At 39.8% G+C, this 72,089-nt stretch overlaps 1 protein-coding gene across 3 annotated transcripts; it reads left to right on the top strand.

The window, feature by feature from the left end:
* The first annotated feature begins 13,243 nt into the window (after positions 1-13,243).
* On the top strand, positions 13,244-66,188 carry LOC100586327 (5-formyltetrahydrofolate cyclo-ligase). 3 transcript variants are annotated; one of them, XM_003275402.3, is made up of 3 exons: positions 13,244-13,362; positions 21,132-21,393; positions 65,724-66,188. In XM_003275402.3, the coding sequence occupies exons 2-3, from the start codon at positions 21,186-21,188 to the stop codon at positions 65,954-65,956; spliced, it is 441 nt and encodes a 146-aa protein (XP_003275450.2). In that variant the 5' UTR covers positions 13,244-13,362; positions 21,132-21,185; the 3' UTR covers positions 65,957-66,188. The 3 variants fall into 3 exon arrangements, with proteins under 3 accessions (XP_003275450.2, XP_003275449.1, XP_030670748.1); XM_003275401.2 differs by lacking the exon at positions 13,244-13,362 and adding an exon at positions 13,480-13,642; XM_030814888.1 differs by lacking the exon at positions 13,244-13,362 and adding an exon at positions 14,991-15,114.
* Positions 66,189-72,089: the final 5,901 nt, after the last annotated feature.

Genomic DNA, 72,089 nt, shown 5'->3' with positions numbered 1-72,089 from the left:
TGTGCAGTTCAGTGGCATTAAGTACATTCACATTGTTGTGCAGTCATCACCACCACCCATCTCTAGAACTTTCATCTTCCTCGATTGAAACTGTGTACCCATTAAAGAACAATTGCCTGTTCCCATGGCCCCCAGCCCCTGGCAACTACCATTCTACTTTCTGTGTCTATGATTTTGACCAGTCTAGGTACCTCATATAAATAGAATCATACAATATTTGTTTTTGTGTGTCTGGCTTATTTAGCATTATGTCTTCACAGTACATCCATATGGTAGAATGTGTCATGTTATCCCCATTTTACAGTAAAAGAAGCTAAACCCAAAGTCACATAGCTAATAAAGTGAAATTGAGATTCACACCAAACCTAAAAGTCATGTCTAATGAAGAACGTTTGACCTTGTTTTATTTAGCCTATTTAGCTTGGGAAGAGAACTTTTTGAATATTTGAAAGACTATAATAAGGATTATTACTTATATAACTCCTCATCATTACACTAATAGGTATAAATTGGAAGCAGGCTAATTTTGATTTAGTAGAAGGAAGGATTTTCTAATAGAGCTGTTTTTGGATGATATGGACTACTGGAAAAAATTGTTGGAAATAACCTTCAGAAGACTGCCAAATGTTCCTGTGGCAGGGAGTGTTACAAAGAAATAGAAAAGTTGAGTTATCCGAATTCTAAGTGTTCTTTTAATTCTGTTGTGGTCTGTGTGGGAGCATAAGATAGCTTCAAGACAAAGTGCTAAGCTTAAGTGTGGGAGAGATCTTTAGCAATGGAAGCATCATGGATTTTTTATTTTTAAGTCTATGGCACATTTCTTTGAATATCCTCAGTAATGGCCAGTTGTTTTCCTCTTGAGGGTACGTTTGAATTTTGAAAACCATTAGAAGTCCTTATCATGCCTGGTGAATAAAAATGGATTAGCAAGATACTTAGAAGTCCTCAGCAGTCCAGTGCCAATTTGCCTTTTTCCTAGATTTACTTGCTTTTCCCAGAACCTTTATGAACATTTATGTCCTTTGGCATTTGACGTTCATCCCTTTTTTTTCTCTTCCTCTTACCAAAATTTTCCTTATTCTTCAAGCACGATGCAGATTTTGTTTCCTTTGTGAAGTTCTGAATTTTTAACTTGGTTTACTTCCTCTTTAATGTTAACCTATTGAGAGGTGAAGCCAGCTGGACTTCCTGTGTTGAGTGGGGACTTGGAGAACTTTTCTATCTAGCTAGAGGATTGTAAACACACCAATCAGTGCTCTGTGTCTAGCTAAAGGATTGTAAATGCACCAATCACCATTCTGTAAAATGGACCAATCTGCACTCTGTAAAATGGACCAATCAGCAGGATGTGGGTGGGGACAAATAAGGGAATAAAAGCTGGCCACCCCAGCCAGCAGAGGCAATCTGCTTGGGTCTCCTTTTACAGCTGTGGAAGGCTTGTACTTTTGCTCTTCACAGTAGTCTTGCTGCCGCTAACTCTTTGGGTCTGTGCCAACTTTTAAGAGCTGTAACATTCACCACAAAGGTCCGTGGCTTCATTGTTGAAGTCAGCGAGACCAAGAACCCACTGGAAGGAACCAACTCCGGACACACTATCACTGTTTATATATCCTTTCTTAGAGTATATTTAACACAACCACTTTGTACTTTGGTTCATGTAGCCTAGATTGTGAGCAATCTAAGCAGGTGGACAGTACCATATTCATCTTTATGTTTCTGTACAGAACCACAGTATAGTAAGACTTCAGTTATACTAATTTAAATGAAATCAATCTGTCAGTGATGTTAGGTTAAAATGAGGTGAAGCTATAAACTAATGAGACGAAATTTCTTACATGACCCTTATGCCAGTTGCAAATGAGGTATTTCACACAGATTCTGAATAATGGCAGTATTGAATCTGTACTTTCCCATGATGAATTAAAGAAAATACTGTCTAGATCTAGTGTCTGATTTTAAAAATCAGTTTCAGAATTAACCAAAATACTGGCATGGCTGTGTTTCGTAGGATTACAGAAGCACTTTGTTTTAAACTTCTTTGTACTTTTTGTGACTTCCAAGTTTTCTCATAATGAACATGAATTGCTTTTATAATTTAAAAAATCCTACTGATAAAATTTGTCAGTTTCATTACCCCGTGGTCATGTAGGGATCATAATATAACCTGATACGTTAAAAGCCATTGATGTTTTCCTTGTTACTTAGTGCCAGTAAGAGTATACATCACAGATGGAGAAGTTTTGGTTTCAATAAGTTTAGATATGCATTTTTGATAGAATTGGAACCCAAGACAGCTGATATGATCTTATGATCTATTATACTTGTTTGTTTTAAATTTAACAATTTAATTGCAAAAAAAATTTCTTGAATTGGATAGCACCCACGACCAAAAGTGGTTTAGAATGCCTCTTATTCTTGTTTTTAACTTTTCATTTATTTATTTATTTAGAGATAGAGTCTTGCTCTGTCGCTCAGACTGGAGTGCAGTGGCCTGATCTCGGCTCACTGCAACCTCCATCTCCCAGGTTCAAGTGATTCTGCTGCCTAAGCCTCCTGAGTAGCTGGGATTACAGGCGCCTGCTACCACATCCGGCTAATTTTTGTATTTTTACTAGAGACGGGGTTTCACCATGTTGGCCAGGCTGGTCTCTAACTCCTGACCTCAGGTGATCTGTCCGCCTTGGCCTCCTAAAGTGCTGGGATGACAGGCGCGAGCCACTGCGCCCAGCCTGACTTTACATTTAGAAAATGAAATTGCACAAGTGTAACTATTAAAATGTTTATCGTATCTACCTAAATAAACGATGTAGTCTGTTTTCATGGAAAACAACAGCAACTTTGTTTTTTAGGAATATCAGATAAGGAACCCAAAACAGTATTGCTTACATCCTGTGAACCTTCTGGATCGCTGATGTTGCTGCTGCTCCTCAGTCCCATCTTTGAGGCCACCCTGCATTCAAATCCCTGTGCCAAATTGCCCAGGGAACCTGGTCCTGATGCCCTGGTAGCCCAGAAGGGCTACTTGCCTTCTCCTTCCACTTACCCAGACCCCTGCCTCCCTACCCTTCTGCTAGGAACATGTCTACAACTATATAAATTCGTGTAATTTTGACATGATATTTGAAAAAGACAATTTGGGCAGTAAATAGCAGAATTAAGTAGTGTCTTAATGTAAATGGTTTGTGTTACCACAATACACTGTTTCTTATAGTAATTATCTGTACTAGCCAAAGCACATTGCATGTGACTCCTGTTGCACTAGTTTTTAGTAGCAAAAATGAACTTGTAAAAGAATGTAGGTTTTAAGGCTTTGGTAATATAAGTTCTTATTTATTTCTTATTTATTTATTTATTTATTTATTTATTTATTTTTAAGACAGTTTCATTCTGTCGCCCAGGCTGGAGTGCAATGGCGTGATCTCGGCTCACTGCAACCTCTGTCTCCCAGGTTCAGGTGAGTCTCCTGCCTCAGAGTCCGGAGTAGCTGGGAATGCAGGTGACTGCCACCATGCCTGGCTAATTTTTTTGGTGTTTATTTTTAGTAGAGATGGGGTTTCACCATGTTGGCCAGGCTAACATAATACTTATTTGTAAAAAAATTTTTTGTAAATGTTTTATGTAAAATGTTTTATATAAGCATACATATATGTACATGTATGTTTATGTATTTTATATATACATAAAAATCTTGCATACATATATTTACATGTTTGTATGTAAAAACAGTACATGGTAGTAATTCTGCAACTTTTTTTATCCAAAGGTATTTAAAATAGTATTATTAAGAGTGTTATGTGTATTCTATTGTATGTAAATGCTGTAGAGTATCTGGCCATTTGTGGCTGATAGCTGTTTAGGTTATTTCAAGTTTGTTATCACACACAATGCTTTATTGAATGTCATTTTTCCTCATGCATGTGTGTAGTTTTCTAGGGTGGATGTTGGGTTGTAGATGCTGGGTCATGGGGTACGTACATTTTTTAATTTACTAGGTCCTTGCCTTCCAAAGTGGCTCCACCAAGTTACACTCCCATCAGCAGCTGTTAGAGTATCCATGTCTCCCTACCCCAGCTGACTAATGTTAGTTTGTAGCAATCTGTTATAATTTCCTTAATTTGTTGGGCTAAAAAACTACCGAGTTTATCTTGTTTTAATTCTTGTGTCCTTGATTCCCAGTAAGGTTAAATATTTTTCCATTTGAGCATCTTTTCATATATTAACTGATCATTTGTAAATCTTATGCAGGGAATTACCTGTTTACATCCTTTGCCCATTTTCCTATTATTTGGTCTCTTGTTGATTTGTAGGAATTCTTTGAATATTCTGGATACAAATTATTTTTATATATGTGGCAGTTATCTTTAGTTTGCTGATTATTAAGATTATTATTATTTTTTTGAGACAGAGTCTCACTCTGTCCCCCAGGCTGGAGTGCAGTGGCGTGATGTCAGTTCACTGCAAGCTCTGCCTCCTGGGTTCACACCCTGCCTCCTGCCTCTGCCTCCTGAGTAGCTGGTACTACAGGTGCCCGCCACCACGCCCAGCTAATTTTTTGTATTTTTAGTAGAGACGGGGTTTCACTGTGTTAGCCAGGATGGTCTCAATCTCCTGACCTCGTGATCCACCCGCCTCTGCCTCCCAAAGTGCTGGGATTACAGGCGTGAGCCACCGCGCCCGGCCTGCTGATTATTCTTTAAAGCTGACAATGTCTTCGGTCATTATAGCCGTTTAAATATTTGTTGCGATCAAATTTATTGATCTTTTACTTGATGCCTTTTTCATTTTGTTTAAGGCCTTCCTGCATGATAGAGCTTACTGCAGCTACTCCCCTTTCTTAGTCACCTTCTTTCTGGAACTTAGTTCTTTCTAACTGAGCCTGACTGAGGCTGGGCGAAGCATGTGAAATGTTTTGTCATGTTTTCTTCTGGTTGGCTGTGGGAGACTATACTTGAGGACTGGTGGAAATTTCAGCTGCACTGTGTAGATTTCAGATGAAGGCAAATGTTCTCTAGCACAGAGGACCGCAGATGAGCCTGCAGAGAAATACTCTACTAATTTGCAGGCTCTATGTGTGTTTGGATTGTATTTCCAATGCCTAGCTTAGTACTTGGAACACACAGACAGTGAATAAATATTACTTAAAAATTTAACTTCTCCACAATAAATTTTGTGAGCTTCTGGAACTCATTGTTAGCAAAGGCTGTGGAATTGTCTCTGAGAATTTTTAATAGTACCCTCATCTTTCAAGGGTGGTACAGATGTAAACATGAGTGTGGTCGCATGAACCTCTCCCGAGTGTAGATACAAATAACACATTGCCTGCACATGCACACACTCAGCCTTTCTAAAGTTTCCAAGTCTTTTTTTTTTTTAAAAGCACCTGAATAGTTCAGGTTGTAGACATGAAATAAATACTCTTGAAGATGTCATTTCAAAGCAATCTATGTGCTCCTTTTCCAGCTCAGATGAGGCATTGATCTTAAGGAAAGGCAGTGCTTTTTTGGGTCAGTACAAACTGGCATGGAAAACTGTTACCTTCTTTTCATAGTGATGTTGACAAATCTGCTCAAATGAATGAATTTGCTCTTGAATGATTCATTTCAGGGGAAATGACACAATCACTTCCTTATGCTAGTAGTCAGTGGCCCACAAGAAGAGGTAAGAGTAGAGGAGGCACTCACAACTTTATCAAGATGTGAGCACTGGCTTTAACTTGCCTGAAAAAACTCTCAAGAAATCACTGATCATAAAACATACAATCTATAATTTTTTTTTTTTTTTTGAGATGGAGTCTCGCTCTGTCGTCCAGGCTGGAGTGCAGTGGTGTGATCTCGGCTCACTGCAAGCTCCATCTCCCAGGTTCCCACCATTCTCCTGCCTCAGCCTCCCGAGTAGCTGGGACTACAGGCGCCCGACACCACGCCCGGCTAATTTTTTGTGTTTTTAGTAGAGATGGGGTTTCACTGTGTTAGCCAGGATGGTCTCAATCTCCAGACCTCGGACTTATACAAGTTTCTTAACTTCCCTACGCCTTGGTTACTCATCTGTAAAAATAGGAAAATATTGCAACCTATCTCCTGGGACTTGTATAAGGATTAAATCAGTTAATGTAAACAAAGCACTCGGAACAATTCCTGAAAATGAGTACTCAATACAAGTTTAGGGTTTTTGTTGTTAGTAATAGTAGTATTACCTAGCTTCCACTGAGAGAATCTGACTATATTTAGTTTCCATAAATTGTATGATCAAATACAGTTAGATACTAGTTACCATGTAAAACAGATCCCCTAATGGGAAGAAATGAGACTGGTCTATCAGTAATGGGACTCATAATCTCTTTCCTTATTCTCTTTGTCCTTTTTATCAGCTTGTCTTTCCTGCCTGCCTGCCTTCCTGCCTTCTTTTGTTTGTGGCTTCTCATCTCTCTTTTTGTCCTCTTCCACATTTACCATGATTTCCTCCTGTCCCCTCTCCTAATTTGAAGTGCTGAGAAAGGATGTGCTCTCTCACAAGATCTGATAGGAGAGCTAGTGCCATTTGGCTGCCTCCAGCATTCATTAGGAAAGGATGGTTCTTAAAAACCATGAGTACGATCATGAGATGAAACTCGTGTCTCTTCCCTTGGGATCACCCTTCCTTTTGAACCAGGTGGATCATCTTACTTCCTCCCCCTTCAATGAAGCATTCTCCTCTGCATATGCTGGGGGAGTAGAAAGAATGCTTGGCACTCAGCTCCACATGGGAGAAATCATATCTATTTAATGCATCACTGTGTACCTCATGTCTAGGACCTGTTGCATAGAAGGTAACAAATATTTGCTAATGGAATGATTCAGTGAAGCAACACTGAAACTGGAGATTTGAACTCTGGTTTTCTTACTCACTAGAGATATAACCTTGGGTAAGTTACTGAGGTACTCTGAGACTCAGATTCCTTATATAATGTATATAATAATATGATATGACATATTATAATTTATTATATATAATATTTAATGAAAATGATATGACATATAATTTATTATATATAATATTTAATGAAAATAATACCTACCTTTAATGGAAAGTTAAAGGATTATACAACATTTTTTTTAAAAGTGCTTTGCAAACTGTCAAATACTATGCAACTGTGAGAGTTATGTGGGAAATTCCAGGAAGTTTAGATAGGTAATTCTTTGCCCTTCTGAAAGTAGGATGTACAGTCAGAGTTGGTGCTTTCCAAGTAATCACCATTTTAAAGCTTGGGTCATAGAGTTAGGCCAAGAGGTCTTTCTTTTCTTTGTCATCCTCTTACCCTAAATAATAGTGTGGTTAATTTGAGGCCAAATAAATGGGCACACAGAGACATATAGATGATTGACTAAGCATTCAGTTTGGCAAAGGCGTTTCCAAAACATAAACATCTAGCAGTGAGGTGCTATGATCTCAAGTATTCATATATATCCTTTTATTAAATAAGTTTTGGGGCAAAATTTTTCTATTTCTTTTGAATTTTTACTTGAGATTTTAAAATCATTTAGTGAAAAATAAAAGACCCTCAAGTCAGGCAGAAATGCATGATACTGACACAAGAGTTAGAGAAAAGCACCTCTCCCGAGGGGCCCCTCAGTCAAGCTCTCTTAAGTGCTAGTTCTCTAACCTTGGGAGTCAGCCTGGACTCCTGTCTCTCATAGCCCACATCCATCCACCAGCAAATCCCCCTGGCTGCCCCTTTGAAATGCTGTAATCACTTGACTCTGTCAGTAGCCTCCTGCCAGACTCCATGGTTCCATCCTTTATCTGCTATAATTTGTTCTCCACATAGTACCCACAGTGATATGTTACAAAGTTGAATTAGATCTGATCTTGGCCCTAATCAGAACTCTCCAAAATGCCCCTTCACCCTGGGAACAAAAGCACAACATCCTGAGTATGAAGTTACCCAAAGCCCTTTATGGCCTGGCCTCTACCTGCCTCTCAAATCTCATTTTCTATGAATCCCTCCCTGTTCTCATAGCTCCAGCCTCCTTAGATAAGCTAAGCACACTCCATCCTCCAGTCTTTGCAGTTGCTGTTGCCTCTGCCTGGAATAATTTTCCGCCATAAGTTTGCCTGCTTTCCCTTTTCTTTTCGCCCAGGTATCCCTTCCAGGGAATTATTCTCCTCAGAGAAGTCTTCCTTGATCACCCCATCTAAGAAAGTACCACTGTCACTCTCTGTCTCCCTACCCAACTTTATTGCCTTCATAATAGTTTTCATGACTGGACATCCTATTGCATATTTATTTGCTTATCTGTTTATTGTCTGTGTCTGCCATGAGAATGTAAGCTTAGTGAGGAAACGGATCCTGTATGCTTTGTTGACCACTGTGTTTCCAGTACTTTAACTGGTACCAGCATGTGGCCAATGCTCAGTGAATATTTCCTGAGTGAACAAAGGAATAGTCTTTAGAGAAGTGAGAAAGCATGATACTTGCCTGTGTTTTTTTTTTTTTTTTCATACAAAGTCTTGCTCTGCCACCCAGGCTGGAGTGCAGTGGTGTGATCATGGCCCACTGCAGCCTTGACTTACCAGGCTCAATCCTACCACCCCAGCCTCCCAAAGTGCTAGGATTACAGGCATGAACCACTGTGCCTGGCTGCCTGTATCTTTAAAAATTCTGAGGTTTTGATTTTCTTTGGATTACTGATACTGTATATTATTTTATGCTTTAGGTTTTGTTGAAACCAAGGTAGCTGAATTTAACAAACTATCACTATTCCCAGAAATAATAAGGCCTGAACAATTCTTATTTACTACTACATTACTGATAAGATATTGAATCCTTATTTGTATATTTATTTTTATATAATGGTCTTAAGATACAAATAGCATCATTAAAGAAAATATATTTGAAAATAACATTTTTGAAAGGAAGAAAAGTCACTCCCATCACCCTAACATATCCACATGCAGACGTTGTATGCAATTATAATTAGGGTGTACATAAGAGTTTTTTGGTGTTGACATACAAATATTTTCAACACTGTCTCACATACTCCATGTTAACATTAGGCATTAATTTCTAATGTCTACAGAATAGTTCATTAATTTGCCATATCATAATTTACTTAACCAATTCCCAATTGTTAGACAATTTGGTTTTGACTTTTCCCCTTTTATTTATTTATTTATTTTTTGAGACAGAGTCTCACTCTGTCACCCAGGCTGTAGTGCAGTGGCTTGATCTTGACTCACTGCAACCTTCACCTCCCAGGTTCAAGCAATTCTCCTGCCTCAGCCTCCTCGGTAGCTGGGATTACAGGCAGTACCACCACGCCCAGCTAATTTTTGTATTTTTGGTAAGAGACGGAGTTTCACCACATTGGCCAGGCTGGTCTCGAACTCCTGAGCTCAAGTGATCTCCCCACCTCAGCCTCCCAAAGTGCTGGGATTATAGTTCTGAGCCACTTCGCCCAGCCTAGTTTTCCCCTTTTAGATATAATGCTTCAATAGTGAAGCATGTGTATGCTTTTCTGGTGCCCCCCACCCTCCGATATTTTAGAAGACTGCCTCATGATAAATTTCTAACAGTGGAATGACTGGTTCATAAGATGTGTGTATAATTACAATATTCTGGCATATTGGAAAACATATTTTCTTTCCAAAAGTATTATATCAATAGAAGAATATCATAGCAACCTTATCAGTGTGGGTGGCACTATTAATAATTTTGAAGGTTTAATAGGCATCAAATAAAGCCAGTTTAATAGGTCTAAAAAACAGACTTTGTTAAAATGTACATTTCTTTAACTGCTATTAATGTTTTTCTCATATACTTGTGAATGATCTATATTTCTCTCTTTAATGGTCTCTCCTTTTTAAACTATTAAGGGCTTGAGAATTTTCTCTCATATTTGAATGAACACTTTCATGGTATACGTAAATATTTTCCTAGTGTATTGTTCTTTTTAGTTTTTCATAGTTAAAAAAAATTTTTAATCTTCATCTGGCTGAATTCATCAATATTTTCTTTGTTCACTGTCCTTTCTTTAGACGTTGATGTATGACATGTTAACTGATCAATGATAATAGACAATGATTATTGTTATAATAAAAATCATTTCGGAGGGTCTCATCATACTTGCGAAATACGGGGTTTAGGAAGGGGCATAATAAAGTGGATACCTCCCTAGAGTGTCATCTATGAGTATGTACTGGCAGGAGGGAAAGAGGAAGAAGAGGGGCAGTTTCCTTCCTCTGTCAAGGCATGACAGCATGTCTCAGAGCACGATGCACACTTAACATGTAGGCAGAAAATGGCTTTCTTAGGCAATCTTTCAAATGAAATCCCCTTCTGGTGGTATTCATCTGCTTTGCCAGTGATGCTCATAAAATGATTGCAAGGCACTGCAGAGCTCTCGAATCTCTCCCAACTATCAAAGGGTTATGCTTGGTTTACGTTTCAATATTAGTTACACTATGCTCTGAGCTACTTGCAGGCATTTGTAACCCCAGGTTCTGGAACCTGTAAGATGCAGCCACAAACGTTTGCTAGATGAACATTCGAAAAAAATTATTTTAACAATTTTTGAATATTTTGGCACTTGTTTGGAAATGTATGGGGTGGAAAGAAGTAGAGTGTTTGCATTCTAATCCAGGTCCAGGCACCAAGGGGTTGGCTAATCTTAGATAACTGATTTTTTTTGTGGGCCTCACTTTCCTCATTTGTTAAGAGAGAGCATTAGGCTAGATGATCTCAGAGGTACTTTTCAGTGAGGACTCTATGATCATAGATTGTAAATTAAATAAAATGTCCAGTTAATTGGGTTATCCTACATTTTTAAAACTATGTCCGTTCACAAAGAGAGTAGATTATAAAAGAAACCATCAACCTTTTCATAGCTTCCAAGGTATTGGTTTAATTTGGATTTACTGTGAGTTTTCATGAGTTTCAGTACAATGCAGTTTACAGTATAATATAATTCATATTACAAATATAAGTGCATTGAAATCAATGTTGGACAATTAAACAAGAACGAGAACAAAAAGACTTTTTATCCTCTAGAGCTGTGCTTGCTGTCCACTATGGTAGTAAAATGTGGCTAGTCTGAATTAAGATATGCTGTAAGTACTAAATACTCATGAGATTTTGAAGGTTTGTTATGAAAAAAAGAATATCTCATTAGTGATTTGACATTGATTGCATATTGAAATCATTACCACTAAATATATCTTAAAAATTAATTTTTCCTATTTTTGTACTTTTTAAAATGTGGCTACCAAAAATTAAAATTACAAATGTAGGTCACACTGTGTTTCTGTTATACAATGCTCCTTTAGAGGGATAGAAGATTATTTGCATTATGTAAATGAAAATATTTTTGCTTTTTATTCCAGCATACTTAATCTCCAATGATTTTTAAAATGTTAAATTTATTCTCTCATAGAAAAATGGCTTTGTAAAGAAGCTTGAGCCTAAATCTGGCTAGATGACTTTTCTAGAAGTTACAGGAAAGATCTGTGAAATGCTCTCTTTCCTGAAGCAATACTGTTGACCAGAAAGGACACTCTATATTGTGAAACCGGCCTAATTTTTCTGACTCTTATGAAAACGACTGCCAACACATACTTCTACTTTTAAATAAACAACTTTGATTATGTAACTTGACCTTCCAGAGTTACAGAAATTTTGTCCCTATTTAGTGAATAAATTGTATGTATTTTTCTCTATATGCCATTTTTGTCTTCATTTTTGGAGTCTGCCTGGAAATTCAGCCAAGGGGTAAAGCTCAACACAGGAGACAGACAATTAATTATGGGATGATGACCAGGAAGGCGGTGTCTTCTCTGCCCTAGGCAGACTTTTAAGGTGTGCCATTACCCCAAAAGTCCTTTTCTGTGTCACTAGTCTAGACTGCAGACTAGACTGAGAAGCGGACTCAGGCTAGAAGCAGACTCAGGTCGGCTTCTCTCTTCCTTCCCTTCCTTCCTTCTTTCCCATGCTTTCTGCAGTTTCCAGTGTCCCTGGCTGCTTAAGAGTTTCCACTGATGCCTCCTTCCCAGCCCTCTCTCTCTAACTTGCCATTTGGGGTTGATGGATATGGCAATCTGATATGCAGGATACTCTGGGATATTCTGAACAAAGAAAATTTGGCAAATGATTCAACGTGGAGCTAGTGTTAATTTTTTTTTTTTTTGGTAAAAATGAACAGATTAGAAAATTATGTAGTTTGTTAGACCTCGTGTTCTAATTTTTAGGTCAGCAAATCTAATTGCAATATGTATACGCTGTACCTGCCTGGCCTTCCCTTTTTCTTACAACACAATCCCCTTGGGACTGGCATTACCTTTCTCTGGAAGCTGTTGATAGATTCCATAAAGAAGCCAGAACTCCCCTCTCAAGCCATGTGCATTCTCACCGGGCACTTAATGCTTTACCTAGGTGGTGTGATTCTTAACGGTGGGGATTAGGACACTGGGGCGGTCAGTAGGGACGTATTTTTGGCAGAGACAGCTCTGGTTTTCTTAGGAAGTCACATCTGAGAGGCAACTATCTATGCCATCTGAGGCGCCTGTCTACTGGGAGCAGTTTAAGACTTCACAGTTTCTTTTACCTCTTCCTGCAAGTGCCTCACCCACCCCCCAACTGCCTTTAGTTTTAATTCATTTTTGTGTTTTAATCAGAGCTGAGTGGTGGGAATGAACAGTCACTGATGGTTATAACAGGAAGTACCTGTGTGGGCACTATTACCTGGAATACATTCACACTAGAAACCCACAATATTTGGCTTTTACACTACAGTTACTGCTTTAGCAGTGTTCCGACTATGTATCATCTATGCATTCATCACATAAGGACATTTCCATCAACCACTGTGGTCCCTTAAGATTATAATGGAGCTGAAAAATTCCTAATACCTACTGATGTGGTAGCCAACCAACACATTACCTTTTCTGTGTTTAGATACACAAGTATCACGGTGCTTACAATTGCCTACAGTATTCGGTACAAAATACGCCGTACAGGTGTGTAGCATAGGTGTGTAGTAACTTTGTGTAACTGCACTCTGATATTTGCACAAGAAGGAAATTGGGGCATCTGTCAGACATATCCCTGTAGTTAAGCGACTCGTGACGATTTCGCTACTTGTCCTTCTTTTCTGGCCCCTGAAGTCCCACTACTGAACATTACAAGAGATGGGAGGCACCGTGGGTACTGCCGGCCGTCTTTACCATCCCCGCCAGTGGCGCTGCCGCCTCCGCGGTCCCGGTGAGGGCCCAGGCTCAGGGAGGTCAGGCGGCAGGGCAGCGACGGCGCCTCGCCACCGCTCCCGTAGCCGGGGAGGGCGAGCCGGACCACGGGGGCCGCACGAGGGCTGGGTCTCAAGGGCCAGAGGCGAGGTAAACGCGCGGCGCGCTGCGGACCGCGTCCCGGAAGCAGGGTGGGGGGCGCTTCCCCGAGCCCCGACCCGCCCCTAGGCCGCGGATCCACCTGGGAGCGACCAGGGGCGGAGACCGAACCCGAGGGCGCCCAGGGCGGGATTGGACTCGGCGTGGGCGTGAGATGGCGGCGGCAGCGGTGAGCAGCGCCAAGCGGAGCCTGCGGGGAGAGCTGAAGCAGCGTCTGCGGGCGATGAGCGCCGAGGAGCGGCTACGCCAGTCCCGCATACTGACCCAGAAGGTGCGAGGCCGCCCGTAGCGGAAGCCACGGCGGCCAGACCCTCTAAATGCCTGGCGGCCAGCGCTTGCTGATCTGCGCATGATCCGTGCAGGCGCTGGGCTAGGCGCCCCCTCCCCGGCGCGCGCACGTTTCCCCTTCCTGGCGCGCGCACGCCCCCTAGTCGTGGTCTGGACGCTCTTGGCACTATGGCGGGAGAGGGACCGGTAACAAAAGTTGTGGGGCTGAAGAGCAAGAGGACGGCAGGGGTTGACAGATTTATCTCTGGGAGGAGAGTTCGTTTGCATGGGTGGCACCTTTGGTGCTCGAAAATTCCTCCGTGGGGATGACAGTACTGTGGTGAGAGCAGGCTGAGAACAGAAAGTTGTGGTAGAGGAGATGGCTGAACACCTGAGTGCCCAGGTTCCCTCAGTGAGGCCTACAGTTAATAAGCTACGAGTAAGACTCCAGTTATATTAATAAAATGGCCAGAGAAAGATGCAGGTGCTTTAGACGAGGGAACACCAAAAAAGGTGTGGAGATGCCAAAGGGCAGAACTCAGATGTTGACTGGACTTCACTAAGCATATGGAGGGTTAAGGCTGTGTCTCAGTAGCTCCAGGGCCTAGGCTTTTCCTGTCTCAGAGTGGGTCAACATTAAATGCTTTTTCTTGAGTGAATGAAAGGAAGACTTGGCTATCATACCCAGGCTTCCCAAGAACGTAGGAAGCAGAAGAGAGAAATGAGAGGAATAAGTGAGGGTCCATGTTTGTTGGTTAGCAGACCTCTGTTTTATTACTTTCACTAACTGCACTGCTATGTATTTTTAGTCGTCTATGTAATGTCAGTTTTCTTATCAATAAAATGGCAGTCATATCCTGTCATGAAGGCATGTTCTAAAGAGTTTTTGGGGACTCATTTTTGTTAGACACCAGAGGAAGAAAAATTTCATGTCCCCTGAATAAGTACATATTTGTAATTCTGTTGTAAGTCAAACTGATGATCTGTCTTCCCAGCATCATGCCTCAGAGACACCAGTAGATATTTGGAGACTTGATGTTCCCTTGGAATCAGGCTTTCTTAATTACCCTTCACTATTCTATTATCTGTTATTTACTCAAATCCAAGGTGCCTATGGGTTAAAGCAGTAAAGCATATATGCTCATTTCACCCCTCTCTTCATCTGTGTAGGTGTGCATGAGGGAATCTATACAGATGTTAATTTGTTCGTTCAAACAATTATTTTAGCTATTATGAGGAAGCATTGCTGGGTGTTTTAGTAGATGTAAAGGATATAGACTCTTGTCCTTACTATCTAGTTGTTTAAAATTTAGCGAATTCATTCACATATGTTGAACACCTATGTAGTGCACACTTGGCTATGTACTGGGTTGTGGAGATGAAAAAGATATGATTGTTGCTCTAAAGGAGCAGAGAGCCTAGAAGAGGAAACAGACATGAATAAAGAATTGCATTGAAGCCAGATACATGATAAAGGTAAACACCAATGTTGTGGAAACGTAGCCTTGGGGAGGAGGAATTGGAAAGCTTTCTGTTAGAAAATGTTTGAGATGAATTTCGGAGAACAAGATGAATTTTTTCAGGTGAAGGGAAAGATGGGATAGGGGAGCGTGAGTAGGGATATTTAGGCAAGAGATGACAGGATACAGTTTAGGATGGGCTTTGGAACTACACAGATCTGGGCTTAATCTGGCACCATTGTTTTTTAACTATATCCTTGGACAGGTCTTATAATCTCTCAGAACCTTTGGTTCCTTGTCTATAAAATGGATAATATCACTCTTATAGGTCGATTGTGAGAGTTAAAGAAGTGTGTAAAGGGATGTATTCAGAGCTTTACCTATTTTTTGTTATGTCCTTTAGGAAGAGTATACTGGCAGCATTTGGATAATGGGTTGAGGAAGGAAGAAAGAAAAAAAATGTGGAGACCAGCAAGGGGACTGTTGTACCAATTCAAGTGAAAGACGAAAAAGATGCAAACCAGAGCATGGGCAATGAAGATGAGGGGAAAGGAGGCAAATGGGAGACTGTTAAGTGAGAAACAGCAGGACTTGGCAACTCATTGGAAGAGGTTAGAGAATACTGGAAGGGGGAGGAGAGTCACCTATGATTCCAAAATTTAGAGCTTGGTATAATGGTGTTGAACCTTGGGCATAAAGAGTGTAGGAATTGGAACAAATTTTGGAGGGGCATGGGGAGAATAAAGATGAATTCAGTTTCTAATCTTCTACGTTGTCTTTGTAGAAGATTAGAATTCATAAACTATAGATGGGAATAGTGGTTACATAGATACAGAGTCACTGACAGCAATAGAATGACAACTGAGAGCTGGCATTAAAGGAGGAGAGAGAAAAATTAAAAAGCAGACCCATGACCCTCAGTAATAAATATATTTTACTCTGTACAAACAAATATACACATACAAGGAACATTTTACAGCTCTTACCACATACAACGAAATTTAATATTTTCTTTTTTTTCGAGACAGAGTCTTGCCGTCGTCCAGGCTGGAGTGCGGTGGCATGATCTTGGCTCACTGCGACCTCCGCCTCCCACGTTCAAGCGATTCTCCTGCCTCAGCCTCCCAAGTAGCTGGGATTATAGGCACGTGCCACCATGCCCAGCTAATTTTTCTATTTTTAGGAGAGACAGGGTTTCACCATGTTGGCCAGGCTGGTCTCGAGCTCGACCTTGTGATTTTCCTGCCTCGGCCTCCCAAAGTGCTGGGATTACAGGTGTGAACCACCGTGCCTGGCTTGAACTTTAATATTTTCTATTCTATTTCATTTAAAAATTGTAGCCCACTATTGATTTCATGACTAACCAATGGATCATCACTGGAAACGTCATTGTACTGTGTAGTGTTTTGCCATAGTGAATACTCAATAAAGGTGTTAAATGATGTCTTTCATTTAGAAAAGCATATTTATTCTTATTGGCACTGTACCTTTTTATAACTTAGAAATTTATCAGAGAAGTAATTTAAATGGTAAAGAAATTCAGCTTTATGTCATATCTTGATTCCCTAACTAATTAAGATGAGGAAATTAGTGCCCCTTTACTCACTATGTTTTCTACTCCCTCTGTCAGTTTCTGACATTTATATTGTCATATTTATGTTGTCAAGTTTTGTGTGATTTTTCTTTTCTTTTTTTTTGAGAGGGAGTCTCACTCTGTTGCCCAGGCTGGAATGCAGTGGCGTGATCTCTGCTTACTGCAAGCTCTGCCTCCCGGGTTCACGCCATTCTCCTGTCTCAGCTTCACAAGTAGCTGGGACTACAGGTGCCCGCCACCACGCCCGGCTAATTTTTTGTATTTTTAGTAGAGACAGAGTTTCACTGTGTTAGCCAGGATGGTCTCGATCTCCTGACCTCGTGATCCACCTGCCTCGGCCTCCCAAAGTACTGGGATTACAGGCGTGAGCCACCGCGTCCAGCCAGTTTTTCATTTTTTGAGACAGAGTCTCGCTCTGTCACCCAGGCTGGAGTGCAGTGGCACAATGTTGGCTCACTGCACCCTCTGCCTCCTGGGTTCAAGGAGTTCTGTGCCTCAGCCTCCCGAGTAGCTGGAATCACAGGTGCCTGCCACCACGCATGGCTAATTTTTGTATTTTTGGTAGAGACAGGGTTTCACCATCTTGGCCAGGCTGATGTTGAACTCCTGACCTCATGATCCACCCACCTTGGCCTTCCAAAGTGCTGGGATTACAGGCATGAGCCACCGCGCCTGGCCAGGTTTTATAATATTTAAACTTTGTTCTGTAACTATAATGAGTCTACTGAGCAGTATTTGTGACCGATTTCCAAACTTGAGATTTCAGTAAATCATATTTACGGTAAACAGTATTTACAAAAATATGTAAAGCACTGAATACATACCTTGTATTTAATTTTTTTTTTAGATGGAGTCTCGCTCTGTTGCCAGGCTGGAGTACAGTGGCACAATCTCGGCTCACTGCAACCTCCGCCTCCCGGGTTCAAGTGATTCTCCTGGCTCAGCCTCCCGAGTAGCTGGGACTACAGGCACGCGCCACTCTGCCCAGCTAGTTTTTGTATTTTTAGTAGAGACGGGGTTTCACCATGTTGGCCAGGATGGTCTCGACCTCTTGACCTCGTGATCCACCCACTTTGGCCTCCCAAAGTGCCGGGATTACAGGTGTGAGCCACCACGCCCAGCCGTATTTTTGTTCTATAGATGGTATTCATCGAGTTGTATGATTGAATATGTAAGAAATCAAGTTGTATGATTGAATATGTAAGAAAAGACATAACTTTATGTCACTAGATATGTGTAGCTAGGAAGGTAATGTTTCAGGTGTCAGTACCAAAGCTTTTCTCTGTTCCTCTATAATTGCTCAAAATCGTTCTCTTTTTTACTTTGTTCCCATTTGGAGCATATTTCTAATTTAGTTCTGTATTTTTCCAGGAGCTTCTGATTACCTTTATTTTTCCTTTTTTGACAAATCAAGAGTATGTGATTATCTTATCAATAGATCATTTTCATCGTCTGTTAAAATAAATCCACTCTCTTTTTGAAAACACTCCAGCTCTTTGCTTCTTCTGGTCTGATTGCCTCTGGCCCATTGCACTGCCATTGCCCTGGGGTTCCTCCTTACTCCACTTCTGAGTTAGGGCTGCTTTTTGAGTCTAATATCTTTGTCTTTCTTGGATTCTTTTCCCTTCATCTTATTAGAATATATCTTCAGATAATTTTTTTTGAGAAAGTATCTTTGGGAGTGGTAAACTTTTAAATATACATTAGGAAATGTTTTACCTTCATACTTGATTGATAGTTTGAATTTCAAATTTAAAATTATTTTCCTTGTTCTGCTCAGCACCCATGGCCCCCATTCAATATGGAGACTCATGTTTTTCTTTTTCTTTCTTTCTTTTTTTTTTTTGAGATGGAGTTTCATTCTTGTTGCCTAGGCTTGAATGCAATGGCACGATCTTGGCTCATCCTCTGCCTCCTGGGTTCAAGCGATTCTTCTGCCTCAGCCTCTCAAGTAGCTGGGACTACAGGCATGCACCACCACACCTGGCTAATTTTTGTATATTTAGTAGAGACGGGGTTTTACCGTGTTGGTCAGGCTGGCCTCGAACTCCTGACCTCAGATAATCTACCTGCCTCCGCCTCCCAAAGTGCTGGGATTACAGGTATGAGCCAAGTATATCTTCTTTGATTATTTATTTTCCTTTGTGCCTTTTTGGAACTCTTGTTAATCAGGTAATAAAAATCATAGATTGATCTTCTCTATTAACATTTTCTTCATTTTTCCTATTTTTGCCTTTTCCCCTACTCCAAGGCTTTCTCCTAAGTTGTTTTAATTTTGCTAATCACAATTTTAGTTTCCACTGATTATTTCATAATTCCCTGATTGCTTCCTCCCCATAGCAGTCTATTGTTATTTTAGAAATGCAATTATCTTCTTGAGTTTGTCTGAGAAAAGTAATTCGAATTTCAAAAAATTATCTGTCCTGTTTGTCCATTTTTTTCTCCCCTTCTTATTTTTTTTCTATCCTTCTACTTTGTATTTTGACTTTTCAAAATGTTTGATGATCCTTTATTGTCTGTACATATTTGTGAATGAAGGTGTCTTAGCTAATGGGGATTTCCTCTGCCTTTTATGGTTGCTTTGGGATTTCAGGGGAGGAATGGATTCTGCCTGACCTGCACCCTTATTCTCTGAGTGTTGTGATCTGCTGCCGTTTTGTCAGTAAAATACTGTCCCATCCACTCTTTGTCTTACAGAAATTAGTCAGGTCTCTGTTCTCTTATTCTCAGTACTCTAATGGATTTTCTTTTTTGTGTTTCTTTACCGTAGTATAAATGGGATTTGAGGAAGGAAGATAAATATGTATGCACAGTCTCACACTGAGTGTTAACTGATGTTTGTTACTGCTTATTCAACTCTCGATCTTCTATATTCTGCTGTAAAGAGAGCAAAAAGGATACTTTCTCATATAGTAGTTGGATGCCAAAAGCCCCAGGCCTGCCCAGGTCTAGGTTTCACATTGCCTTTCTTTGCCCATTTCAGGCCTCAAAACAATTTCATAACTTTTCAGAATGTGAGAGTTAACTTTCTTCCTTAGACTGGTTTGATGTGCTCTATCTACTTAATTTCTGTGTTTCCTTTTTTTATAAATAATAACTTGACTTACTGTTCCTGTACCTTTCTGCCAGTCATATTTATAAGCTACTTTTATGGCTTACAATTATATAATAATAACAAAAGTATTAAAAAGTCTTATAAAGAATAAGAAAAGTATTCTTTTCTTTTTAGTTTGGAGAATAGGGAAGAACAGAAAAGGAAGGGAAAAAAAGAGAGCTGGCCAGGTGCAGTGGCTCACATCTGTAATCCCAGCACTTTGGGAGGTCCAGGTGGGTGGATCAGTTGAGCTCAGGAGTTTGAGACCAGCCTGAGCAACGTGGTGAAACCCTGTCTCCACAAAAAATACGAAAAATCAACTGGACATGGTGGTTTGCACCTGTGGTCCCAGCTACTCTGGAGGCTGAGGCAGGAGGACTGCCTGAGCCTAAGAGGCAGTGGTTGCAGATTGAGGCAGTGGTTGCAGATTGCACCACTGCACTCCAGCCTGGGCAACAGAGGGAGACCCTGTCTCAAAAAAAAAAAAAAAAAAGGAAAAAAGAGAGCGAAGGGCTAACTTCTGAGTCTGGATAAGTTCCTCAGATTGTTGACATTTCTATGATGAGCAAAGCTCATTTCCCTTCTCCTGCCTGATGGATGATTCCGTTGAATGTGGTTTCTTTCATCAGGATCTGCCCCCACCCCATAATTGTGAATATTTTAATATTCATTTGAACAGATGGATTTTAGGAAATGGGATGGGGATGGTAGAGGTATGTTCTTTGCCTCAGAGAACTCAGTTCATGGACCGGTTAGGGATACCACATTTAGGGTACATGAAACAATTAGTGATCCACTCATGACAGTACATCATTATTAAGTGATATATTAACTCTAAATGTAGTAAGGGTTTGGCAGAAGTTAGGAAAAGTTAGGGCTTGCGTTGGGCTTTAAATGGGTAGAATTTGGGAGGAGAGAGAAGCCTGACGATCCAAGGAGTGGAGAAGCTTGTGGGAGCCAAGATTGGGAGATAAAATAAAGCAGACTCTAGGGAAAGCCTGTGAAATGACCGAAGACTACTAAAATGGATAGGTGGGGATCAAGCCTGGAATTCTCTAGATAGACAGCTTGTCTCCACAGTGACCTTTTAATGAGTTTTCACACCTACCAGAGTGGATGTACCAGGGAGGGATAAAAGGAGCAGTTAAGTGCTGGGTCCGAAACTAAAAGTCAGGCTTCATGATGCAACACTGTCTGACCCACTATATCACTCTGGCACCCCCCCTTTTTTTTCCTTTTTAATATTTAAAGAAATTAGAGAAGGCTGAGAGAGAAAGGAGGAATTGTTAAGAGGAGTTGCTAAATATAGTCTTGGAAAATATAATTGCCATAATTTCCCATTTAGGTGATTGCCCACAGTGAGTATCAAAAGTCCAAAAGAATTTCCATCTTTCTGAGCATGCAAGATGAAATTGAGACAGAAGAGATCATCAAGGACATTTTCCAACGAGGCAAAATCTGCTTCATCCCTCGGTACCAGTTCCAGAGCAATCACATGGATATGGTGAGAATAGAATCACCAGAGGAAATTTCTTTACTTCCCAAAACATCCTGGAATATCCCTCAGCCTGGTGAGGGTGATGTTCGGGAGGAGGCCTTGTCCACAGGTGAGTATTATGGTGTTAGGATGTTGTTATATTATGACCAGTTGTTAGATCTGAGATCCACCTGTTATGTGTGGGTCAGTGAGAGTTGCTTTTCCTGTAAGGGATTAATTTGTATTTTGCCTACCTTCCAAGACAGCTGTATTACCTGGTTTAGGATGTGATGCCTTTTGAAAACTGTGCAGTGTAAATGAATAATATTGTTGACTTCTCATATTGTTGCCCTACCTTGTGGGTTGAATTATATATTTTTCCTGAATAATTATTTCCTGTGGTTTCAGTTATGGTCTGCTTGCTAATGAGCATATTATTATTAATGCTAATGAGCACTTATATCTTCTCAACTTCGACTACCTACCATGTGTTTATCTCAGTACATGGCACCACCAGCTACCCAGCTGGCCATGCCAGAAATCTCCAGGTCATCCTTGACCCCCCTCTTTCTCTTATGCCGCACCTGTGGTCTATTGTTAAGTCCTGATGATTTCACCTACTGAATATTTACTGACTCTGTCCATTTCTCTCAAACCCACTGCTACTACTGCAGTCTAAGCTGACATCTCCCCTTGCCTGCATTCCTGGAAAGGCCTTTTAACTGTTCTCTCTCCATGTCTTGCATACTCTCCTTCCTCTTTATTGGTTATTTAAAAGTAATTGAAACAAGATTTTGAAAACCGAAATCTGCCACTTCTCTCCCCTCCTTAAAATCTTTCTGTGACTTACTATTGCCCTTAGATTGAAGTAAACACTCCTTAACGAGGTTCTTCCTAATCTTGGCCCTGCTATCTTTCTCTTTTCACATCTTTCTACTCCCCACTTCATAGTCTGAGTTCCAGCCACTCTGAGTATCTGTTTCCCAACTCCACTTTGCCTTCTCTACTGCTGGGTCTTAATACATGCTGTTCACTGGCCAACAGCTGCTTGGGAAGTTTTATCATTATGAAACAGAGGTAAAGAGCTGAAAGCAAAACAAGCTAAGGATATTGGTTTTTAGTATAATGCCTGACCCATCTTAGAGATGTGTATTTTTGACTAGGACTTAAATGGTTGCAAAGAAGCCCTAGCACAACTTTATGCAGTCTTTGCTCAGTTTCTGCCCCTTCCAATATAACACCATAGCCTATAAAGTCAGTATGATGGAGTCGGAGGGGAGAGGGTCAAGGGCTGGTAACAGTAGAGGGATTATGTACTTTGCTAGTTTAATCTTCCCTGTATTGTCCAATCTTGGGCTTTGCTAGATGTTTAGGCACCAAAAATACATTCAGATCTACCTCCTTCGTGTCCTGCATCAATAGGCCAGATGAATGTCAGCATTTTAAAACTCTTTCATATTTTCAAGGGGAAAGATTGCAAGCATTTTAAGGCAATGAGATAATAAGGGAATACAGAGTATCTTGGAGAGCAGCCTAGGGTTATAGATAAGAAAAGACAGGAAATCATAGCTACTGACTTTGCTCAAACTTAATGCAGCTACTTCAGACTCGCAGGCTTAATGGTGCAATGCAGGATACTGTCCCAATTCCAGTTGACTCTGTTAACAGCTCCTTCAGTGCTTGCATCATCTCTATAATGTGCCTGCTAATTGAAATTTTACTTGATTTCCTCCAGTAACCAATTCCTCTAGAGGCAGCTCATTCCTTTTAGAACAGCTGTGCTCCTTCTAGAACATCTTTGGGTTGAGCTAAAGTGTGTCACTTTGAACTTTTGTGCATTTGTTCTAGTTCTATTCAAGTACAGTGGTGAAAAGAGTAAGGAAGAAGCATTATTTTTCCTTTTAACTTATATTTACACTTCCTGGTTAGGATAATCTCAATCCAAATAAGTGAGTCAATCATTTATGCTTTTTTTTTTTTTTTTTTTTTTTTTTTCCAGAGACAGAGTTTCGCTCTGTCGCCCAGGCTGGAGTGCAATGGCACGATCTCAGCTCACTGCAACTTCTGCCTCCTGGGTTCAAGCAATTCTCCTGCCTCAGTCTCCCGAGTAGCTAGAATTACAGGCATGCACCACCATGGCTGGCTAATTTTGTATTTTTAATAGAGATGGGGTTTCACCATGTTGGTCAGGCTGATCTCGAACTCCTGACCTCAGATGATCCACCTGCCCCGGCCTTCCAAAGTGCTGGGATTACAGGCCACAGCGCCCGGCCTATGTATGGTTTTTAGCATGTCATTTGTCACATAGGAGCTATTGAATAAATGGTAATTTATTAATTTTAAGCAAGGAAGTCAGAATTATTCATTATAAGATAAACTCATTACTAGCGAAGTAGTTAACATTTCAGTAATTTTCAGCAGATATTTTCACACATCTACTTTGTGTCAGACACTATTTTAGGTCTGGAAAGATAAGGCCCTGATTTGAAGGGACTCACACTGTAGCTGATGAGACAGAAAATGAACATAAACAGAATATCATAACCTGTATTATATGTCAAATATAAGTGTCAAATGAAAAGATACTGAATATTAAAAACATAGAAATTTAGAATATGGTTCTAAATAGAAAAAAGTCCACCAAAACCCACAACTGGTTGTTCATTTTTTTTTCTCCTCTAGTATTTATTCATGCTGTATGTGTAATAACAGTGGCTTTTTTCCCCCATGCGTTTTTCTTTGCAGATACTTGCAATCTGAGTTGCAAAGGGATAGAGGATTATACCCACAATTTCTCGAAACTGCAGCCTGGGGTCAAAGCTCGCTGCTGTTGTTTATAGAAATGTTTGAGTAGGCAGCCTTGGCTGTTTGTTATCTCCTAACATCACACTCTGTACTGTGGATTTCTACTTGCATCAGCAACTTAAAATGTGACAACTTCAGTGCTTAAGCATACATCTAGCTTTACAGTGTTTGGGACAAGCTGATCAGAGCTCAGACTGTCCTTGGTGTAGCTTTTGTTATCTGTTTATCTTTCTTGTTTGCTCACATTATCAGAGCTTAGAAAAGAGTGAGCTTTTGTGTCTTCAGTTGCAATTACAAGTTCCTAAGCAAAAATTTCCCATGGGCTATTCTTGTATTATATATGTAGCAAAAGAAATAGAGGGTTGGATTCTTTCCCAAGTTTATCCTCAAGGTAAGGGCTGCTTGGGCAATTAGATTAGAGCAGGAATTTTTCCAATGCAAGTATATAGTCTGATTCAACCTGGCTTAAGCAAAAATGAGATTTTATTGACCCAGAGACTGAAAAGTTCACAGAATGGCTGGCTGGATCAGTGGCATTCGGAGCCAGTCTATCTCTGCCTTTTGGCTTTGCTTCCATCTATATCAGTTTCATTTACTGGTGCCACATGGTGGCCCATGGCAGCTCTAGGTTCCATGGCATTCTTACTGCTAGCCGTAAAGAACAAGTTTGTTTTCTAACAGTCTGATAAAGTCCTGGTCCTAACTCTTCTTGACCCAAATGGGCATCTTGAAATTAATCACTATGGCCAGAGGTATGGAATCGGCTGACTGGCTTAGGCCTGGGTCTTATGTGCCTGTCCCTGACCCATTCTTTGTGACCAGGAAGAAAAAGAAGTGCCAATTGACTTAGACTAGGTCATATGCCCAGCTTGGCAGCCCTACCCAAACCACTGAGCTGAGAGTAGGGTGAGAGTGTTTGTTGTGTTTCCAGAACAAGGGGGAATGGATACTGGAGAGTCAAAACTAAACTCACCTATGCCGTCAATCATTTCTGAAATTCTGCAGAATATAATAGGCTCTTTGCAGTCATAGCTTTTTCGGTGCTGATTTTTAACTTATGATCTTCTTGGAGGCTTTTTGGGAATTATTATCTATGTGTAGGTACCTGAGCCATAACTTAGTGATCATAATGAAGACTTTCTAGTCCTCAAATAAAACATTTTAAAGTAATTGAGTGGGGCATCATCAAGGACAGAGTCTTTGAACAACCCTTCTAGGTTGTTCATGATCAGTACTTTTGGGAGGGTTATGATTGGTTCACTGTGAGTAGCTCACATTGACTTCATTTCTTTCTTTCTTAGGGTTGCATGGCATCTGCAAGAATATAATAAAAGATAGCGGGTATGGATTTCATCAAGGCATATTTGATGGAGTCATGATATCCTCAGGAGGCTGGAGAAATTTGGATTGGCTCATAATACTTTATTCAGAAAAGATGTGTAGAGCACTGCTCTGTCGGAGGTGTGATGGGGATATAGCAGGGAAGAGCATGGACCTGGTTCCCAGTGTTGTGGAGTTAACTAGCCTGTTGTCCTCACAGAAGCAGGTTTGTGCTGGCATGTCACAGGGCTCTCTCCTTTGTGCTGTCCTGTTCAACTTTTTGTTGAACTTTTAGCTTTTTTCAGCTTTTGTTGAACATTTAGATGTCTCACTGTTCCTTATTTTCAGCATGTCTAAATTCGTTCTTATCATTCTTTTTTGTTTTTCATTTCTGTTAGCAGCCCCTTTGTAGACATGGAATTATCGTTGCCTCCTTCCCACCATCCAGTTATTACCAGATTTTTCTTTGTAATGTTTTTATTACCTGTCTTTCTCCAATTCCAGTTTTGGGGGAAGTCTTAGTCTACAATTTTCATTCTTCATATCTGTTCCATTGGAGTAAACTTTAAATTGGTTTCCTGGCCATATTAATGTTCCCAAAGTACCTTTCTGTACAGGTCATCTACCCTATTCAAGCCTTCTCTGTACACCGAATAGATCTGTGTACCTGAGCAAACAGTGGTTCCTGCTGGTTGTTGCCAAAAGAAGGGACATTGGATGAAATCCAAATATTCAGGTCACTTTCTGGGTCTTACCTCCCTTTCTACCTTAATTCTTGTGCCTCCTTGGTACAGCTCCTTATTTCAGCCAAAGTGGTCTGCTGGAAGACAGTATTTCCTAGTAATGGAAAATATGGATTTGAGAAACACACCAACCTGGATTTGAATTCTAGTTTTGCTCCTTTCTAATTGTGTTACCTTGGGAAGATCACTTAACTTCTTAGAGTTTCAGTCTTCTTACCTGTAAGTGGACTCAGACCTAGCTTACATATCTGTTATGGAGTTTAAATGAGATAATGTCTGACTAGTGTTTAGCACATAGTAGGTGCTCAGTAAAAATGCCATTGTTGCTGCTGTGGCTGCTGTTGTTTTTGCTAATGTTGAATGGTCAAGCATAGGGTAATGTTATGTGCTTTGCTGTGAAAGTGATTTTGTTTATGCCATTTTCCAGTCTAGAATATATTATGTGTTTCTTCAGGATAGTCTATTCTAGTCTGGTGCTTAAGATCACTAGCTTTGGAGTCAGACTGATCTGAGTTTGAATCTGGCCTTTACCACTTGGGCAGAATTACTTAACATCTCAAAGTCCAAATTTCCCCATCTGAAAATTGGAGATAATTACAGTACTGACTAATTGTGTTGTTGAGAGGATAAAGTAAGATGATATATGCAAAGTGCCTAGTACAGTTCGCCATGTAGTCAGAAATCAATACATGGTAGTTATTAACAGTAAGCAGAAATTATTTCCCCCAAACCTTTCCTGGCTGCCCACAATATACTAGTCCTTTTCTCCCGTAATTCTTATGTACTTGGCACTTTACATATATTACCACGTTTTATTAATTCTTTTTGAAGTATGTCCCTTTTCTTTGCTGATAGACTTAGACTCTTTCGGAGCAGAAACCTTCTTCTAAATCATTTGTATCCCTGGTACCTAATCATATGGTTTATGTTGTAGACTTTCAGTAAAAGTTTCTTGAGGTGAAGCTAACAGTTTTGAATTCAAAGAATGCCTGTATAAATGAATAGATTATCAACACTTTATAGCTAAGAAAGAAAATCTGGATTTAAAAAACTATATGCATGTACATAGGGACACATTAAAAAGTATACTAGAGTCAGTTGTTTTATAAGGCGCTATAACTCGTTGTTTTTAGAGACAAGGTCTCACTCTGTCACCCAGACTGGAGCGCAGGGGTGTAATCATAGCTAACTGTAACCTTGAACTCCTGAGCCCAAGTGATTCTCCAACCTCAGCCTCCTGAGTAGCCAGGACTACAGGTACACACTACCATGCCTGACTAATTTTTAAATTTTTTGTAGAGACAGGTCTACTCTGTTGCCCAGGCTGATCTTGAACTCCTGGCCTCAAGCAATCCTCCTGGCTTGGCCTCCCAAAGTGCTGGGATTATAGGCATGAGCCACTGCACCCAACCAACATTTTTTATATTTGTGAGTAAAGAGTTAACGTCGGTCCCAGACTAAGCTGGGCCTGCCTGGGGGAATAACCTTGAAACTTATCTTCTCTCAGCACTAGTTTTGGGGAAGCCATAGAGTTGTGATAATGTGGGATGTACCTGTACCTGCCTGTTACTGTGTGCTACTACACCTGAATTGAGAGCTGTGAGTTGGCATGGAAGCCTTGGATCTGTGGAACTAGATCTGTATAAAAGATGGGCAGGAAATGGGAGTTGCAGCTTCTCTGTGTGAAGGTGACCTATGTGCCCCTTGGCTCTTGCTGCACCCTGTGTGAGTGAGGAGGCAAAAGAAGCATTGTACTGAGGTAGCTGCTGGGCCCTGGATGAGGTAAAGATGCTGAACCTGCCATATCTCCTCTTCTGTGTTCTTCTGTAAGGCTAAGTACATGGAATAATACTTAGATTGGTTCCTGAGCCCGAGTGCTATAACAGCTGCTGGGTCAATACGTTATTCTCAATCCAGTCTCCGGGTTTGTTTTTTATTTTTTGTTGGGGGCGGGCAGTGCAGCTTAAATAACAGACATTTATTTTCTGACAATCTGGGTATTTTTAATAATATTCTGTGGAGACTCTTAACACCACTGGTCCCACCAGTGACTGTCAGCATGTCTATGAGAATGTTTAATTTTTACTAAGCCAAGAAATAAGTAGTTATAAGATCCTACATGGTATGGTGTTTTGATATGAGTTACAGCTTATCTTCTCATTGAAAGTGTTTCTAAACCTTTAACATGTGTTTCTTTAGCTTAACAAAAATCCTCCTCATTAGTTGTATTTGAACTTTGGAAATAAGTTAGGACTAAAAGCAAATGAAAGCAATTGTAATTTTGGAATGTGCTTTTGCACATTGCACATGCCATTGTAGGCATTTTGGGTGACCTCCCTTTCTGGACAATTGAGAACATTGCCTCCTGAGTTAGGCACTGTGGGAGGGAGAGTGAACCCTTACTGTCCTTGTTTCATCTTCTTTGTTTTCAGATAGGATAACTGCAACCCAGGGAGGTTGTCACTTCCCCAAGGACACACAGGCAGTTAATGATAAAGCGAGGTCACCCAGTTCTGGTTTCCACTCCAGTGCCCTTTGAAGTGCCATTTTTCTTCACACTGCATTCATTAAGATTGCTTTACTACCTAGATTTTCCTCTCTCTCTTGACAGCATACTGCATTAAAACCGTTATTCATGGAACAGGTACCCTTGGTAACTGTGTGCATGGGAACGTTGTCATATTTTCCCAAGGAAGAACTTGGACTGAGTTACATGCATCTAAAAGTACTCTGGTCTCAAAGTTAAGCTTTTTTTTTTTTTTCCAGTCATTTTGTATTCAACTAAATACACAGGAAGAACCAGCTACAGCTTTGATTTATAACAGGGCCTTTCATTTGAATAAGTGCACCCATGATAGGCTTCCTTGGACCTGTTCCAGAATTGTCTATTTTATCTTCTGCAGCGGCTTTAGAATATATCCTCATGTCAGAGAATGGTAATTTACTTCTTGTTAACTCCCAGCCCATTAAGATTAAAAGACAGTTCCTTAGGGGTTATGGTCTGTTATTCTTGCCAAGATGGGCTAGCCTGCTAAATGTTCTACTCAAGCATAATTATTCATTGAATGTACTATTGGACACTTAACGATCTTTAAAAGGACTAACCCAGGTGACTTAAACCTCGCTACATATAGAACTTCAGGTGTTTAAACTGCATTTCCAATTCAATTTTTATTTTATCACCTTAATCGAGACATTAAAATGTCTATTAGGTTTATATGTATTTCTGTATACATTTAATTCAGAGGAAGGGCATAATTTTTAAGAGGAGTGAAGTTGGAATTAGAAAAAATAAATTCTTTTTTTAGTTTATTCCTCTGAACCTTAAATTTCAAGCTAGGGTAGTAAAGACCTGTGTGTAAATGAATGCCCAGCTTAAATGCTGCCTCCTGCAAAAGTCTTCTTAGATTTCTTAATCATATTTAAACACTTCTTCCTTTGTTTTCTCCCTGTATTTTGACACCTCAGCATACCTTTTGTTATTGGATTTGCTTTATTATATCCTATATATGTAATTTAAAAGTTTTTTTTTTTTTTTGCTTTACTACTTGCAGGGATTAGGAGTCCACTATTTAATAGGGAATCCCATTTCATTTACCCCGCTTTATAAAATGTTAGAAAATTACTCTCCATATTAAGCTTATGGCTTCATGTAACTTTCACCTGATGGTCCTTTAGAGAAACATATAAATAGTCTTCAAACATTTTTTCTTTTGGCGTGTTTGGGCTTAGCACAGTGCCCTGATGAATCTGAGGTACCATCTCTTTCTTCAGTAACTTAAATATCCTTTTTAAAGTACAGCTGAGAATTGTATATTGGGTGAATGACTGATAGTACTGCAAAGAAATGCAGATATAATAGCACATGATCCATCAATGTTTATCTTTTATGCTAATCGTCATCTACAAAACCAGATTTGTATTGATTATTATCCATAAATAAACAAGCAGAGGCTGGGCACGGTGGCTCACACCTGTAATCCCAGCACTTGGGGAGGCTGAGGGAGGCAGATCACGAGGTCAGGAGATTGAGACCATCCTGGCTAACATGGGGAAACCCCGTCTTTACTAAAAAATAAAAAAAAGAAAAAGAATTAGCCGGGTGTGGTGGTGGGTGCCTGTAGTCCCAGCTACTCAGGAGGCTGAGGCAGGAGAATGGTGTGAACCCGGGAGACAGAGCTTGCAGTGAGCCGAGATCGTGCCACTGCACTCCAGCCTGGGTGACAGAGCGAGACTCTGTCTTAAAAAGAAACAAAAGAACAAAAGCAGAATAAGCTAATTTACTGTTGGATGAAGTAGGAAGCAAATCATGAGATGGAAATTGAACAGAAACAAAAAATATCTTCCTAACTGCCCATGTCATTACTTTGGGTTAAAGCAGTCAAATCCACTGTAAAAATTTAAGTGTTCTTTGTGTGTAGTGACACAGGGAACCAGAATCACTTGTAAGAAGTCTTATGATTAATTAAAAAACAAGAAAGAGCTAGGAAAGAAATTTTGATTTAGTCAGAGTTTTGTGTGTATATATGTGTGCATGTGTGTGTGTATATGCATGTGCTGTGTATAAAATGGGTCATGATGTTTTTCTTACTGTAGTTTCTAAAATGTTTGAAAGCCACTGATTTAGGCATCTGCTTCTCAAGAAGGCATGCATCTATTACAGGCCTTATTGGGTAAATTTTCTTCAACTATTAATTTTACTTAAACATTTTAGCAGAAACAAACCAGAAAAACAAACATACAAACATTACAAACCACACATTATTTTTATAACAAATACAATCACAAAGGTAGCATATAGAAGATAAATAAAATTCACAAATTTTAAGGAAAAAATTAGCCGAGCGTGCTGGTGGGTGCCTGTAATCCCAGCTACTCAGGAGGCTGAGGTAGGAGAATTGCTTGAACCCAGGAGGCGGAAGTTGCAGTGAGCCAAGATCGCACCATTGGACTCCAGCCTGGGGGACAGAGTGAGACTCCGACTCAAAAAAAAAAAAAAAAAAAAAGGGATAAAAATTTAAAGGTAAAACACAAAATATTAAAGCAAAAACTTTGTCTCTGTGGGCAGGCCTGCAGGCAGACCCTCCAGGGATTTTAACTTTCTCTGCAGTTACCTTAGTGAAAAATTTGGGAAGTACTGGTCATTTAGTGGAATTTCAAAAGCATGATACAAATGAAAAACAAAATTTTTTTTGATGTGCTGTTTCAGTTCCTCTGTTGATTTTTAAGCTACGTTTTAAATTGTTTTTGCAGTTGCTGGAGGGATTACATCTTTTATTTAGTACAGTCTGTTTCAGATTAGTATTCACCTGACTCCAGTAAAATACAGCAACTTTGCTCTTATATAATTCCATTCTTCCTTCCCCATTTATGTTATTATTGTCATATTGAGGCAGGAAATTAAAGAAAGAAAAATAAAATAAAAATAAAAAGAAATAAGCTTTCCTGTATTAGGCTGACTTGTTCCAGAGGCAGCAACGAGCACAGCCCAGACCCAGGAAAAGTCTTGATAATACTATCTAAGAAGCCAGGACACAAAAGAATGTGCTCTGGAGACTCTCCCACCACTCCCTCCACATAGGGAGAAGAAAAACAAATTTCCCTTTGTTTTACAGTATGAGTTTATAGATTCCTGTTGTCTGTAACTAGTGACTTCTAGTATTCTGATTTATCTAAGCAGTGGAGTGACGGTCATAAACCAACTGAGCAGGCCTGAGATACGGCCACCTGGGCACCATAGTGAAGGCCATGGAATAAGCCTTGCTAGGCACTACAGCAAGCCTAGATAATGGCCATCTGAGTTGCATAGCAATGGTCATGTGTAATCCTCACTTATGAACCTGTTACAATTTGATTAACTGTCTTGTCCTGCCTCTGTATCCTTACTTTCACTTTGCGCCAGTGTAAGCTTGACTCAAGTTAGCCCATCCCCTTTTAGAAGTATGCATAAGAGTCAAGTGCTGTCTTCGTTCTGGGCCCAGTTTTTGGATGTTGAGTCTGCTGGGTCTGAGTGCAATCAGAAAAGATCTTCCTGGTTTACCCCGAGGTCTCTCTTGTCCTCCTAATTCACACAACAATATAAGATACATCTGTATGTACTATAAATCCAACAAATAGTATTACAATTATTGCTTTAAGAACTCTTATGTTTTAAAAAGGAATAGAAGAAAAGAGAAAAAAAAACAGTCTGTTGTGTTTACCTTCCTACTTACCGTTTTCAGTGTTCTTCATTCTTTCCTGTGAATTTGAGTTACCATCCAGTGTAATTTCCTTTTGGCCCAAAGGATTTTCTTTAGTCTTTCTCAGACAGCTCTGCCAGTAATTAATTCTCTCAGTTTTTGTTTATCTAGGAATGTCTTATTCTGCCTCTGTTTTTGAAAGGGTTTTGCTGAATATAAAATTCTTGGTTGACATATATATTTTTTTCCTTTCAGCATGTTCAATGTTATTCTTCTGCCTTGTGGCCTCCATTGTTTCTGATGAGAAGTCAATCATTCATTGTATTTTTGTATTTCCCTGTTTATAAGTTATTTTTCTCTTTCAGCAGTTTGATTCTGATGTGTAAAAATGTAGATTTCTTTTCTTTTCTTTTTTTTTTTTTGAGATGGAGTCTCGCTCTGTCACCAGGCTGAAGTGCAGTGGTGCAATCTTGGCTCACTGCAGCCTCTGTCTCTCAGGTTCAAGCAATTCTCCTGCCTCAGCCTCCCAAGTAGCTGGGACTACAGGTGCACACCACTATGCTCGGCTAATTTTTTTGTATTTTTAGTAGAGATGGGGTTTCACCATGTTGGCCAGGATGGTCTTGATCTCCTGACCTCGTGATCCACCCGCCTTGGCTTCCCAAAGTGCTGGGATTACAGGCATGAGCCACCATGCCTGGCATATGTAGATTTCTTTAGTTTTATCCTGCATGGGATTTATTGAGCTTCTTGGGTCTGTAGATTAATTTTTTTATCAACTGTAGGAAGTTGTCAGCCAGTATTTTTCAAAAAAAATTTTTTTCCTGCCACATTGTCTCTCTTCTCCTTCTAGGACTCTTATTCCATGTATAGTATATTGGTATTCTTGATATTGTCCTACAAGTCACTTAGGCTGTGTTCATTTTTCTGCAGTCTTTTTTTCTTTGTTTTTTCATGTTGAATAATTTCTGTAGATCTGTCTTTAAGTACACTGCCTTTTTTCTTCCATCTTCTCAAACCCATTGTTGAGTCCATGTAGTGCATTTTTTATTTCAGTAGTTGTACTTTTCTTTTTTTTTTTTAAATGGAGTTTTGCTGTTGTCGCCCAGGCTGGAGTGCAATGGTGCAATCTCAGCTCACTGCAACCTCTGGTCCCCGGGTTCAAGTGATTCTCCTGCCTCAGCCTCCCGAGTAGCTGGGACTGCAGGCACGCACCACCACACCCAGCTAATTTTTGTATTTTTAGTAGAGATGGGGTTGCACCATGTTGGTCAGGATGGTCTCGATCTCTTGACCTCGTGATCCACCTGCCTTGGCCTCCCAAAGTGCTGGGATTACAGGCATAAGTCTCTGCGCCTGGCCAGTAGTTGTACTTTTCAACTGTAGAGTTTGATACTTATGTAAAGTTTCAGTTTCTTCATTGATATTCTTTATTTGTTGAGTCATTGGTGTCATATATTCATTTAATTCTAGGAACATTAGTTTCCTTTAGTTGTTTGTTTTTTTGTTTTTTTTTTTTTTTGGATGGAGTCTCACACTGTCACCTAGGCTGGAGTGCAGTGGTGTGATCTTGGCTCACTGCAAGCTCTGCCTTCCGGGTTCACACCATTCGCCTCAGCCTCCTGAGTAGCTGGGACTACAGGTGCCTGCCACCATGCCCGGCTAATTTTTTTTTGTATTTTTAGTAGGGACCGGGTTTCACTATGTTAGCCAGGATGGTCTCGATCTCCTGACCTCGTGATCCGCCCCCCTCGGCCTCCCAAAGTGCTGGGATTGCAGGCATGAGCCATTGCGCCTGGCCTACTTCAGTTTTTTTGAACAGAATTTTCTTTAATTCTTGGCTCATATTCATAATGGCTGCTTTGAAGTCTTTGCTAAATTGAACATCTTGGCCCACTTAGACTTCATTTTCCTTGACTGATTTCCCCACCTTCATTATAGGTCACTTTATTGTTTTTTTTGCATGTCCTATATTTTTTTTGTTGTTGAAATCTTTTTGATAATATCTTGTAGTATTTCTGGATTCTGATTTACTTTTTAAAGTGTTTTGTTTGTTTGTTTTTTGGTAACTAGCTTGCTCTTAGCCTGTAGAATCTGTCTCCCTATGATATGTGTCTATAGATATCTCTGCTCAATTTTTGTGTGCTTAGATTTATATTTTGGCCTAGCTTCCTAGGTGCTGCTCCTATGTCTATATAGCTTAGTGGTGAGCCAATGATTGTTTCTTCAAATATTCAAATCTTTTGCCCAATTTTAATTGAGTTGCCCTTTTACTGTTATGTTATCTAAATTTTTTATGTATTCTGGATAATAAGTTCCTTGTCAGATATGTGATTTGCAAATATTTCTCCCACTGTGTTTTTTCGCTGTCTTGGTGGTATCCTTTGAAGCAAAGTTTTTAATTTTGATGGAGTCCTATGTAATAATTTTTTGTTACTTGTGCTTTTGGTATTATAGCTAAGAAACCATTGCCTAATCCAAGGTCATGAAGATTTATGCCTCTGTTTTTTTCTAAGAGTTTAATTGTTTTAGCTCTTACATTTAGGTCTTTGATGTATTTTGAGTGAATTGTTGTTAAATGGTGTAAGTTGGGGCCAACTTACTCTTTTGTATATGGATATTTGGTTGTCCCAGCACTGTCTTTAAAAAGATGATTCTTTCCGTATTGCATTGTCTTGGCATCGTGTCTTCTCTGTTTTTGAAGGACAGTTTCGCTGGAAATAGGATTCTTGGCTGGCAGTGTTTTTCATTCAGCACTTTGAATGTGTTATTTTCACTGCTTTCTGGCCTCCAGGTTTCCATTGGCAATTCAACTGTTAATCTTATGAGGATCTGAGGATCTCTAGTGATTCATGTTTTTTTTTTTTTTGTCGCTTTTGTTGCGGGAAGTCAGGGACCCCGAACGGAGGGACCGGCTGAAGCCATGGCAGAAGAACATAAATTGTGAAGATTTCATGGACATTTATTAGTTCCCGAAATTAATACTTTTATAGTTTCTTACACCTGTCTTTACTGCAGTCTCTGAACATAAATTGTGAAGATTTCATGGACATTTGTCACTTCCCCAGTCAATACTCTTGTGATTTACTATGCCTGTCTTTAATCTCTTAATCCCATCATCTTTGTAAGTTTGGGATATATGTCGCCTCAGGACCTGTGATGATTGTGTTAACTGCACAAATTGTTCGTAAAGCATGTGTGTTTAAACAATATGAAATCTGGGCACCTTGAAAAAAGAACAGGATAACAGCGATGTTCAGGGAACAAGGGAGATAACCATCAGGTCTGGCTGCCTGAGAGCCGGACAGAACAGAGCCATATTTCTCTTCTTACAAAAGTGAATAGGAGAAATATCGCTGAATTCTTTTTCTCAGCAAGGAACAGCCCTGAGATAGCCTTCTAGATTCCCTGGAATATGTTGGAGCTTTTCAAAGGCTCCTCAGGACATCTTCTTCCCCAGTTTTTCTTTTTAAGTTTTTTGGTCAGCCTCTTGTTAACACTAACTGGATTCCTGCCCCAGACAGCTGTGATATAAAGCAATTGCCATTGATTTTTAAAATAAATGTCCTAGGGATAGGGCTTTTTGCACGGAGAGAGCTATGAGTCAGATCAAGTAAAGATAAGACCTGACAATGCACCTTTTCGGGGAACTGCCAGACAAATTAATTAGTGACAGTTTTCTGGGATGGAGCTTTTGTTGAGCTCCAAACCTGTTCTGCCCCTCCATTGGCTGCCAGGCTGTTGGTGGTTGTCACAGCTACTTTAGTTGTAAGGCTGTTGATTTTCAAATCTACTATGAAGCTGGGGAGAGGGGGATGGGAATGGGGCAAGTTGAAAAGATACAAAGCTCACTGTTCTTACAGAGAATAAACATTTGGATTGTTGTAAGCCTTTGGCTAATTTCTAGAGTTTTGAAAAGTTGATTTTGACCATTTTTCCCAATGTTCTTGCTGGTTTTATTAAGGAGCAGATTTTCAGTTTTCTGCTCTCCCATTCTAGAAGTGATTCTGAGCCAGTGATTTAGACAGTAGTTGTTTTCAAACACTAGAGTGCATGAGGTTTCCACCCTCCACTGATTGATCTGTCTGTGAGTTGCAGAGTGCATTCAAGTTTCAGCACTTCTCTAGTTGTCCTTGGCTGTTACTCTCTGCCAGGCTCTCTCGGATCTTCCCTGCATGTCCCTATAGTTTCTAGTCAGCCAGGTATATAGGAAGAGTTTATCTCAGCCCTTCTGTGGACCTCTTATTTTAGTATAGCCACGTTAAATTCCCATTATGCTCTTACACCAACTGGGATTACAACCTTGGCAAGTAAAGCTGTAATTTTTCCTGTATATTTCCTACCGTATTTGCTATGTTTAGCTCACAAAGCCCCCTACCACAAGTTAAGTCTGCCCCTTCTGGCAGCAGAGCTGCTGTTTTTTCCAGCCAGCCCCATGTTGGTAAAACTGCCATTCTTGAGGACTGAGCTGGGGGCCTGGGAGCCTCACCAGGTAAGAGGACCAGAGACTTCTGCTGTTCCTACTTAGTCTTTGGTCAGCTTCCAAATCCCTGAAATAGTTGGCTTTGGATGATTTTGTTTAATGTACAGTATTTTTTTTTTCAGAAAGGATTTTCACTGATTTCTTACCATCATTGCGAAAGGAAATTTTCAAGAGAGGAAATTTCTGATTTTTTCAGGGGTGTGGTATGTGGGAGAGATTGCATAATATAATAACAGTAATAGTCCAGATTTCTTGAGTACTTACTACCTGCCAGGAACTGTGCTAAGCAATTATTTTGCATTGCTTCATTTGATTCTTTCCATACCCTGCGGAGGCATGGGTGCTGTTAATGTCCTGCTCCTCCATTTTATAGATCAGAAAAAAAGCTCAGATGAAGTACCTTATCTATGGTCACACAACTCATGAGTGGCAGAAATAAGATTAAGACCCAGGTCACTTTGGCTGTAAGACCCCAGCCCTAAACCACTACATCATATATCTATAGTCGGAGACTGACACCAGGAGGCATCACAATGAGATTGAGATAGGGATACAGAAAGAAGGATGGGGACTGAAAGGTGAAGGGTCCTGAAGCCCTGAGCTGCCTCATTTGCTGTTCTCACTGTGTTTCCTGGAGGTTTTACTGAGTGCCCTGCAGTGTTGACTGCATCCTACTTGCAAGCCCTTTGGTCTGCCTAATGATCAGCCAGGCTGGGCCTCTAAGGTCTTTCAGAAGTACACAGCCCTATGGTGAAAAGGCATCCTTTCTCATGAGGTAGGAGACCAGTAGGACTTGCTTTTTGTTTTTCTTTTTTTTTGAGACGGAGTCTCGCTGTCACCCAGGCTGGAGTGCAGTGGCGCGATCTCGGCTCACTGCAAGCTCCGCCTCCCGGGTTCACACCATTCTCCTGCCTCAGCCTCCTGAGTAGCTGGGACTACAGGCGCCTGCAACCACGCCCGGCTAATTTTTGTATTTTTAGTAGAGACAGGGTTTCACCGTGTTAGCCAGGATGGTCTCGATCTCCTGACCTCGTGATCTGCCCGCCTTGGCCTCCCAAAGTGCTGGGATTACAGGCGTGAGCCACCGCGCCCGGCCAGGACTTGCTTTTTGGTCACAACACTGCTGACCAAAACAGGATGTGGTCCAGACAGGATAAAATGGAGAAACCGGCAGAAACCAGCAGATGGCGACAAAAGTGATCCCTGGCTGCTGTCGTTGCTTATTGGCATTAGAAACTCCCACCAGCACCATGATGATTTACAAATGCCATGGCAGTGACCTGGAAGTTACTACCCCTTTCTGTGGCAACAACCTGGAAATTACGATCCTTTCCTAGAAAGTTCTAAGTAACCTCAATTTGCATTGACCTGCGCCTTAATTTACATGTAGCCAAATGTGGGTTTACCTGAATGTTAAATATAGTTGCCAGGACTCTGGGCTACCTTGCTGACTCTGGGCTACTGCATGTGAGCTAGCCCTGCTCTGCAAGGAGCAGTACTGTTCAATCAAAAGGCTCACCCCTGAATTCTTTCCCGGCAAAGCCAAAAGCCCTCCTGGGCATAGCCCCAGTTTTGGGGCTCACCTGTCCTGCATCACTCACATGACATTTCCGTATTTAAACACCCATGATCCCTGAGCCCTGCAAGACCAGAAGGTCATAGGGCTCCACAGTGTTACCTGGTAATGTTACAGAATTAGATCAGAGAAAATGGGATTTCTTCATTGTAGTGTGCTTAATGATCTCTGTAAAGAGTATAGCATAAAAAAGCTGCATTAGTTTGAAGACTTATTTTGATTTTTGAAGACTTATTTTGATTGAACTGCGGGATTTCTGTTTGGGACTCGTGTTTTCTATTAAAATGAAATAAAGTAGTTATACTTAACATTTTTCTTTTTTTTTTTGAGATGGAGTGTTGCTCCGTCGCCAGGCTGGAGTGCAGTGGTGTGATCTTAGCTTACTGCAACCTCTACCTCCTGGGTTCAAGCGATTCTCCTGCCTCAGCACTCCTAGTAGCTGGGATTACAGGTGGCCACCACCATGCCCGGCTAATTTTTGTATTTTTTCGGTAGAGACGGGGTTTCACCATGTTGGCCAGGGTGGTCTCGATCTCCTGACCTTGTGATCCATGCCTCGGCCTCCCAAAGTGCTGAGATTACAGGTGTTAGCCACCGCGCCCGGCCTATTTAAAAAATTTTAATTTTAGTAGCATTTGAAGTCAGCATTTAATTTTCTTCTTTTCTTTTTCTTTAAGCATTTCAAATTGTCACTTCAAACATTACACAGAGTTTCCTTGATACTACTTAAAAGTACTATTTTTCTAGTAATCACCTTTAAGTTTGGCATTAATTTTTTTTGTCTGAGAATATTTGTATAATTTTTTTATTCAGCAAAACTGCAAATGAGTCATTAATTATAAAACAGGTAATGAAAGAAGATAAAGTGGAAATTGAACACTAAAAAAAAAAAAACTCCTTGTCTTGAATTCTCCCCTCATCAATTTTCTGTGGGGCATCCCTCTGTAAATAGCTTATGATTGAATTTTTGATATTTGTACTGAACTGGTAGTCTTCTTTTAGTTAGGGCTGTTCAGTCTGTTCTCTTTTTTGGGAATAACTCATTTGTCTGGCCTTCTTTCTATTACCTTTGTCATGTTTTTGGGAGACAATTTTTTTTGTCATTTCCTTTTCTTTGTGTCTTTTATTCCCTCTAGTACTTCATAATTATGCATTCATTTCTACTATTGGTTACATTAAAATATTTTTAGCCTCAAATTCTCACTAGCATTATAAATATAGTATTTATTGACCTTACCCCTGTGAAAGACAAGAAATTAAATGTGCCTTTTCTTTTCTTTTCTCTTTTTTGAGACGGAGTCTCGCTCTGTTGCCTAGGCTGGAGTCGAATGGAGCAATCTTGGCTCACTGCAACTACCACCTCCCAGGTTCAAGTAATTCTCCTGCCTCAGCCTCCCCAGTAGCTAGGATTACAGTCATGTGCCACCACGCCCAGCTAATTTTTTGTATTTTTAGTAGAGATGGGTTTCACCATGTTGACCAGGCTGGTCTGAAACTCCTGACTTCAGGTGATCTGCTTGCTTTGGCCTCCCAAAGTGCTGGGAATACAAGCATAAGCCACCATGCCCGACCAATGTGCTTTTTCTTTTTAGCTTTTGTCAACATAAACTGGTGTTTAAAATTAACAGTAGTTTAAAGATGTGTATATTCTTTAAGGAATTCTTTTCACTGACATTTGATAATTTTCTTACTATATTATAGAGAAGAGTCATTTAAACTGAACTGTAAATTTTCCTGGGTTCATGGTTCCTTGTTCCTGCTGTGATAGCATATCTTCTTTATTCTTGATTCATGTATTTTAATTAATTTCTTGGTCAGATGGAATATTCCTTTAAGTAATTTTTTCAGCATGGTCCATGAGTGGTATGTTTTCAGAATGCTTTTATTTTTGAGGCTGTCTTTGTACACATCAGTGAATTCTTGAATAGGATGGAATTCTAGGGTCACAGTTTTTTGTTTTTGTTTCTTTTGTCCACCTAGAATTCTAGCCCAGGATTTGGCAGTCATTTTCTGTCAAGTGCCAGATAGTAAATATTTTAGGCTTTTCAGGCCATGGAATCTTTGACAACAACTCAACTGTGCCACTGCAATATGAGAGAAACCATAGGCAGTACCAAAACAGACAGTATTCCAATACAACTTTATTTACAAAAATAGGCAACAGACCAGATTTAGTCTTAGGGCTATAGTTTGTGACCTGTGTTCTAGAAAACTAGTCTGTTGTCTTGTGGTGGTTAGTATGGTAGGTGATGTCTGATGTCACTCATTTTTTCCTTTGTAAGAAACTTGTTTTTTCATTGCTTGGCTTCTTTTAGGAATTTTTATTATTTTTGAAATTTCCAAATTTAGTATTCATTAATTTTGTGAATTAATTGGTATTTAGTCATCTCTTTCATCCTAAAGTTTCATGTCCTTTTTAACTCCAGGGAACTATTTTCAACTATCTTTTTTGATAATCCCTTCTTTCCTCTGTTTTTGAAATTACTATTATAGTTACTTTGGTTCTTCTGGATCTGTAATATATTTCTCTCATCTTTTTATCCCCATCACTTTGAAAATCATTTGGATTTATAACCGAAGTTCCCTATCTTGTCTATTTTATTGATTTGGGTTTTTCTTCTGTCTATCCTGTTATTCCTTTGCCATCATTAAATTTTTAAAATTATTAATCTTCTTAAAAAATCTCTTAAGTGGGCCAGTCATGGTGGCTCATGCCTGTTATCCCAGCACTTTTGGAGGCTGAGGTGGGAGGATCATTTGAGCCCAGGAATTCAAGACTAGCCTGGGAAACCTAATGAGACCCTATCTCTACAAAATATTTAAAATTAGCTGGCTGTGTTGGCATACGCCTGTAGTCCTAGCTGCTTGGGAGGCTGAGGTGAGAGGACTGCCTGAGCCCAAGAGGTCCAGGTTGCAGAGAGCTATGCTTGCACTACCACCTGGGCAACAGAGCAAGACTCTTGTCTCAAAAAAAAAAAAAAAAGCAAAAACTCACAAAAACCTCTAAGCAGTTATTACAAATCTCAGATTATTCTTTTGTATAACTGTGTTTTCTAATTTTGTATTATAGATGCAGCATATTCTCAGATATCATTGTTAAAAGCTTTGTCCTGAAATATGTCTATTTTAATGGGAAATATTTGCACTGATTCTTCAGACTGGTCCTTCTCCCCATCTTTATTGTGAGAGATATAGAATTTAACTTTTAAAATAGTAATTAAATACTACAACAAAGTAAGGATACTTGTGGAGTTGTTTTCTCTTTAAGTAAGTATAATGACTAAAAATACCTCATTTGCCAAGAGTCTGCTTTCGTTCCTTTTGTATATTTTATTAAACGCTGGTGGCATAAATACATATTTACTTTTATTCCTTATGACCTGATGTAGCCATAGTACCCCAAAGTACTGTATGTGTTGTCAAATAAGCTACCAACACTGTTTTTTCATTTTTCATGAAAAGTTTTACATTAAAAAAAATGCACCTGGTGTATATATAGTCAGGGTTCTCAGAACCAATAAGTTTTATATGTGTGTGTGTGTGTGTGTGTGTGTGTGTGTATGTATGTATGCATCTATATCTACATCTATATCTATACTTTTAGGAGCTTTATTATAATGAATTTGCTCATGTGATTATGGAGGCCTAGAAGTCTCAAAGTCTGCTGTCTGTAAGCTAGAGACCCAGGAAAGGTGGTGGTGTTTACTCAAAGTCCGAAGGACTGAGAACCAGGGGAGCCTATGGTGTAAATTCTAGTCCTTGTGCAGGAAATGTGATGAGATGGCCTAGCTCATGCAGTTAGGCAAGAAGGAAGGGACAAATAACTTCTTCTGCCTTTTATTCTATTCAGGCCACCCCCCATCAAGATGGGCTGTCCACTTTACTGAGTCCACTCATTCAATTGTTAATCTCATCCTAAAACACTCTCATAGACACACATAGAAATAATATTTGGTCTGGGCACCCCTTGGCTCAATTAAGTTGATGCATAAAATTAACCATCACACCAAGAAGTACCTCTCCTTTCCTCAAACCCTTCATAGTACGTGCTATATTTCACTTTGAATCTAAGAAGATTATCTTCTATGAGGAAATAATCTGCTCCACACAGAAACCTGATACAGAGCTCTTTCAATAATGACTCATTTTCAACATCATGAAATTATATTCGAAGTTGCAGAAAATTCACTGTTGTATATTGAATGCTACATTGAAATGGGAAAGAAAAAGTTAATGTAAAGTAAAAGCTATTACATATTTTTGCTTCTCCCTAATCTGCTTTATTCATTGGAAATTCCTATTTAAGTTTAGTCTGCTTAAAACAAGCTAGATACTTGATTTTGCATGCAAGACCTTGGCTATTACTTTTACTGTCTCCTAGCACTGTGCTACAGACTGCAAAATATTTAGAGAAAATTCAGACCTCGCTCAAAATAAAAAATCAAAAATACTAGCATGGTCTATACCAATGTTGGATTGCTGGGCCCACTCTCACATGTGTGTGATCTCTCTCATTCTCTCACTCGTGGTCTCTCTCTCTCTCTCACACACACACACACCCCACTCAAAGCTTCAATGTGCATTCTTCTATGATCCCAGTAGATTGTAGGTCTCTGTATTGACTGGAGATACTCTTCCAAGTTGAAGATTTAAAAAAGAACTTTAGATTTTTAGTGCTGATTCTTCATCTTTATATTTAGAAAATTGTCATTTTTAGATTCCTTATAGAAACTTTCTCTAAAAAATTATCTTAGTACATTAATTAGAAATTTATGTCCCACGTTTACTAGCTCTAGTAATTTACTGGTGACTAAGGCATTGTTAAGAAATGTGTTTGGAAAACTTCTGTTGGTTTTTTTTTTTTATGACCATCATTACATTTTTTTCTATTTTTTCATTTACGTTTAAAAATGTTTGGAAATATTTCAGAATTTGATGTTTATAACAAGCTACAAGAGAATAAAGATTTAGCTGGATTACAAGAAAAATATCTACTTAGTAATGAGTGAAAATGAGATAAATTTGTCATATGTGACATGTGGTAATATACATAGAGGCCTAAAGAAAACGTCAGCGTCCCCCCCCACCTTTTTTTTTCTTTTTTTGCTACGTAATCTTATTTCCTTAGAAAGAGCATATTGATTTTACTCCATTGAGAGTTTGGCTTTCTAAAATCACCTCAACAGTTAATTGATGGTGATAATCAACCAAGAATTGTTCTTCATTTATGTAATTTGCTAACTTTCAAGTTCCCATTGAGTTGAGAAAGATAGTGATGATAGCTCTGACAATATACCTGAACCAGTTTGAACAGGAATGTTTAAAAGATGTATTAGGCTATTTTTATCCTGTAGAAACTATAGTTCATAGGAATAGTGAGTTAGGGGAGGCTGGAGAGTGGGGGAAAATGGGAAGTAAGATAAATTGTTGGTGTATGTGGTTTTGCAGATTTGCTTTTTTGGCACCAAAGAGTATTTTTTTTTATCACAAGGAGGTGTTTTTTTTTTTTTTTTTTTTTTTTTTTTTTTTTTTTTGAGACAGAGTCTCACTCGGCTATCCAGGCTGGAGTGCAATGGCACGATCTTGGCTCACTGCAGCCTCTGCCTCTCATGTTCAAGCGATTCTCCTGTCTCAGCCTTCCAACTAACTGGGACTACAGGTGCCTGCCGCCACCACGCCCAGCTAACTTTTTGTGTTTTTGGTAGAGACGGGGTTTCATCATGTTGGTCAGTCTGGTCTGGAACTCCTGACCTCAGGTGATCCACCTGCCTTGGTCTTCCAAAGTGCTGGGATTACAGGTGTGAGCCACTGCGCCTGGCCAATCACTAGCAGTTCTTAAGAAAAAAATGTTTTGGAAGGTTGTGTGTTTGCCCTCGTGTTCTGTGTATGCACACACACTGAATAGGAGGCAGTCCCAGGGTCTCGCCTGCTGAAGAGATCCTGCACACCTACTGTCTGCTTGGCTGTCATCCTACTGTATTGTAGAAGCATTCACATCAGCTCCCTTTTTATTTGGGGGTTGTGCCCAGATCCTAACTCTCAACAAGATGTGTTTCATTATGCTTTATCCAGGACACACTTTCTCACTGCGTTTTCAAATGCCTTTGGGTTACTTCTGGGAAATATAGATTCAAACTCTTCCATCAGGTAACTGTTTTCACCAAATAATGTACAGGTAAATATTTGGAAGACATAAGAGAAAATCAAGGGGACTTAGGAAAAAAGGAAACCCTTGAACTCAAATAGTTATCTTTTTGACCCATGATCAGGTCCTCTGAGAGAAAAAACACAGATCCTTTTATTTATGAGGACTGGACATATTCCTGCTGCTGGATTTGTTCTTAGCCATTAGCCTCTCGAATGCCACCATCGCAGTCACAGAGACAAAAAAGACAAAAAGCTGCTCCTGTTCCTCCTCCTTAAAAAAAAACTTATGAAATTTCAAACTGCAGTGACTGTTTTCTGTCTTCCCTCACCTTAAAGAAGTTTAGGTTTGCCTGCTATTGGTAGTTCTGAGGGGCTCTGTTAGAGATTGTGTGGTTGGTGTTCAGGCGCAGATGAAGAAAGAAGGGAATAGTTTAAATTTGCTACATTTTGTTTTGCTTGAGAAAGATGCAGTAAACTGAGGGGAGAAGGGAATAAGCGATTATTGTAGGCACCTGCTGGAGGGAGCTTTGCCACTGTATGTAGTATTTGTTTTCTCCATAGTTGTTTGTTTTCAGCATAGCCCAATATTTGCAGGGGCAGAAGATCCAAACATCGAGCCTTTGTTAGGAGTCATGGCCATACCCACATTTTGCCTAGCACACTGCTGAGGGTAAGCAGGGATGAGGGCTGAGGTGGTCTCCCTCATTAAATCGGCTTTGCACTAGGTGTCTGAGGCCCAAGAAGGGTCAAGATTTGCTTTTTAGCAGCTTGCTGCCCAGAGACCCGTCGTTACAATACATATACCTGCTCCTCCTGGCTGCGGGCTTGACTGCAGTTCCACGTTGGTTTCCTTCTGGCTATTCCCAAGGCAGCCTTTTCTTTAACATGTATTTCATTATCAAATTCCCTTTTTCCTAAATTATATCTTGCAGAAATACCTCAAAGTTTCCAACTTAGGTATGGCATTCTTCCCTGGTTTCTAATCATAATAGACACTTTTCTCAAGTTTGTTTTCCTTTGTTCATTTCACTGGAAATGAAAGTAGAAAGTCAAATATTTGTGCTAAGGTCTTTATCTTGAATTTTAAGACTTATATTTAAATAATGACAGTTTTACAAGTTCAGGTACATTTTCACTTTGTCTTCTTGTAATAGAAATTGTGTATCTTTATGGATCAAGGTTTTCTTTGTAAAAACAGTGGGAGTTACATTATTGATAACATTTTGAATTTAACCTTTTGAATCTGCAAAAGGTTGCTGTAATATTTTGTTTCATTGTGAACCTCTCCCCTGAAACAAAGAGAAAACACATCACAATATTTGGAAGTTTGCCTGGAGTGAACGTTTATTTTTTTGGGGTGTTTTTCTTTTTGACTTTTTAAAAAACAGTTTTTGTTGTTTAAAAAACTGCAAATGCCAGCCATAAAAATATTCTCTATTCCATCTGCCTAAGGCTAAAAAGAAATCAGAATTAGGCAAATGAAAATCAGGAGCTGAGCCCAGTGATCAATTATGTACACTCTGCCTTTTTCTTTTCCGTTCTAAAGTGTTGTATTTGTTCACTCACTTGTGTAACAAATATTCTGAGAGTCCTACTGTGTGTGACACTGTGCCAAGCATGGGGGTGCTAACTTGTCATAAGCCTGGACCCTGCTTATGAGTCAAGTTTCTTACACTATATTGAAGGAAGCACCAGAAAGTGTGTACAGGTCTATGAAAGCTCAGTTTCTGGACATTTACTCTCAAAGACTTTTTTTTTTTTTTTTTTTTTGAGACAGAGTCTCACTTTGTCGCCCAAGCTGGAGTGCAGTGGCGCGATCTAGGCTCACTGCAACCTCCACCTCCCGGGTTCAAGCGATTCTCCTGCCTCAGCCTCCTGAGTAGCTGGGACTATGGGTGCGTACCACCACACTCGGCTAATTTTTGTATTTTTAGTAGATATGGGGTTTCACCATGTTGGCCAGGCTGGTCTCAAATTCCTGACCCTCTGGTATTTCGCCCACCTCAGCCTCCCAGAGTGCTGGGATTACAGGTGTGAGCCATCGTACCTGGCCCCAAGGACTTTTTGTAGAGAGACAGTGATATGGGTAAATTATTAGTAGCTACCCTTTGTCTACTAAGTGCTAAGCCTTATGCTAAGTGCTCTTACATATGTAAGCTTATTACTCATCATGACTATATTATTATCTCATTTTCACAGTTGCAGAAAGTAAGTCTCAGAGCATTATTTATGGGCATGCCACAGTCAAAAGGCAGAGCCAGGTCTTCCTGCCAGGTCTACTTTCCCCAAAGGCATGCTGTTTGTGGGATGGCACATGGTGCCTTTCCTTGCTGCCGTCATGTGCTGTGGAGGTGGGTAAAAGGAGGGCATGCTCAGCTTATCAGTTAGAATCAGATTTGGCTGCATGTAGCAGAACACTCCAAAGTATCAGTGAAAACTTCAAAATATCAGTGAGATGCTTGGAAAAGAAGTCTGGGAGTTGTATTTATAGTCTGTGGCTGTTGTACAGGCCCCACAGTCATCAGGGACAGATCCTGCCACATAGGCCATATGGTCCTGCCTGGCATCTCAAGCTTCAGCTATCAACTCTGAATTGTAGTCAGCAGGAGGAAAGAGAGGGTGATGGGGGAAAAAGAGCATCCTTCACCTTGAAAGTCCCATTTGTCAGAACTTAGGCACAAGGTCATACATAACTACCAGGGAAGGTGAGAAATGTGGTGTTGCAGTGGGATTCATGGCCTCCTGAATAAAGTTCTTTTTCTGTTACTAAGGAGAAAGAGAGAATGATGTCCAGATGGGCAACCAGCAGCCTCTGCTGCATTCAGCTTAAGGCAGGTTGTGATTCAGTTGGTGTCATGGCCTGAGCTGAGGCCGGAGGCCCACGTTGTGAAGGGTATTGTATGTCACGCATCTGGGATTTGAACTTTATTCTGTAGGTGCTGGGAGTTAGTTATTGAAAGACTTTAATCATAGGAGTGACATGACTAGTTCTATGTTTGGGAAAGGTTGTACTGCCAGAAATAAGGAGGACAGGCTGTCCCAAGGGACAGCCAAAGAAACTGGGAGTGGGCCATCCCTTGGGAATCTGATGGATTCGAATGGATGAGAAATGATGACGACTTTTAGAAATGGAGAGGATGGAACAAGTTCTGACATATGCAGAATGTAGAGTCTCCAGGCTACTTGAGGCTGTTGAGGGACAGTCTGGCTTTGCCATCTGCATGTCATGCTCTTAACCTAGGCAAAGAATGCAGAAGAGAGAGGAGATGTGGGGGGTTGGGGGACACATAGTGAATCCCGTTCGAGGTGGCTCTGGGACCTCCCAGAAATGCTGGTAGATGGCTAGTTGGATATATAGCTCTGGAGGTCAGGACATAAGAGATATTGATTCAGGACTTGCCAGAGTATGGTTTTGGGGTGTGCCTTGATATTACAAACAGGGATCTTAGTGGCTAGGGGATGAGGCCATGGCAAATGTAGACGGACCAAGATCAATTTGCCTTTCTAGATGAGGTTTTCTAGGTGAAATGTTTTTGAAACTATTTTGTAGCCTAGTATAATTTATAAAAGTGGAGAGAAACTATAAATATAAATTTGGAAGGGGTTAGCTAAAAGGAGAAAACAGCAGAATCTTCAAATATATAGAAATGGATATTAATTTGCTAGAATTAAGAGACTACGGGTAAAGATAGTTTTTTTTTTATACCTCTTTTTGCTGTAGAAAGGGCAGGCTAAAATGATAAAGGGATGCTGGAATGAGGGATGGTAACTTTAGGCAAGATAATCTTTTGTGAGAGCTGATATGATCAATGAGAGTAACACATTAGAAATACAAGAATTGTCCTGCTGCTCACCCATCAGCATTTTCAATTTCTCCTTGCAAAAGTAGTAATTAACTTTGTACTTTGAGCTGTATGTTCAGTTAGTGATAAACCATAAATAAAAAGATTTAATTGGCTGACCCCAGGTAAGACTTGCCTCTCTTATGTACCCTTTGAAGATTTAACAAATAAAATTTGAGGGAAAGGTTGATGTTACTTATAGGGTGTGTTAGTTTTTTGGGGGTGGGAAGGAGGCATATCTATGCACAAGCTGCCAAATATTTAAGATAAGGACATAGTCTTTGAATGAAAAACAGGGATATGAGAGGGTTGATTCAGTTAGCCATCTTGGCCAACCCAAGTTAACTATACTTCATCTTAGTCTATGTTGGTGTTAGAAACAACAAAAAGGAAAAAAAAAGCCAAACAGTAGAGCAACAATTCATTCATTCATAAAAGTAATTACATGCCATCTAGCTAATTACATGGTAAATAATTTGAATGGTTTAGAAGGGTGTGAAAGAAAAAGTCCCACCCCTCTTCTTCCCAGCCTATTCCCCAGATGTGACCACTGTTAACATACTTGTGTATCCTTCTAGATATGTATATTTGTATCCTTTTAAAAAATTTATACAGATAGGATCGGAGTTCACATTTTGTTTTGCATCCTGCTTTTTCACTTGTTAATAAACCATAGAACTGTTTTCATAGCAACACATATAAATTTAGCATAGTGTTTTAAATGGTTACATAGCATTGATGTGCTCTAAGTTATTTAACCAGTCTTCTGTTGATAGCTATTTGGGTTGCTTCTGTTTCTTAGGTATTACAAATAAAAATAAAAAAGAACATCCTGACAGGTATTTTTCTGCATAGTTATGCAAGTAAGTCCGTGGGATCAACATCTATCCATGAGATGGCTATGAATTCTGAATTTTTATAGGTTTTTCTGTATTGCTTACCAAAACAGATTATGCCACTTTACGTACTCATCACCAACACATGAGAGTATGTTGACCTCTCCCTGAGTGAATGAATGGCCGAAATAACAAATGAACGTGCACTAATGACCACCAGTTGTGCGGCAGCCTCCATGTGATGCCCTGGAAACAAAAAGATAAATAAGGGGCAGTGGTGTCTGGCCATAGGAGTTCACATTTTGTTGGGGAAGACAGGTGTATGGAGGGGGACGATGGATAAGGAGTGGTTAGGATCAAGGTTTTGGTCTCAGGTGGAGTTGAGTCTAGTTACTGACTGCTGCATACTAGCTGAGTGGACATGAGTAAACCCCTTCACCTAAGCCTCTGATCATTTGAAAATGAGGGTAATAATATCTGTTTCACTGGATTGTTTTGAAGATTAAATAGGAAATTTACATAAAGCTTTTAGGACAGTGCCACTGCATGTAAATGCTTGATGATGATGATGACGATGATGACTATTCCACATGAACTAGTGATTTCAGTCCTGGTGCTAAGGATCCCATTGGGATGTGCCCAGAGTGCTCTGGGAACACAAGATGGAGAGTTCTCTTTGCCTAAAGTGCGTGAGAAGGCTTCAGAAGGGAAGTTGTAATTAAGTCTTTAATTTTGAATAGTGGTTTGCCGTGAGGTTGTATCAGAAGGAAACATACCCCTTTTAATAAGTCTCTCAAGAAAGTACACTGTAACCTGAAACCTCATTAATATATTGAAAAAATTATTCTCAGAAGAAATTCATTGTGGGCATCTGTGTGAATTTTCAACCTTGGAAGTAACTTAATTTTGTCTTATCAGTATTTCTGGTTTTGTTTTGAAGTACTAATAAAAAAAAAATCCTTAAATTTTAATTTCTCCTTGCTTCTTTTAAAAGTTGTGATGGTTAAAATACACTCCTTATGAAAATTTCAAAATATATACTAAGCTTTCTAAAATGTTTTTAACCTTTCTGATTCATCTTTTGTAAAGTGCTGTTCTTTGCCCCATTTCTTTCCGGGAATTTATCTTTCTCTTGGTATTCATTTATTTTCTTCTAGGTTGGTAACAATTCTTTATATATTAAAAGATTAACCATTAGTCTGTCATGTATGCTGCAAATAATTTGTATCCATTTTTTTTTTTTTTTGAGATGGAGTCTTGCTCTGTCACCCGGGCTGGAGTGCAATGGCGCGATCTCTGCTCACTGCAAGCTCCACCTCCTGGGTTCACGCCATTCTTCTGCCTCAGCCTCCAGCCTCCCGAGTAGCTGAGACTACAGGCACCCGACACCACACCTGGCTAATTTTTTGTATTTTTAGTAGAGGCGGGGTTTCACCATGTTAGCCAGGATGGTCTCCATCTCCTGACCTCGTGATTCGCCCACCTCGGCCTCCCAAAATGCTAGGATTACAGGCGTGAGCTACCGCGCCTGGCCAATTTGTATTCATTTTTAAACCTTTTTCTTAACTTTTTGTATTTTGGGGGGGGAGGATACAGATGTCTTAAAATCTTATTAGTAAAGTTTATTAATCTTTTAGGATTTTTGCCTTTGGCTTTATTTTTAGGAGGTCTTACTTCACTTGAGTTTATATAAATCATCATTTTATCTTAGTATTTTGTGTTTTTAAATATTAAAGTCTTAATCCTTTTTGAATTTTTATTTGAATCCCTATGTATACAGGGAGAGAATATAAGGTTTTTTTGTTTGTTTGTTTGTTTTGACATGTAGTCTGTCTCTGTCATCCAGCCTGGAGTGCAGTGGCACAATCTTGGCTCACTGCAACCTCTGCCTCCCGGGTTCAAGTGATTTTCCTGCCTCAATCTCCCGAGTAGCTGGGATTACAGGCTCCCGCCATCATGCCTGGCTAATTTTTGTATTTTTAGAAGAGACGGGGCTTCACGTGTTGGCCAAGCTGGTCTCGAACTTCTGACCTCAGGTGATCTGCCCGCCTCGGCCTCCCAAAGTGCTGGGATTACAGGCATGAGCCATTGCGCCCGGCTGAGAATATGTTTTATAAAGAAATGTGGCCGGGCGCGGTGGCTCACGCTTGTAATCCCAGCACTTTGGGAGGCCGAGTCGGGCAGATCACGAGGTCAGGAGATCGAGACCACGGTGAAACCCCGTCTCTACTAAAAATACAAAAAAATTAGCCGGGCGTGGTGGCGGGCGCCTGTAGTCCTAGCTACTCGGAGAGGCTGAGGCAGGAGAATGGCGTGAACCCGGGAGGCGGAGCTTGCAGTGAGCCGAGATCGTGCCACTGCACTCCAGCCTGGGCAACAGAGCAAGACTCCGTCTCAGAAAAAAAAAAAAAAAAAAAAGAAATGTTAGCCAGGTGTCCAAACACATTTAATGAGTAATCTACCCTTTCCCTACCTTTTCATGAACAAAATTCTTACATATGTTTGGGTGTATATCTGGATGTTTTTGTCTTTTCCAAACTATCTGTGGAATCTGGCTATTTTGGCACTAGTGCCATAGTATTTTGATGAATATAGATGTATAATGGCTGTTCAATGGATTTTAATACCTGGTAGGATGAGTCCTGCCCCATTATTCTACTTTGAAAAATTTAGCTGACTATTCTAAATTTATTTTTTAAGATTAACTTTAAAAGGATTTTGTTAGTTTCTTTTCCAAAATCCCCTTGAGAGCTTGATTGGAATTGTGTTGAATTTGTAGATTAATTTGGGGGAAATGGATTTCTGTGCAATATTCAGTCTTTTTCAGGAATATGGTGTGCCTCCCCATTTATTCCAGGACTTTGCTGTGTTCCTTTGTAAATAATGCTTTTGCTTCTAGTCATGTTGTTACTGCACTGGTCCTGTTAAGTATATTGTTAAGTGTATTCCGGATCAGTTTATATTTGTTGTTCTTACAAATAGAAATTTGTCCATTGTGTTGTTAAGCTGGTTATTTTTGTCATATAGGAAAGCATAGGAGCATAGGCCCAAATTTCCAAATGGAAACAGACGTTTCTGAAGTAATTTTAAATTTATTTTCTTCACAATTTTCTTAAGTTTGATAAAATAGAGTATTAGAAGATTTAATTTCATAAGAAACTTGCATCTTTGATAACATGTTTTCAAAACAAAGTATTCAAGACTAGGTTTTTAAAGGCTGAGATGGATTGAGTAGTTTTCTTAATTTCCAGCAGATGTCAGTGTTTTACAAATTTATTATTAGTCCACAGAGACAGATTTGTCTTCAGTCTCCCAATTTCTATATCCTTTAGTTATTTAATTGGCACATAGGGGATTATCTGAATTGGAAGGGATTTGAAGATCATCTAACTCAGTTTTTCATTTTGTAGATAAGAGAACAGGCCTAGGTGGGAAATGACTTGTCCGAAGTCACAGTCAAACAGAGGGCTAAAACCCAGGTGTTCTTGTTTCCAAAAGACTTTTCCTCTCTAAAATACTCATCCTTTCATGGTTGATACAATAGGCCACCTCCCTAGTGAGGTTTTCCTGTGTTTAACTCCCTTCTCAAGGGAGTACAATTTCCTTCCTTTGTACCTATTACCTTGGAACTTACATTATTCTACCCCTTATTACCATTATTTAATTATCTCTTTACAGACAACTGATTATATGCATTTTTAGCTGACCAGGTTGTTAGGTCCTAGAGGGCATGGATAGTAACTTATCTCCGTGTTATCTATAGTTCCCTGGGCAGGGCCTTCCATAAAGTGAGTCATTAGTAATGACTATTTATTGATTTGGATCCATTAAATTTTGATTGAAACTTTTTTCTGCTTTTTTCCTGTAAAGCTGTTTTAGGTTTTAGAGAGGATTATTTTTATTTTTACTTTTTTTTGAGATGGAGTCTCGCTCTGTCACCCAGGCTGGAGTGCAGTGGCGCGATCTTGGCTCACTGCAACCTCTGCTTCCTGGGTTCAAGCAATTCTCCTCTCTCAGCCTCCTGAGTAGCTGGGATTACAGGCACGTGCCACCACGCCTGGCTAATTTTTGTATTTTTAGTAGAGACGGGAGTTTCACCATGTTGGTCAGGCTGGTCTGGAACTCCTGACCTCGTGATCAGCCTGCCTCGGCCTCCGAAAGTGCTGGGATTACAGGCGTGAGCCACTGTGCCCAGCTGGATTTTGGGTTTTAAGAGCAAGTTTCTCCCCCACCAGAAGAGGACTTACTGAAGCAGATAACAAGGCTAGTTGCGTGAAAAGGCACTTGGAACTCACTGGAAAAGGACCTTATATAAAATCCAGGTACTATTATTTCAAAGTAATAGCTTACTTTATCATAGACTTGCTGTAATAGAATTTGTTCTAGATGGCACAAGGCTCATATTAGCTGGGCTATGAGTCCTCTTAGGCATGCAAGAAGAGAGCAAGCTGAAGAAATAAAATATACCATGTAATTTTATTTTAGTTAAATATACTGAACCAGAGAGGTTGCAGGACTTTCAAGTGCTCATTTAACAGCTCAGTAAAAAAATGGTGAAAGACAGGCAGAAGTTTCCATTTTACTAAACTCTTAAGGCTTGGAAATCATACTGTGCAATAATTAATTAAGAATAGTGGGCCAGGCACGGTGGCTCATGCCTGTAATCGCAGCACTTTGGGAGGCCCAGGTGAGTGGATCACCTGAGGATCAGGAGTTCGAGACCAGCCTGGCCAACATGATGAAACCCCGTCTCTACTAAAAAAATACAAAAATTAGCTGAGTGTGGTGGCACATGCCTGTAATCCCAGCTACTTGGGAGGCTGAGGCAGGAGAATGGCTTGAACCCAGGAGGCGGAGGTTGCAGTGAACCGAGATTGCGCACTGCACTCCAACCTGGGCAACAAGAGCGAAACTCTGTCTCAAAAAAAAAAAAGTGACTTTGAGAGCTCATCTTCTAAAAACGGAGAAAAATAGAAATAGCTCCAAAACACCCTTGTATTTCTGTATCTGAAGAAATTGTTCTTCACTGCTTTTAAGAGTGAGCTAGACTTTTCTTTCTTGAGTACACCCTCACATGAATGTGAGCATAGGATGGACTGCCCTCTAGACTCTTCCCTCAATGCCTAATTTCTTTCTTTCTTTTTTTGTTGTGGTAAGGAAACACGTAACAAAATTTACTGTCTTAACCATTTTAAAGGTACAGTTCAGGAGTGTTAAGTATATTCACATTGCTGTGCAACAGATCTCCAGAATTTTTCATATTGCATATCTGAAACTCTATACCCATTAAACAGTTCCTCTTTCCCCCCTTTCTTCAGCCTCTGGTAACCACCTTTCTACTTTCTGATTCTATGAGTTTTACTACTTTCAAGACTTCATTTAATTAGGATCATATAATTTTTTTTTTTTTTGTGTGACTGGCTTAATTTATTTCTTGATTGAATCACACAGATAAACAAGGTATTGTCCTTAAATTCTCAGAGTCACTAAGCTTTGATTCTAAAGAGATCTGAGATATTGAATCTATAAATAACTTAAACAAATTTACAAGAAGAAAACAAACACATTAAAAAAGTAGGCAAAGACATGTACAGATACTTTTCGAAAGAAGACATATACATGGCCGACAAGCATATGAAAAAATGCTCAAATTTTTTCATCATAAGAGAAATACAAGTCAAAACCACAGTGAGCTACCATCTCATACCAGTCAGAATGGCTATTGTTAAAAAGTCAAAAAATAACAAATGCTGGTGAGATTGTGGAGAAAAGGGAACGCTTATGCATTGCTGGTGGAAGTGTAAATTAGTTCAGCCATTGTGGGAAGCAATGTGACGATCCCATAAAGAACTAAAGACAGAATTACCATTCAACCCAGCAATCCCAGTATTGAGTCTATACCCAAAGGAATATAAATCGTTCAACCATAAAGACACATACTTACATATGTTCATTGCAGCACTATTTATAATAGCAAAGACATGGAATCAGCCTAAATGCCCATCAATAGTGGACTGAATAAAGAAAATATGGTACATATATACTATAGAATATTATGCAGTTATAAAAAAGAGTGAGATCATGTCCTTTGTGGCAACATGGATGGAGCTGGAGGCTATTATCCTAAGCAAACCAACAGAAGAACAGAAAACCAAATACCGCGTATTCTCACTTATTAAGTGGGAGCTGAATGATGAGAACACATGGAACTAAGAGGGGAACAGCAGACACTGAGGCCTCCTTGAGGATGGGGAGTGGGAGAAGGAAAAGGATCAGAAAAAGTACCTATTGGGTACTATACTTAGTACCTGGGTGATGAAATAATCTGTACACCAAACCCGTGTGACATGAGTTTACTTGTATAACAAACCTGCACATGTACCCCTGAACCTAGAATGAAAGTTAATAAAAAAGTTATTGAAAAGTTCCATCCACCCATTTTACAGATGAGTTAAATCAGACAAGCAGAGGTTGCCTACAGTTAGTGAAAAATCATAGGAAGTTCTAATGTCTTCTCCATTTCATTTTTAGGTCCATCTGATTATCAACAACTCAGATGCCAAATCAATATAATATTTAGAAATGCCATTTATATTAAGCTACTGCTGATGTGGATCCTATTTTCTGCAGAGCATTTTTACATATCTGCAGTAAAGAGAGTTTAAATTATATTTTTTTCCAGTAAGATTTATTTTCGTCAATATCTGCTAAGATAGGATAAGCTGATGTATAGATTTTTTTTTTGTTAAAAACTTTATGGCAGAAGCTGTAAAGTAGGGATTGGCAGGGTACTTTTTCTGCAGAGGGCCAGATAGTAAATATCTGGGGCTCTGTAGTCCATACAGTGTCTGTTGCAGTGATTCAATTCTGCTGTTTTAGTGTGAAGACAGAGCATGGCTGTGTCCTATTGAAACTTCATTTACAAAATCATACAGTGGACCAGATTTGACTTGCAGGCTACAGTTTGCAAACCCCAGTGGTAAAATATTGGGACACCATTCCCACTTTTCAGTCTGCAGCAACCTAGCTTGCTTCTTTCATATACAATTGTAGTTATTTATGGTGATAGTGATGATGATGTTGACTAAGAAAATAATGTAAATCAAATTACTATTATCTGTTGACATGATTTGGGAGTTATTTTCTAGACAACGTAGTAGGCTTAAGATATAAAAAACATACTTAAGAAAATAGCATGTTTGAAGTACATCTTCAAAAAGAAGACTGGAAATTTTTCTGAGTATTGATAAAAATATTTTTTTCTAAAGGAAAATAGCTTTGTTCTTATAAAGATAAGACATAAAGAATAAATTTTAAAAAAGCCCAAATCTCCAAGCCAGGAGTAACCACTGATAATAACCATATTTCGGTCTTTTGCTAGGTGATTTTGGTTGGCCTCCTCTAGATCCACTGTCTATCTTTTCTACTTGCTTAGTGGCAGGGAAGACCAGCCTCTGTGGACTACATCAGCAGGCAGCAATGAAGACCAGAGGCTGCAGGGTGTTACCCCTCGCCCCCAGTGCACATCCACACTCCAGTCAGGCAGCCTTCTCATCGCAGCTCTGCGGGTTCTTAACCATGCCCTCCCCAGCCCTGCCCCTTGCACCTTCAGGCCAAGTTGATGGTACAGTCAGCTACCCCAGGGACTGTACCATCTCTCTTGCTTTCTCTAAGCATCTCCATCTCTTTATTAATCTTTTCTAGTTTCCCTAGTTTGAGTGTGCCATCTGTCCCCCACCATGGCCCTGACCTGACTGGTACAGACGCTGCATCCATTTTGACTGATTCCACCACCAAGGCAAATAAGCAGAGCTCTCCCAGTCTGCTTTAATTTTGTAGGGAAAGAACAAAGAGCTTCCACACTTCACTAGAGCTACTCTACCATTCACATTCCCAGGCCTGCATTTCCTAGCTGTATGACTTTGGGCAAATTACATCATCTTGGTTTTCCAATTTGAAAACGGGATAACAATATATACCTCACAGAATTGTTGGGAAGATTAAATTAGGTCATGTTTGCAAAGAGCTTAGCACAGTGTCTAGCACACAGCTGAATGTGCTGAAAGAAATTATAAAAGAGCAACTTCATTTTTCTTGGTTTGTAAACAGATACACCTCAAAGGAGCCTTTTAAAGAGAAAGGCTATTTCTAACAGAGGAATGCTTTCCTATCACACCTGTTTTGGAGACTGTGTGTTTATTTCAGTGAGCCATCACGGCTCCTGTTCTGCCTAAGGCTTGAGCAGTTTCTTATGGACCGCTCTCACCTGCATGTTTTTAGCTGACAGGAGGTGGCAGTAGAGAGCTAGGCCCACCCTTGCACATGGTTTGGGCTGATAGGAAATTTGCATGATAGCTCTTGTAGTGTTAGTATTATGACTCAAGAAATAACTTTCAGAGTCAACAGAAAGAGGATAGGCATTATTCATATCCCCAAGTATAATACGGCTAGAATTTATTGAACACTTACTAGAGTTTTACCTCCTTTATGTAGTCCCTCTAAAATAGATAGCATTATTTTTATCTGAAGGAGAAGAAATTGGGTTTCAAAGAGAATTTCAGTAACTTTACTGATGTTTCTTAGCTAGTAATGGTAGTTATGGGATTCAAACCCAGGCAGTCTCTGTAAAAGCCTGCACTGATAACTGCTGTGCAGGACTGCCTCCAAGGCTCTTGTCCTTGATGTTTATATTTAAAAAATGTAAGGATGATATTTTTAAAAATTTGGTTCCATATGTGCATGATAAAAATGTAAACCGTATAGAATAGTACTATGAAAGTGTAAAATAGTCTTCTCATCCAAGTCTCCTGTTCTTTAATACTTTGTTTCAGAGGTAGCCACTCTTCTTTCGTATCCTTCCTGAAATATCCTTATAGGGGTGAACCTGTATTATGGGTAGAAGGATTGGTTTCTATAACCCATTTTATCTTGACTTCTGGCCTCTTGTCCTTGATATTTTTCTAGGCTCTTTGGATTAGGTAGGAGGAGAGTGCTGCTATGAGATCTTCAGCAGCCAAGTCACTAAATATTATCCACATTTCTTATTTGCTTTTTCAGCTTTACTTAGAAGAGTCTAAATTCCTGTCACCTCCTACTTCCTTCGTTTAAACACATAGTGTTCATAAGGTTGAGCGAAAGCCTTGAACCCATAATACACTTAGGTTTTAAATATAAGACGCACACAGATTGTCTTATATTCTGAATACCTCATTAACTGATTAGCAGAATGACCTGTGTCACCCAGGGATACTAGGAGAACCTTACATGGTGTTGGTACTTATTTCTAATGCTTTTGTGACAAATGTAGTCACTGTATTCTGGTGCAAATGTTAGTATCTGTGTTAAAAGAAAGAATTTTATAGTAACAATGCAGAAGTGATCAATTATGGTGATCATGTCTTTAATAGATGATTCTTACTACAGTGTGTTTGATTCAGTGTGAATATTCCCAGATGGCCAAAATAGGTTGTGAACATTCATAGCAGAAAGAGTGAAGGTATGTTTACAATGTAATTTTTAAAAATTAACAGTCTATAATAGGTGGCTCAGTTAACTCCTCCTTGAGTATGTTATAGATTTGCAGGGAACCATGTTTTTTAAAAACCCAATTTTTATATATAATCAGAAGTTGAATATATTTTATTACTGCAGTCATGTAAATGGTTTTGTTTATTACCTTGTATGTGCTGTACTGTTTTATATGAAGAGTGATTCAAGGAGGTTGTGCTTCAGTCTGTTCTTTCTAAGGCAATCATAATGAGTTCAAAACACATGGTATTGATTTTTGACAGTTCTGCCTCAAGAGCTATCATGAATTATTGGTTCTGTATTTTATTTTAGAATTTCAGCTTCTTTGTGTTTTAGAAGCATGTTTGATGGAAGTGCCTGTGTTTCTCTGTAATCACCCATGTGGCCTGAGGAGTAGGCATGCAGCAGTTGATTAAGTTGACATTTGGTATTAATAGCTTAGAGATTCTTTACATCATAATATGCTTATCTATTCTAGATTTTAGGTGAAGGTAATTTTGATGATGTTTCATAGCTAATAAGTGGTAGTGCTGGATTCAGACCCAGGCAGCCTGTCTAGAATCCTACACACTTAACCCCTCTCCTGTACTACCTCTAAGATGCTTGGCCTTGTTGTGTTTCCTCCATATCTTTACTTAATCTCATTTGTATCTTTTGGTAATAGGAGCCATGTATATTATCCATCTGGAGCAGTAAGCCCTCAGCTTCACCTCTTATGAGCTGAGTCTCTTATGAGTTGAGTCTCTTATGAGTTGAATGACTTTAGGGAGTAATTTGACCTCTCTGAGCATCAGTTTATTCTTTTGTGAAATGGGGATAATAGTTCCCACCCTCCTGCCTCTCTAGGTAGATGTAGTGACCAGCTGGTTTTATTCAGCCTTCTCTTTCCAGGATATGCCATCTTGCCTGACACATTGTAGGCACTTTACAAATGTTAGTTTCTGTGCTCTCCCTCTCTTCTAGAAGCAGGACTTCGGTTAAGAGTTAGGTGTCTCATGGGATAATCTGAACAAGTCACTCTTTGGATATAGTCAGGAAGCTAAAATAAATACAGCAAGGGGACTACTCATTATATCCCTTACATCCTTAACTGTCATTCTTTTTTTCACGGTAAACAGAACTGAGCTCAAATTCTCTGGGGAAAGACAAAAGCTCTGTTCCTAGAAGAAAGGGAGGAGGATTCCTACTGCTTAATGGACCACAGGCATTCTTACAGTATAGGATAAGAGCTGGTCACACCAAACTGCATGGACTGGGAGGACTCAATGGAAGTTTAAGATTTGTGATATTCTGGTTGTTATGATAAATAAGTTAACAAAAAGAGTAGAAAGCCTTTACAGGAATGAAGAACGGTGTCGCAGGAGCAAAGGTGTGCAGGTAGGAAGGTGCCCACATACCTCGTGGGCTCTAACACTTATTTTCAGCTTTCTCTTCAGTATTACAGTAAAGACAGTCCACTAGCTGAACTGATTATATTCTGAAAAGCTCAGGACAGGGAGTCTGAGTTCAGGACATCTTAGGAGGTGACAGGAGCCCAGGCTGCCTCGCTGCCAGAATTAATAAGAATGTTTTGTGACGGTGAACTGAATCCTCAGAGCCTAATACTTCTGTCTCAGGAAGTAGAGGCATTTATAGAATCTTACTTCTTCATTTTTTTTCAAGGCCTACTACCTAGGCTTTTTTCCTGGTCAACGAAGATTCTGCAGCTCAGCGTCTGTCCCCATCTCTCCACTTATATTATCCTTGCCCTGGTGATTCCCTAGTTGCCATATCTAATAGATATTTTTGTGTCCTTACCTTACTTGTCCATTCTGCCACATTTGACACTGCGTCTACTTCTCTCTCCCTGAAATTCTCTTTCCTTATGTTCTATGATGGGAGTTATCACATTGCAGCCCCACGGGCCAAATCTGGCCCTCCACCTGTTTTTGTAAATAACATTTTATCAGAACACAGCCACACTCATTCATTTACATTTGTCTTTGGTTGCTTTCATACTACACAGCAGAGTTATGTTCTAACAGAGACCCTAAGGCCTGCAAAGCCTAAATTATTTACTCTCTGGTCCTTTGTAGGAAAAATGTGCTAATCTGCATTCTATAACCTCATTCTCCCCTGGTTTTCTTCCTCTTTTTTTTGGCTCTGCTGAACCTCTTTGCTGAGAGAACATGTAAGAGCCAGTTCTAAGGTAAGATTGTAAAAGCTCTGGTCAAAAAATACTTGAAATATTGGAGAAACTATACCCCTTTCCCTGCTACCTGGTTCAAGAAATAGTGCCTGAGATTTCTTTTTAAAAAAATAGAAAGTTATCCTAATAAATATAATTGTTGTGAACAGATATGTTGCATTATCTAATACAGTTTTCATGACCAGCTCCATTTTACAGATGAGAAAACAAATGGAAGCACAGAGATTGCAGTAGCTTGCCTGTGATCACACAGCTAAGAAATAGCCTGAGGGCCCATGCCCCTAATCACCACATCAGACTGCTTCCAGAGGGCACTACCGTTTCAGAGCCAGCACCAAATGAAAAGACAGAAGATGTTTTTGAGCAAATAAATGCAGTGTGTGGGGTTGGGTGAGTTTTCCAAAGGTTAGCTTTGCAGTTTTGGAATGCAAGATCACATTGGAAAGCCAGCGAAGCCTGGAGAAAAACACTCAACAAACCATGACTCTGCAGAACAATCTTATGACATCTAGAGAGCTCTGTGCCCACTAGTACAGAATGTGAAGCAAGTGCACACAGGATTAAACAAAATCAGAGCAGGTTGGCTCTTGCACATTGCATTGTCAGTGGATGCTATTAATGAGCCCTTGGTGATTTGAAAACAGGGCGATGCCAGAGGCATATGAAGAACTGTGCACGGACTAAGGTTTTTCTTCTGTCTCCCCTATTGAATTCTGACCTTGTAGTGTGTGAAGGTGTCTCCCGTGTCTACCTCTATTAGTGGGACCAGTGTGTGTGAGGGAAGCTTGTTGAGCCTCTGCATGATTTTTAAGCCCCACTGAGCTGTCACCTTTGAGGAGGAAAAACATCCAGCATAGTGTTCCCAAAGTGTGAGGAGCCCCAGGAGTGTGTGTGGGGTGGGTGATGCATGTGGGGATGGTGGTAAGGCACAGGAAGAGCTTCAAGGGTGACAACAAATAAGTGAAGAATACACGATGTGTTTCAGGGAAAACACTTGGATTTAACAAGTAGCAGAAGTGGGAGCAGACTAGAAAGTATATCTTAAGGACCTGAGGCCAGGAGCAACCTGTGATCCCCATGGTTGAAGGGAGCAGCAGGAACAGTTCTGTGGGCAGGGCTACAATAACAACACCACGTGTACGATGTAAGGACCTCCACCTAGGAAGGGCTCTTTCCGAGCCTTAGTTACCTGGGAATCCAAAACCATTCTCGTCTTGCTTCTCAAATGTAAAACTCATTTTGAAAAAGCAGCCTATACAAAGTTATATTTTTATTATTATTATTATTTTTTGCCTCTTTGAGCCAAATTTATGTACTTCGGAATTATTAAAATAGGGGATGTCATGCTAGGATTGATCCATTCTGTAGGCAAAATATTCATTTTTCAGGGTTTCTTTGGCCTAAAATTCTATTAAAATCCAAGGATGAAAGACGACTTGGAAAAATTATGGCCCTCAAAGAAATTTTCTGTCCGGTGAGGGAGACAGAGACTGTACCATTAACTGTGGTACAAGGTAGACTTCAGTGAGAGCTGTGATCAAAGTACAGGAGTAACAAGAAAAGAGGGAGCAGATTAACTCTCACTCAAGGGATTTGACAACGTTGTTTTCTTATTTCTGTTTCATTTCTTCTTTCTTTTCCTCCAACTGCCTAAATGTGGATGTTCCAAAATTCTGCCTTTTCTTTCTTGTGTATTGACTCTGGTGGGAATCCTGACTATTCTCCTGTCTTCTCTTTTGGTCTCTTTGCTTTTTTAAATTTTTTATTGTGGTAAATAACATATAGTGTGAGATCTACCCTCCTAAAGGTTGTAAGTGTCTGGGAAAGTATTGTTAACTGTAAGCACAGCTGTACAGCAGATCTCTAGAACTTCTTCATCTTCCATGCCTGAAACTCTGTATCCACTGAATGGCAACTCTCTGTCTCCCCCTTTCTCCTGCGCCTGGTAACCATCATTCTACTTTCTGTTTCTAAGATTTTGACTACTCTAGATACCACATGTAAGTGGCATCATGAAATATTTGTCTTTTTGTGACTGACTTATTTCACTTGGCATAATATCCTCCAGGCTTATCCATGGGTTGCATATTGCAGAATTTCCTTCTTTGATATGGCTGAATAATATTCATTAAATGTATGTACCACATTTGGTTTGTTCATTCATCCATCGATGCATACTTGTTTCCGTATCTTGGCACTTGGGAATAATGGTGCAATGAACGTGGGAGTGCAAATATCTCTTTAAGACCCTGACTTCAATCCTTTTGGATAAATACCCAGAAGTGGGATTGCTGGGCCATATGGTAGTTCTACTTTTAATTTGTTGAGGAACCCATATACTCTTTTCTTTAATGGCTGCATTATTTTACACCCCCCACCAGCAGTGTACAAGGGTTCTAATTTCTCCACATCCTTGCCAACATTTGTGGTTTTCTATTTTTTGGATATTGGACATCCTCATGAATGTGGGGTGGTATTTCATTGAAGTTTTGATTTGTATTTCCCTGATGATCAGTAATGTTGAGTATATTTTCATATGCCTGCTGGCCATTTGTATGTCTTCTTTGGACAAATGTCTGTTTAAGTCTTTTTTTTTTTTTTTTTTGAGATGGAGTCTTACTCTGTCGCCCAGGCTGGAGTGCAGTGGCGCAATAGCTCCACCTCCTGGGTTCACGCCATTCTCCTGTCTCAGCCTCCCGAGTAGCTGGGACTACAGGTGCCCTCCACCATGCCCGGCTAATATTTTGTATTTTTAGTAGAGATGGGATTTCACAGTGTTAGCCAGGATGATCTCTATCTCCACCCACCTCTACCTCCCAAAGTGCTGGGATTGCAAGCATGAGCCACCGTGCCCGTCCTGTTTAAGTCTTTTGCCCAGTTTTTATTTGGGTTATTTGGTTTTTTGCTATTGTGTTCTAGGGGGTCTCTGTGCCTTTGACCCCAAATCTCCATGCCTGTACCTGGTGAACTCTACACTCATGTCTTCTGCTACTCCTCAGCTTGATCCTTCTGTCCAAGCAAGTAAACTGCTTCCCACTCCCTACTCCCTCACTTGGCTCTTGCTACCCTTCTTTTGGTTTCTGAAAGATACTTAGACCCAACTCTGACACATCTTAAAAATCCAGGTCAAGTTGAGTTTTCTGTGAATTCTTCCCTGACCACCCAGCGTTTGCTCTCACCCTGCTGGGGTCTCTAGTATTTGTCTCTGTTGCTTTTGGGGCCTTTGGCAGAGGCTGCTGCCGTGCATTGGAATGGATATTACATGCGGTTATATTTTGTACTAACTGAACTGCCATCTCATGAAGGGAAGAGACTGTGTGTCCTCCAGAGGACCTTACAGAGCACCTTGCCGTACTGTAAAGAGGCAGGAATCCTTAGAAACGTTTGCGCATTGTGTGTTCTAGGTATAGAAGACAGAACTGAACTTCAAGCCTGATGGTGCTCTGGCAACAGAAAGAGGACACGGGGAGTAAAGTCCAAATTCACAGTCCACTGTCAATCCCAAGAGGGACAAATGAGCTGGACAGGGACAGGGAGGAAAGACAAGGGTCAGTGACCAGGACCTTTTTAGCAAGTTGGGATTGGAATAGACAGGCAGGTTTACAGGGGAAGGTCATTACTGTAATCTGAGGCATGCTTTGATGGATTTTGGCAGGCAGGGGTGACCAGGTATATGCTGGGAGCCAGAGAGAAGCTGAGTTCACCTCACAGTTCTGCAGGTAGTCAGAATATCTGCTGATAGCGGGGGCCAGCCATGTTGGCAATCTGATCTTCTCTACTCTGAACACGCTGTTCTGGAGAATTCATGGCTTCCAACCCTGGTATATCTTGCCAGCAAATGCTATATGAATGGTTAGTCCACGACTAAGCTATAGGTCACCCAGAAGCCCCTAGGACAGCTGTCAGGAGGCCAAGACTCAGTATAAGGAGGCCACAGGGCGGACCACTGGGTTTGACATGTAATGTGGCTCTTATGCTGACACTGGTACCCCATGTTTCTTGCCAGAGGCTGGAGTACCATTCCCTCATGGAGGTCCTTCACCTAGTGACCTTTATTGCCATCTTCATGGGAATCCCCACACAACCTTACTGCAGTTGGGTTTTTATAGCCTCCAGGACCCTGCCTCCCACCCTGAGCTCCAGCATTCTGTCCTGATAATGTCATAGCCAGTTCTGGTCTTCGTGTTACTTGAGAGGGTTCTAGCCAGAGGACTAGTTGTGGGTCCCCATCTTGTACCTTTCCCTGAGTAGGTCAAAGCCTGCTCTCACATGAGTCTGGGGAAGCCTGGCAGCCTGGCCTTGCCTCTCCAATGGGAGGGGAAATGAGGAGGGAGTAGGCTGTCTGAACTGCTTGGTATGCCTGGCAGTGGACTCTCTTTCTGCTCACTGACCCTGAGAAACAGCTCTGTCCTTTATGGCTCCTCCTTGACCCTCTCCTGCCCTCCAACTGTCATTATCCTGGGGCATTGATTTCCAAACCTGACAGGTATGGAGAATCACCAGGATGCTAGAAAAAAGAGGGCCCCCTGGAGATTCTCTTGATTTAACTAGTTATGAATGAGGCCTGGGAATCTGGCACTTTTGTACAGATATATGTAAAAGATCTGTTGAGGATGAATAAGAGACTTAACTGAGTTGCTGAGTAAGTTTTATTTCCTTTTTTGTCCAACTCTGTGCTTTTTGGATATTAATGGTCACACATTGTTTTTAGAAATCAGAGAAAGAATAGATGTCATTACAAAACAAAAAACACATCCTGAAATGATCTTTCAGAAACAATTAATCCTCTTAAATTTGTTCCTCTTTTCCACAGGGGGACTTGATCTCATCTTCATGCCAGGCCTTGGGTTTGACAAACATGGCAACCGACTGGGGAGGGGCAAGGGCTACTATGATGCCTATTTGAAGCGCTGTTTGCAGCATCAGGAAGTGAAGCCCTACACCCTGGCGTTGGCTTTCAAAGAACAGATTTGTCTCCAGGTCCCAGTGAATGAAAACGACATGAAGGTAGATGAAGTCCTTTACGAAGACTCGTCAACATCTTAAATCTGGATTACTACAGCCAAATAATCAGTGTTTTATATGAGAGTAAAGCAAAGTATGTGTATTTTTCCCTTGTCAAAAATTAGTTGAAATTGTACATTAATGTGAATACAGACTGCATTTTAAAATTGTAATTATGAAATACCTTATATAAAACCATCTTTAAAAACCAATAGAAGTGTGAATAGTAGAATATTAATTAAAATGGAGGCTATCAGCCTGTGATTTTCAGCTTCCTGGTGTTAATGTGACAAGTTGATCTGTCTACTTTGCAATTTAAGCTAAATATTTATCAGGAACTGTGCTCCGACTGAGTGTGAGAGGAAGGTAAACTCGCTGGGAGTGGACACTGTATTTCATTATGTCCTGTCATGACCTGGTCGGTCCTGGCAGGCTCATGGAGACTTGGGGACTGTTAATTTATTTGTTGATATTTGCTTTGGATACAGAATTCCCTAAGAATATTATCTCACTTCATCATGACTTCCTTTACCCACTCTAGAATTTTATGTTGGACACTTTGTAGCTTTTGGTGGTTAGTGGAGGGAAACCTTTTATGATTTAAATATTTTCACTCCACTGATTGGTTACCATCACTGCATGTATCAGCCCCTAATGAGTTTTAAGATCTGGTATCTTATAAGTTAGAAATTATTTCTGTTTACTTATGGTTTCTGCTTTGGAAATGAAATTTGCTGTGGGTTGAAAGTTGGCAGATGGCAACACAGCTAGGGAGCAACAATTTTGTTGTGGGGAGGATTTGGTCATCTCCAGAAACCCAGGAGTCTTAATAGACATGGCTCTCTTACTCACACCCCATGTCCATCCTGTCGCCAGGTCTTGTTGATTTTGCCTCTGAAATGCCTCTTAAATCTATTCTCTCCTTTCAATTGCCCTGTCACTCCTTTTGTCCAGCCTTTTAGCATTTCTAAGCTGGACTAGGCGAGAGTGTCACACCTGCTTCCCTTGGCTTCCATCTTGCCTCTTCCAGTATATTTCTCAAGCTGCAGTCAAACTGATCTTAGAAAACACGAATCTAATCATGCAGCACCCCTGATTAAGGTCTTCCAGTGGCTGTTCAGAGCCTCCTGGGTAGCAAACAGATGGCTTCTGTTGTATACAAAGCTCCTTAAGAGAGGTCTCCTCATCTACTTTTTCTAGCCTCTTCTCTCCCAACTCTTATATTCTCCTTCTGTAACACTGACTGAGCACTGCAGGCTTCTTCTGCTCTTTGCACATAGTAAGCATGCATTTCTCTCTGTCTGAAATGCTCTTTCTTTTGTTCATCTAGAAGACTGTTTTCCCTTGAAGACTCAGCCCTAGCATCACCTCTTCTGTGAAGTCCTCTGCTACTTTCCCAAGCAGAGTGAGTGTTCCTTCCCTTGTCTGAATGGCCTTGGCCATTGATCTGCTTATCATGTTGTCTTACGTATCAAATTATTTGTTGTCATATCTGTCCCCTTCACCATACTGTGAGCTCCAAAGAAGAGAAGTGATCTTTATACTTCTTATGCTTAGTAGACAACTAGACATATAGTGTGTGTGTGTGAGAGATAATTTTTTAATGAAATAATTGAATACATTGGAAGTGTTTCATTCAAAATACTCATCCATTATTCTTTGGATAATAGCATAGATTTGATGTTTTATGTGGAAAAGTAAAAACATTTGAAAAATATCAGGCTGAATATGGATTTGTACAATATAATATGTATGATGAGAAAAGGGAAGGAAACCGAATTCTCACAAGCTATGAAGTCACATTATTGTACTGGTTAAAAATATTGTTATTATTTCGACTATAAGGTTAAAGTGAATGTTAATGTAGCTGACGTGACTGTTGGTCTGAAATGGTAGAGCAGTAAAATTCCTGACCTGCTGCAGATCTAGAAAGTTTGGCATTGTTGAACGTAGTCTATGTTATTCTTCTATTAAATGAGAGCATTTAAAAACCACTCTACCAGCTCCTCAAGTGCAGACAGAATGCCGAGTTAACTGGCCAGAAAATGCAGGGTGCTGAGATTCAGGAAAGTCAGAGGGCCACAGGGTCTCTGGCCTGAAAAGAGAAGCACTCCCTAATGATCAGTAATGCACAGTAGTCTTTGTGCAGGGGATATTGGAAGGGAGAAAATGCCCCTATGATGTAGGTGGTGACAACATTGTAACTCTGATTAGGGCATACACAGAGGCTGAAGACAAGGCCTTAGACTCAGGAGGCAAGCACTTCAGTACAGGCTAACATGAAGCAAGAATGATGAGCGTCTCAGAGGAGGGGACCATCTGAGTAGAAGAGAAATAGCAACTAGATCTGAACAAAAACACTTTCAAATATTGGCAAATTGGAAATATATCAGGGCCCCAACATAGGTCTGTGTTTGCTATATATACTATAGAACTGTGCTTAATTTAATTAGAAAGTAAACTATATAAAGTTCTAGTCAAGAGCATTATACACTTAATCACAAAGTCTTACTAACTAGGGGATTGATAAATGTGTCTAGGGATGAGTGTCTTGCTGCAGACAGTTCCTGGTCCCAATTTTTTTTTTTTTTCTTGCAGAGATCATTGAAATTCAATTGATCACACTGCTCTTTAGTCATATGTTTACATGCCTAATTTCTTCACTACCCTACGATCTCCTCAAAGGCAAATTCTCTGCCAAGTTCATGGTTTTTTCCAGTATCTACCACAGACACACAAAATAAAGAGCCAAGAAATTCTTTTTTTTTTAGTTATTCCAGCAACATTTATTGAATATTTAACTTTATGTCTGTTATAGATTAAGTTCTCCAATATATGTGAATCTGTTTGCTGGCTTACTTCGTTGTCCCTTTGTTGTGTTTTTCTGTCTTAGCACCAGCCCCACATTGCTTTAGTTCTCATAGTTTTAAGTTTTGATGGCTATGAGGGTAAGCCTCCTTCCTAATTCTTCTTCAGGAATGCCTAAGAACCAATAAATTCTTGATGAAGGAATGAACCAGTTTGAATATTGCCCTGCCTGTGCTGTGCACTTGCTTGTTTTTATGTTGGTTGCTGTTTGCTGCTGAGATTCTGTCCCCTTAGCATTGTCTCAGGCTTGGATTATCCCAGAACAAGTTTTCTATTACTGCATTGCGTTGTGTTGGGCAGTCCATGTGTGTGTGTGTCGCATTGTCTGTGCTACTTTTCCTTCTTAGTGCTCTCTTGTTTGCTTTTTATGGTTGTCTTCTTCCCTATTCCTGGATGGTCGTAGACCTCCTGCCCTTTAATGGTAGTTTCCAATCCCTGTAAGCACCTACCCCAAAATATGTTTATTTATATGCTTAAAGTAATAATAAATTTTTCTGAGTAATAACATACACATTATAAAATATACACACAAGAAGTATGAGATAATGTTGAAATAGAATATATGAAATATAATTATATTTGTTTATATATATTTTATACATATATAAGTGTCATATACTCATTTTTAAAAAGAGCAATATGATCAAGAGCAGCATGAGATGATGTTGCAGTAGAATATGTTATATATAATTTATAATGGACTTTTTCAAAAAGCAATATTTTTTAAATGAAATTTTTTGTACATTTACTATTTTTGAAAACCTTATTTTAACACCTTTTGAATGATTCAAAATTCTGGTTCTAATTTCAGTTTATTTCAATATTTGGTCTTAAGGGCTATTAGAGCTGAAAAAGATACCTTCTAGAGAAGCAGATTCAGATGGAAAGAAAACTATACCTACTAAAATTTTCAATCCTATTTACCAATTTTGCAAAGATAAATTTTTTTTATTTAAATCTAGCTGGTAAATATCCATTTTCTTGATGTGAATCTGTCATTTTTGCATGTTAATCAGAAGGTGCTACACATTTACTTTGTTAATAAGTAGGGGCTGGAGTTCGAGGTTACAGTGAGCTATGATTGTGGCACTGAACTCCAGCCTGGGTGACAGAGCAAGACCCCGTCTCTAACAACAACAACAAAAACACATAAAAAACAAATAGGTTCGAAGCTTATTGAAATTCTTTCAAAGATTTAAATCAAGTTAGAAAAATGTGCTTACAAGTTTTTTAGTTGTATAGATGTGAAAGTGTTTGTAGGTGTCACACTATTAATAGTTTTTGGCAACATAGTCATATAATGATGAAAATATTTCCAAATAACCATTTTTATATGCACTCTTCATACTATAAGTCTCCGAAAGTAGTTCCTTTCTGTCTCAGTGATGAACTATAACTTTCACTCTGAAAATTCAAATAAGATGTATTTATTTCTTTGAAGTTTACTAGTGGCCATTTACAATCTCAGAAAGGTCAGAAAATGTGGAATACTTGCTCTTTGTGCAAAAAATACACATAAAATTCACATTTAAGTTTACAGCTTTTTTTTTTTTTTTTTTGAGACAAGAGTCTTTCTGTGTCCACCCGCTCCCCCCACCCCCCCAACCCCAGCTGGAGTGCAGTGGCGTGATCTCGGCTCACTGCAACCATCGCCTCCCGGGTTCAAGTGATTCTCCTGCCTCAGCCTCCCAAGTAGCTGGGACTACAGGTGCCCGCCACCATGCCCAGCTAATTTTTGTACTTTTAGTAGAGACAGGGATTCACTATGTTGGCCAGGCTGGTCTTGAACTCCTGACCTCGTGATCTGCCCGCCTCAGCCTCCCAGAGCGCTGGGATTATAGGTGTGAGCCACCACGCCTGGCCAGTTTACAGCTCTTTTAAAAGTATTTTACCTTGAGACGATCAGAGAAATTTAAGTGAATCAAAGTATTGTTCATGGGTACCTCCTATTGCATCCCAAAGAGTTGTAAATATTCTACTACATGTTAAAGGTCTTAATTTTATAAAATTCACATCAGTGATACTGTTAGCACATGAACGTCTTGCCTGTGAATTATTTAGTAATGCTATTGCTTAATTCTTAATGTGGAATCCACCATCTCACATATATATATTTATATATATATTTATATATATTTGTATATATTTATATATATTTATATATATTTGTATATATTTATATATATTTGTATATATTTATATATATTTATATATATTTGTATATATTTATATATATATTTATATATTTATATATATTTATATATATTTATATATATTTATATATTATATTTTATATATATATTTAGAGACAGAGCCTCTGTCTGTTGCCCAGGCTGGAGTGCAGTCGTGCGATCTTGACTCCCTGCAACCTCAGCCTCCTGGGTTCAAGCGATTCTCCTGCCTCAGCCACCCGAGTAGCTGGGATTACAGGAGTGTGCCACCACACCCAGCTAATTTTGTATTTTTAGTGGAGATGGGGTTTTGCTATGTTTCTCAGGCTGGTCTTGAGCTCCTGGCCTCAAGTGATCTGCCCACCTCGGCCTTCCAGAGTGCTGGGATTACAAGCGTGAGCCGCTGTGCCCAGCCCCATCTCACCTTTAAAAAAACATTTCAGTCAAAGTAGCCATTCCATCAGGGATTAGACTTAGTTTGCTCATAAAACAAACTCTTTTTTTTTTTTTTAAGGTAGATTAATTTTGAGAAATATATCCTCACCACTTCATCGCTACCTTAATGTCTTTCTTCCTGCAGTGGTACTGTAAGAGGAGACGTGTTGGAAACATCTCTCTTTCTACTCAGCCTCACGCCATGAAAAATTCATTCCTGTACTTATTTCTTCAGATTGTCAGCAGTGTTTCCTACTTGTCATCCAATAGTACTTCCTGACAAAAAGATACATCAGGGCTTTTTTCCCCTAAATTGTTTCACCAGTATTTCATCCATATTTCCATGGCATGAAGAGCAAGTATTTTTTAAATGGTATGTTACTTTTTGTCTTTTGCTATTAAGTGAGAAAACTTTTGAAAGGTTTATAAACATTTATGACTATATTTAGTGAGCATTCTTTAACAAGTATTGGAGTTAGTATCTCATGATGTTAAGTATTGCTGAACACATTGTGGAAGTTTGTCTCATCTTCCGGATCTGTAGCTTCTGCTAATTGTGATGGCTTCACACTTTTCATTGTGTGTATCTGAAGGGTGAGGTTCATCATTAACCATGGTGAACACAGATACCTACTTTAAAAAATCTTTGTGATAATAAATTTTTTGGCTGACTTCATGGTAAAACTTAATGTTTTTTCCTG

The sequence above is a fragment of the Nomascus leucogenys genome, chromosome 6, assembly GCF_006542625.1.
Source record: "Nomascus leucogenys isolate Asia chromosome 6, Asia_NLE_v1, whole genome shotgun sequence".
NCBI lineage: Eukaryota > Metazoa > Chordata > Mammalia > Primates > Hylobatidae > Nomascus > Nomascus leucogenys.
Note: the sequence above shows the minus strand (reverse complement) of the source record. Positions and strands in the feature narration are given on the sequence as shown.

Bases quoted from the DNA above. Each gene is read 5' to 3' on its own strand.
- LOC100586327 (XM_003275401.2), top strand. From the start codon at position 13,526: ATGGCGGCGGCAGCGGTGAGCAGCGCCAAGCGGAGCCTGCGGGGAGAG. The intron at 13,643-21,131 runs GTGCGAGGCCGC...TTTCCCATTTAG, and splicing joins CCCGCATACTGACCCAGAAG to GTGATTGCCCACAGTGAGTA. The intron at 21,394-65,723 runs GTGAGTATTATG...TCTTTTCCACAG, and splicing joins GGAGGAGGCCTTGTCCACAG to GGGGACTTGATCTCATCTTC.